At 41.7% G+C, this 72,089-nt stretch overlaps 1 pseudogene; it reads right to left on the bottom strand.

The window, feature by feature from the left end:
- Nucleotides 1-26,982: 26,982 nt before the first annotated feature.
- On the bottom strand, nt 26,983-34,368 carry LOC119901375 (annotated as a pseudogene).
- Between the last annotated feature and the right edge of the window lie 37,721 nt (nt 34,369-72,089).

Raw genomic sequence — 72,089 nt, 5'->3', positions numbered from 1 at the left:
ACCTGGCTGGGTGATGGAGAATATGTTAGCCTAAATGAATCCACCCCTCCCAGTCATATTAATACTCACATTCCTCGAGGCACAGGCCGAGGAGGTGGAGTATCTTCGACTCTAGCCTACTAATCAGCTCTAAACCTAAACTAAATTATAACTCATTTGAAAGTCTTGTTCTTAGTCTTTCACACCCAAGTTGGAAATCACTGCAACCAATTCTTTTTGTTATAGTGTACCGAGCACCTGGCCCGTACTCTGAATTCTTATCTGAATTTGCAGAGTTTTTGTCAACTTTAGTCCTTAAAACGGACAAAGTTATTATTGTAGGGGATTTTAATATTCATTTGGATGTTGAGAATGACAGCTTTAGTACTGCGTTTATCTCTCTGTTAGATTCCATTGGCTTCTCTCAGAGTGTTAATGACCCGACTCACTGTTTTAACCACACCCTCGACCTTGTTTTGGTATACGGTATTGAAATTGAACATTTAATAGTGTTCCCACAGAATCCCTCTTTATCTGACCACTGCTTGATAACTTTTGAGTTTGTATTGCTGAACTACAAGCCATTGGGCAAAAATTTCTATACAAGATGTCTGTCTGATAGTGCTGTAGCTAAATTTAAGGATGCGATTCTATCAGCTCTAAATTCATTATCAAGTCACAAAGTAACGGAGGACTCCTATGCTAATTTCAGTCCCTCCGAAATCGATCATCTTGTTGATAGTGCTGCAGGCTCGCTGCGAATAACACTCGACTCTGTAGCCCCTCTAAAAAAGAAAATAATAAAACAAAGACGGTTAGCTCCATGGTATAATACTGAAACTCACAAATTAAAGCAAATATCGCGGAAACTTGAGAGGAATTGGCATTCCACCAAACTGATTCTTCCGTTCGGCCTAGCACTCTCTCCTCGCACGTTCACCAAATGCATGGATGCAGCTCTGGCCCCGCTGAGGCTCCAGGGCATCCGCATATTAAACTACATCGACGACTGGCTCATCTTGGCTCAGTCTCGGCATCAAGATGTCGTCCTCGCCCACCTTCAGCGTTTGGGGCTGCGGCTCAACGCGAAGAAGAGCGTGCTGACGCCCGCCCAACGGACTACGTTCCTAGGGGTGGTGTGGGACTCGACGACGATGGTGACCAGAGTGAAGCTAGGCCGCACCATCACTGTGAAACACTTTCAGAGGGTGTTGGGTCTCAGGGCGGCAGCGTCCAGTGTAATCCCGTCTGGCCTGCTGCACATGAGAGCCCTGCAGTGGTGGTTAAAATCCAAGGATTTCTCCCCGAGGGGAAATCCGTTACGTCTGATACAGGTTACGAGCAGGTGCCTTCGTTCCCTGTCAGTATGGAGGAAGCCTTGGTTCCTGTCCCAGGGTCCCGAGTTGGGAGCGTCATGTCGCCAGACTATTATTTCGACAGACGCCTCACTCGCGGGGTGGGGCACGGTCATGGAGGCCGCTTTTTGAGAGGCTCCTGGCAGGAGCATCATTTCTCTTGGCACATAAATTGCCTGGAAATGTTGGTGGTTTTCAGAGCTCTGAGGAGTTTTCTGCCCGCTCTCCCTCGGTCGCCACGTCCTTGTCAGGACCGACAACACGGAAGTGGTGGCCTATTTGAATCACCAGGGGGGTCTGTGCTTGCGCCCATTATGCAAACTGGCACATCAGATCCTCCTGTGGTCCCAGCAGAGACTGCTGTCCCTCAGAGCGACATACGTCCCTGGGACCCAGAATCAGGGAGCAGACCTGCTGTTGAGACAGGGGCTGAGGCCCGGGGAATGGAGACTCCACCCCCAGGTGGTGGAGTTATTATGTGAAAGGTTCGGCCCCATAGACATGGACTTGTTTGCGTCTCGAGAGACTACGCACTGTCCCCTGTGGTTCTCCCTCTCGCCCCCAGCCCCGCTAGGGCTGGATGCCATGGTGCAGACGTGGCTGAGGCTGCGCCTGTATGCCTTTCCCCCAGTCGCTCTGCTCCCGGGGGTTTTGGAGCGGGTCCGTCAGGACGGTGTCAGTCTACTGCTGTGTGGTTCTCAGACATAATATCGCTCCTCGAGGGCCCGCCATAGCAGGTCCCCCTGAGGAGGGGCCAGTTCCTGGAGGCGGGTCTGACGGCGGGGACAGTCGAGACGCTGCTCTGCTCCAGAGCCTCGTCCACGAGAAGGATGTACGGCCTGAAGTGGAATGTGTTGCCACCTGGTGTAGAGAACGGGCGGTGGACCCAGTTACCTGCCCGGTGACTATGGTACTGGAGTTCCTCCAGGACCGTTTCTCTGCTGGCCTTTCCCCATCCACACTCAAGGTGTATGTGGCTGCCATGGCAGTGTTCCACGCCCCTCTGAGGGATGGGCCTCTGGGGAGGCTTCCACTGGTCGTGCGCTTCCTCCGTGGAGCCCGGAGGATGAGACCTGTGACTCGTTCCAGGGTTCCCACTTGGGACCTGGCGGTGGTTCTCGAAGCGCTAGCTGAGGCCCCCTTCGAACCCCTGGAGTCGGCTGAGGCCAAGCACCTGACCCTTAGGATGGCCTTTCTCCTCGCTCTCACCTCTCTGAGGAGGGTGGGGGATCTCCAGGCACTTTCGGTTTCTCCTCAATGCCTGGAGTTTGCCCCGGGGAGGTTCAGAGCCATCCTGCACTCCTGTCCGGTCTATGTGCTCTGCCCGGTCAGAGCACTGAGTATTTACACTCTGAGGTCCTCCCGGTGGAGGAAAGCAGACCAGTTGCTGGTGTGTTTCGGGTCCCCCAAGGCTGGGCTTCCCGCTTCTAAACACACGATCAGCAACTGGATTGTTCAGACTAATTCCTCAGGTGCGCGGGTTACCTTCACCTATGGTCGTAAGGGCGCACTCTACTCGAGGCATGGCGGCCTCTAGGGCCCTCCTCGTAGGGGCTTCGCTCCAGGATTTGTGTGAGGCAGCTGGCTGGGCCACTCCTCACACTTTCATCCGGTTTTACAGTCTGGACCTTCCTTCTGCACCCGGCACCCGTGCGCTCTCCTCCTTGTCATGCCGTCAGGCTTTGCACGCTGGGGGCAGGCGGCCTAAGTGGGTATCTCGTTCCCATAGTGTCGTCACCAACGCAGTTCGAGTTTCCTCGAAGGGGAACGAGACACTGCGTCGGACCGCCACACCTCACCCCGCCAGGAGTGCCTTGCTTCATAGCAAAACGGCTAATGTGTCTGGTGTGCCGGCGTGCTTATATACGCCTCCAGTTACGCCGTCACACGCTACCGTTCTAGCAACACCAATAGGATTGGAGTAGTTTCATTCATGTTTCAGCCCTGCCACACCCAAAGGCGTTCCCCTTAGTGTCGTCACCGACGCCGACGCAGTGTCTCGTTCCCCTTCTCGGGGAACAAGGGTTGCATACGTAACCCGAGACGTTTTCAAACTTATAGGAAGGTCCTCCGTAATGCCAGAGCAGCGTACTACTCGTCATTAATAGAGGAAAATAGGAACAACCCCAGGTTTCTTTTCAGCACTGTAGCCAGGCTGACAGAGTCACAGCGCTATTGAGCCAAGTATTCCCATAGCTCTCAGTAGTTACGACTTCATGAGCTTCTTTAATGATAAAATTCGAACTATTAGAAACTAGGGATGTAACGATATTGACGATTGCGGTGGTAAACGTGTCTCGATATCGTCGTGGTTGGGTTACAATAATAAAAGGACAGGTGTCCGTCAAAAAGCAAGAGAAATAAACACAGTCCCGCGGAACAAATCATTGTTAACTACATAGACCATGATCCTTTGCGCTGTGTCGTCACAACAACCGTTGTTAAGCCAATAGGATTGCACGCTGCACGCTGTCCACACAAGCTCACAGCAAGCCAGCATGGCCGACAGCGATACTTGTAAGGATGAAAACAACAACACCCAAGTTGAGATTGTGCCAGCCCCTGCAGCTTTTAAATCAGATGTCTGGAAACATTTTGGTTTTGCCGTGTCAAAAAACGCAAAAGGAGAGAAGGTGGTGGACAGACAATGAACTATGTGCAAGCACTGCCACAGTAAACTGCGATACAACACGGGAAACACAAGCAACATGCGAAGTCATCTGACGACCCATCATCCGGAAAAGTTTGCAGATTCTCTCACAAAGAATGTCCTGTCCGGTCAAAAAACCCTGAAGGAGGCATTTTCAACAACTATGCCACACAACAGCGCAAGGGCTCAAGAGATCATGAGGTACATCGCGGAATACATAGCGTGTGATTTACGTCACTTTTCTGCAGTAGATGGCAAAGGATTTAAAAGGTTAGTGGCCAAGCTTGAGCCGAAGTATCAAATGCCGTACTTTAGTCAAACTGTGTTCCCTGCTCTTTACCGTCAGACAAAAGAACGTGTCATGTTGAACCTTAAACAGTCTGAGTGCATTGCTATTACCACTGATGGGTGGACTTCCAGAGCGACTCACAGTTACATCACTATTACGGCACATGTTTTGACGAGTAAATGGGAAATGCAGAGTTATGTTTTACAAACTAGACAGCTTAGCGAATTACACACTGGCGTAAACATAGCCGAAGTCCCTAAATCTGCAGTCAAAGAGTGGGGGCTGGACAAGATTGGAAGAAGGATTGCTGTTGTCACTGACAACGCAAGCAACATGCGAGTAGCAGTAAAGGAAGCCGAACTGTCCCCTCACATATGGTGCTTTGCGCACACACTAAACCTGGCCTCCCAAGCAGGTTTAAAGGTGAGCCGCCTCCTCGGTAGAGTCAGACGTGTAGCAAGTTTTTTTCACCACAGTTCTACAGCCACAGCCATGCTGACCACCAAACAAAAACTACTCAATCTCCCTGTACATAAACTCATTATTGATGTAGTGACAAGATGGAATAGCTCTCTGGACATGGTGGAGCGATACCTTGAACAACAACAAGCTGTTGCTGCAGCCCTACTGAGTGATGAACTGAGACACAAGTCACGTGAAATTGACACTTTGGACACATCTGACATTGCAAATGCAGAGGATCTTGTGAAGATTCTTTTACCAATAAAAAAGGCCACAACTGTTCTCTGTGATGAGTCGCAACCAACAATATCTCTCATTTCACCACTAAAACAAATGATTCAAGACAGCATGGCCACAGATAATCACGACTCAAATGCCATTGCTCAGATGAAGGCAGCCATTCTGAAGGATCTTACTGACAGATACCAAGGAGAGGATGAAAAGTCCATGCAGGAGAGCAGTGCTTTGGATCCACGCTTTCGAACCTTGCAACATCTAGGCAGTGGAGAGAGAGAGGACGTCTTTGAAAGATTAAAGTTCAAAGCATCACAGATGCAACAACAGGTAAAAAAATGTTAATGCTGTGCCATAGAGAAAATTGAGAGAAATACAATAAAATGTAACAAAATGCTAATATAATGTCTTTTTATCATTTATGAACCAGGACCAAGATGTGCTGCCCAGGAGCCCACATCCAGCAGATCTGGACAACAGCAGCGCGAGCTATGTGCCTCCTTAAGAAGCATGCCCTTGAGGACCTCCTTGGCTCTTCTTTTAGCAGTAATCAAGTCACAGGTGGAATTCAGGCAGAAATTGACTCTTACTGCAAAGAAGCATTAGTTTCTCTGTCTGCTTGCCCTCTTAAGTGGTGGAGAGACAATGCAGGGCGGTATCCTATTCTGTCTTCATTAGCAAAGACCTACCTGTGTATACCCGCTACCTCGGTGCCCAGTGAAAGGGTATTTTCAACAGCACGGGATATTGTAAATGCCCAGAGGTCTCTTCTTCTCCCTTGCAATGTAGATATTTTGATCTTTCTGATGAAAAACTTGAACATAAGCTAAATGATAGGTCAGTGTTTTTTTAAAAGGCTTTTTGACTGACTATTTTATTTAAGTTTAAGTTATGTTCCTAAATACCAGTTTTAAAAGGCTGCTTTTATTTGCCTAGCACATTTAAACCTGACTTAACTTGATATTTGTTTGCACTTAAAGGGAATTCCCTATTGTTTACAATTGTTCTAGTTGCTTCTTAACTTGAACATTGCACAGAAGAATCAGTAATGCAACCAAATATTATTATACAGAATATTGATGTTCCTGACTACAACTTCCACTTTAAAAGCACTATGCGATCAGTGTTGTCATGATCCATAAATACAACAATAAATTGCCTGTTGACTGGCTAAAGCAGAATAAATGTCTGTATTTTTTCGCTATTCTCATCACAAACACGGTGGCTGTGGCTCAGGAGGTAGAGCGAGTTGGCCGTTAATCGGAAGGTCGGCGGTTCAATCCCTGGCTCCCCCTGGTTGCATGTCGAAGTGTCCTTGGGCAAGATACTGAATGACCCCGAATTGCCCCTGGCGGCTATTCCGCCAGTGTATGAGTGAGTGTGAATGTTAGTTTCCGTTTGAGCACTTAGGCTCAGTGTATGTGTGACTGGTGAATGCAGATGTAGTGTAAAAGCGCTTTGAGTGGTCGAAAAGCCTAGAAAGGCGCTATACAAGTACAGAGCATTTACATTCCAAACACTATCGTGAGCTATTTAACAATACCGTGAGTTTTTCCACAATATCGCATAAACATCCCTATTAGAAACAAAATTCACAAAGACCTGCCCTTAACTGGCACCGACTTATCTCTAAACTCAGGAACCTTAGAAACAGCTGTAGAACCAAATATATGTTTGGACTGTTTTGCTTCCCTCAACCTTTACCAACTAACTTCAATAATTTCTTCATCTAAACCATCAACCTGCCTCTTAGACCCCATCCTGACTAGGTTGCTTAAAGATGTTTTACCCTTAGTCAGCACTTCTATACTAGATGTGATCAATCTATCTCTATCAACAGGCTATGTACCACAGTACTTTAAAGTAGCTGTAAATAAACCTCTTCTGAAAAAGCCCAAACTTGATCCAGATGTTTTAGCCAACTATAGACCTATATCTAACCTTCCATTTCTCTCTAAGGTTCTGGAGAAAGCAGTTGCTAAACAGCTGTGTGACTTTCTACAGAGCAATAGTTTATTTGAGGATTTTCAGTCAGGATTTAGAGCTCATCATAGCACAGAGACAGCACTGGTGAAAATTACTAACAACCTCCTTATTGCATCAGACAAAGGACTTGTCTCTGTACTGGTTTTATTAGATCTTAGTGCTGCATTTGATACCATTGACCATCAGATCCTATTGCAGAGACTGGAACATTTCATTGGCATTAAAGGAACCGCTCTAAGCTGGTTTAAGTCCTATTTATCAGATCGATTTCAGTTTGTACATGTTAACGATGAGTCCTCAATGCACGCCAAAGTTAGTCATGGAGTTCCACAAGGATCTGTCCTCGGACCAATCCTCTTCACTTTATATATGCTTCCCTTAGGCAATATTATCAGGAAACATTCCATAAGCTTTCATTGTTATGCAGATGATACTCAGTTATATCTATCGATCAAGCCAGATGAAACTCATCAATTAGCTAAACTTCAAATGTGCCTTGAGGATGTTAAAACCTGGATGACCTGTAATTTTCTAATGTTAAACTTAGATAAAACTGAAGTTATTGTTCTGGGGCCTAAGCACCTCCGTGACGCATTATGTAAAAATATAGTTTCCCTTGATGGCATCGCCCTGGCCTCCAGCACCACTGTGAGGAATCTTGGAGTTATCTTTGATCAGGACATGTCGTTTAAGTCTCACATTAAGCAAATTTCAAGGACCACCTTTTTCCACCTACGTAATATTGCGAAAATCAGGAACATCCTGTCTAAAAATGATGCAGAAAAACTAGTCCATGCATTTGTTACTTCTAGGCTGGATTACTGCAATTCTTTATTATCAGGCTGCATCTCTTCAGCTGATCCAGAATGCTGCAGCACGTGTTCTGACAGCTTCTCTGCATTGGCTTCCAGTAAAATCCAGAATAGAATTTAAAATCATTCTTCTTACCTACAAAGCTCTTAATGGTCAGGCACTATCTTATCTTAAAGAGCTCATAGTACCTTACTACCCCACCAGAGCACTGCGCTCCCAGAATGCAGGGTTACTTGTGGTTCCTAGAGTCTCCAAAAGTAGACTAGGAGCCAGAGGCTTCAGCTATCAAGCTCCTCTCCTGTGGAACCAGGTTCCAGTTTGGGTTCAGGAGGCAGACACCTTCTCCACATTTAAGAGTAGGCTTAAGACTTTCCTCTTGAATAAAGCTTATAGTTAGGTCTGGTTCAGGTGAGTCCTGAACCATCCCTTAGTTATGCTGCTATAGGCCTAGACTGCCGGGGGATTTCCTATGATGCACTGAGCTCCTCTCTCCTCTACTTTCTCTCCCTCTGTATGCAACCTCATCCCATTATTGCATGTTACTAACACAACTTCTCCCCTTTCTGGTAGTCTTGTGCTTTCTCGTCCCTCTCCTTTCTCCTTCTATCACTTCCTGCAGGTGTTTCTGGCTCTGGAGCTGTGGAGTCTGGATCTGTGGCTGCGGGTCACCTGCTGCCTCCGTGTTCCTGCTCGATACCCTCTGCTACAACTATTGTTACTAGTCCTGTTGTTATTATAATCAATAACATTACGATTATTATCATTAAGACTACTATAAATATCTGTACCATTTTTCATTTAGTCTATAGCAACATCACCTTTAATGTCTGTACCTCTGTGTGTGTATATTGTGTAGGCTGCCTCCCCCCCTTCTATCCCTGTATTTTTCTCTCTGTTCCTCTCTTGCCGTCTCTCTCTCTCTCTCTCTCGCTCTCTCTCCTTTACCCCCAACCGGTCGAGGCAGATGGCTGCCCACCCTGAGCCATGGTTCTGCTCGAGGTTTCTGCCTCTTAAAAGGAAGTTTTTCCTTGCCTCTGTCGCCTAGTGCCTGCTCTTGGTGGGAATGTTGGGCTTCTGTAAATAGCATCATAGAGTAAAGTCTAGACCTGCTGAGATAACTGTTGTTGTGATTTGGCGCTATATAAATAAAATTGAATCGAAGTGAATTGAACACTATAGCTTCCGCTCCACATACAAAGACTAGTATTACTTGATGCCCATTTTTTAAGTATAAAAACCATGTGCCATTTTTTTTTTTTTAGGTACAGCGGGTGAAATAAGTATTGAACACGTCACCATTTTTCTCAGTAAATATATTTCAAAAATGAGCTATTGACGTGAAATTTTCACCAGATGTTGGTAACAACCCAAGTAATCCATACATACAAAGAAATCAAAACAAAGAAGTTCAGAAATAAAGTTATGTGTAATATGCACATAGCCAAGGTGTCACACAAGACACATCTAAAGACCTTCGCAACCTAATTGTTGCAAAACACAATGATGGCATTGGTTATAGGCGCATTTCTAAGCTTCTGAATGTTTCAGTGAGCACTGAAGTGGAAAGACAATCATTTCACCATAAATTTGTTTTGACCAGGTGCTCCTCGCAAGATTTCTGACAGAGGAGTGAAAAGAATAATCAGAAGAGTTGTCCAAGAGCCAAGGACCACTTGTGGAGAGCTTCAAAAAGACCTGCAATTAGCAGGTACTGTTGTCTCAAAGAAAACAGTAAGTAATGCACTCGACCGCCATGGCCTGTATGCACGCTCACCACGCAAGACTCCATTGCTGAAGAAAAAGCATGTCGAAGCTCGTTTAAAGTTTGCTGCACAACATTGAAATACTGGGAGAATATAGTGTGGTCAGATGAGAACAAAATTGAACAGTTTGGATGCCATAATTCACACCATGTTTGGAGGAGAAATGGCACTCCACATCACCCTAAAAACACCATACCAACAGTTTGGAGGTGGGAACATCATGGTGTGGGGCTGCTTTTCAGCAAATGGTACTGGCAAACTTCACATAATTGAAGGAAGGATGAATGGGCAAATTTACAGAGACATTCTTGACAGAAATCTGCTGCCATCTACCAGGATGATGAAGATGAAACGAGGGTGGACATTTCAGCAAGACAATGATCCCAAACACACAGCCAAGGAAACTCTCAACTGGTTTCAAAGAAAGAAAATAAAGCTGCTAGAATGGCCCAGCCAATCATCTGACTGAAATCCCATTGAAAATCTATGGAAAGAACTGAAGATCAAGATTCATAGAAGAGGCCCACGGAACCTTCAAGATTTGAAGACTGTTTGTGTGGAAGAATGGGCCAAAATCACACCAGAGCAATGTCCAGAGTGAACTTTCCACAGTCAGTGATGATTTGGTTGGTTTGCAAGTGCTAATGTGATGCCTCCCTGCGCTTTTTAGATTGTGCAGTGCAGTGTGCAGTGCAGTGCCTGTTCAAAATGTACATCACATTAGTTTCACCTGCAGCTTTAATAACACTGAAACAACACAACAATAGTGGAGATACTGCTAAATACTAAGCACTTCCTTAGAACTTCATTAAGCTTGCGCTGTAGCCTACTGTAGTTCTGTACGCGTCCAAATTGCACCAAATGCAACCCTGCACTCCCTTGGATCTCTAGCAACACACCAGCCATGTGTGAGGTCTATTAGATGAACAGTTTGACATAATCGAAATACAAACAGGCACACAGAGATTCCTCCCGCTATTAGAGAGATGCATATGCATACTGGAGAGCAGAGGCGCAGCTTCCCAAACAACTGAGAGTGTAATATTTCTGATGCTCTATTGATAGAAATGCAATATAAGATCCATAACTATGTTTTCAGTGGTGTATAAAGACCTTACATAATGAACTATTGTGTTTGTATTACCTCAGAATGAGATATTTATATCTACATAACCGCAGGCACCCCCTGCTGTGGAGGTCGTCATGTTTCTACCGTAGCCGTCAACAAACAAACAGCGCTACAGTGCGAGTTTCGTCATTACGGCATTCTTCTTCTGCTTGTGTAATTCCGGTAGTGTGACGCCCGTCACTACATTGAATATGTACAAAGAAGAAGAAGAGGGAATAATAATATTAATAGTAATATACAGTCTCTGAGTATTCTTCTGGTTTATTAGAAGTAAGAAGAGAAGTGACATTTGGACAAATGAAGGAGCACACGTGTTATTTAGCACGAGAGCCGACAGCCAGACGGAGTCGGGGATTTTCCCAGATGGAAGGCTATAACGTTAATGTGGGACAGATGTTTTCAAAGCGATGCTGAAGTTGTCTGTTTTCTACTGGACAGGTAACTTTGTTTGTCAGACTTTAGCGATGCAAATGAAAACTGTTGTTTGATAGCTTTAGCTATTAGCTGGCCATAATCACAGAGAGCTATGACGTGTTTCCCCTGTCAGTGGTATGAAATATGGATTCATTTGATCAGTAACGTTAATTGGCAATAAAACCGTAACGTTAGCTTAGAGCATGGAAGCATCAGCCAGCTAAACTTTTACTGCACTTTATTCTCCAGCACTGTGCTTTGGCTTGTTGTGTTGTGTTATGTTAGTTGGATTAATTTCATGTAGTTACTCTCTCTCTCTCTCTCTCCAGCACTCTGTTTTGGCTTTGTCTGTTACATTCTTGAGAATCAGCTGATCGCTAATTGGAAATAAAAAGCAGCTTCCAGCATCAAAGCTCAGATCAGCCAGCTTTTACTGCGCTGGTAGAAAAAACATGTAGTTGGATTGTTACTTCATGTAGTTAGCGCTCTGTTATGGCTTTGTTATGTGGACAGAAATGTGTCCTTACCTTCCTGAGACAAACAGCTGATGAATATTATTGGTAATGAAACGTTAACAGCAGGGAAGCTCAGATCAGCAGCTAAACTTCACATTTTACTGCCCTGGTGGAAAACATGTATTTCTTTTTACTGCTAATGGTGATATATAACAAGACCATGTGCCTATCAAGTGACCAATAATGAATACTTTCTGAATTTGCATTAAAAAAAACTTTATTGGATATTGCTTCCCACTGTGCACACAAATATGTAATTTTTACTTTCACATGCGACATTACCATTAAAACGTTGCACCGTTTTACCACAAACTGAAATTATGGCTGTCAGTATTTCTTTGTGTTTCTGTTGTATTTCAAAAAATTCAAAAGACATTTTGGTAATATTTGCAGATTGCTTATCTAATTAAGCAAAGCGAGAGGAGCCTTGATCCTCACCTGACAATGCCTTTGTAAACCTCATGTATTATGTGGTTTATAATGGACTGTGGTGCAGAAACAGTGAGCTTACATTATCCTGGTATCTGTCAGTGGTCATACATGATGCACTAGATGTGATAGTTTTTGAGAATTTCTTCATTTTCATTTTCTTCTATGTTATTCCAGATGAGGCAAGATGTAAAATAATGTATTACAGGAGTATGAGACATCATGTAGCACATTTCTTCATATGGCTGTTGTTAATGAAAAAGTAACAATAATATTTTAAAAAAACATATGGTTTTACATCATTTATATAATTTCGTAATATATCTAAAAGAAACCTGATTTCTTGACTGGCAATCTCCTTTATCTCATAGATGACATCTTTGTCCTGTCTCAGGCACCGTAGCTATACTGCTCGCTTGGGTAGGAGAGGGCGGGTGCAATTTGCAACCCTCACCACTAGATGTCACTAGAACTTACACACTGAACCTTTAAGTTAGTAAAATAAAATGACCTTGCCTACCTCAACAAAAGTGAAGCTGCATTAATCAAAGGCTTGAAGTGGAACAATATTACTCAGGATCAGGAGATGAGCCAGTTAAGCTGCAAAGCAAGGGAGCAGAGGCAGATATAACATAAATGACACATCCTATGAAAATACAAGAAAAGTGTAAGAATGCTTACCCTACAATAGCAAAAGTGTTAAAAAAAAAAAAGCTAAGTAATATACTGTAAGTGGGGTGGAAATGAACTTTTTGGCTCACCTGCCAAGGTGGCTGGTAGATGAAACAATCAAGCGTATTTTTTACTGGCAAAAATAATAAATTGCCTTTTTTTGTTACATATACATTTGTTTCTGTACTTTTAATCGAGATAACAAGGTATTATGTTGAATACTAACTTAAAGAAGAGCCCAGAGTGAAATTATATTATTACTATTAAATGTACTTAAGACATAAAAGTAAATTATTTTCTAAACTTACAAGATTCTTAATCTTTTTCAACTTAAATCTCACCACTGCTCACTCTTAATCATCAGTCATCAAACCTCATCGTCAGTCACAATCACCCTCTTCTGGCCTCCTGGTTCTGACAGAGTCCTGGTCCACCACCTCACAGCTTTTGTGGGATCAACATACAGCTGGACCATTAGAAGATTGGACACAACACTGGACCACCAACCTTTTTATTTTTTGTTCTGCTTCAGCCTCCTCTTCCTCTGCTTCGTTTTTCCGTTTTGTTGGTTTGGTGGTAACGTTAAATGTCGCAACATTACGCGGGTGGCTAGCCAGCTAAAATCTAAGAACACTCAAAGTACAACTTTCACAATGAGCTCCTAACACTAGCAGCACTGTCTTATTTCACGGTGGTATTGAGCCAATCTGCCGGCATGCTGCACTGTATGAAAGGTATGGAGCAGGAAAGGGGGGTCCGATTTTCTCCGCCTCTGAGCCGGGAAAGTTGGTGACAGAGACGAGACAGAGAGATGGAACGATCTGTTTGTAAAAAGCCACACCGACATGTCGGTGTTGTGTTACACGTAATGCAGACCAAACGCGAATTTAATCCACGCAACGCTCTCCTCGCAGGGGTTTTATCGCTGGACAAGTGAGTGTTTACACACAACGCGATAACACAAATAAACACAACTTTCCATTACTACAGTTGTATGAACCCAACGTAAACATTTTGCTGTGATTAAATAGCAATAAAAGGGTCAAACTGATGCCGAAATAACTACAATATAATGTAGATTTGTTAACATATGAATTCATGCTTTGTCAGGTCTGTCAGCAAGACAGCAGGACAACAACTTCTAAAATGTTTGTTTTCTGAATGGAGTTTGGATTGATTAGGGCCATGCTATGCTAACTTGGTCACAGTAAAGTACAACGTACTTACAAAGTAAAGTTCTTTTCTCCCAGCAATGTCCAGTTTTGTCCATTTTTTATATAAATATGAAGTAGTGCCAAACGACGCTAACAACACTGGAACCGGATGTGCACGGAAGCTAGCTGCTGAGAAGCTCGAGTGAAGATAAATCAACATTGTAATCCCAAAAACTGAAGTAAAAAGCTAATTTAATAAAAGCAGTTTACTCCGAGCTCCGTGTAAACGGCGTAGTTGTCAGAGCAGAATCCAGTCCGACTACAGGTGTTTTTGCCCAAAAGCTGGAGTACTGCTCCCTGCTCCTCTCTCCCAAGTTTAGCAGCTCTTCGCCAGCCAGCAGATTTTTAATCGCTCGCTCTGCCTGGCCTTCTCCACACAACGCTCTGAGGCTGTCGGTGACGTACGGACAATCTCAACGTTGATAGGCTATCGCAACTCAGCGTCATGCGACTTTGTTTTTTCCTTCGCGTTGCCTTCACTTTACCTTTGCGTCGCCGGCACTGCCCCCTTCTTGTCGCTTTGCGGCGCCTGACAGGAAATCGCGGCTCTGCGCGTTTTTGCATGGGCTTTGTATATAAATTCAACACCCTGGAACCCCCGTTTTGCTTTTGTTCTGAAAGCACCATAATAGTCTTTTTACATGCCGCTGGTTCCGATAACGCCGGACCGCTATGTGAAATCAAACATGGATAAAGCACCAAACTTTCCGTGTTTATCTCCGTATGAAAGCGGCTACACTCTCACTCCCCCCTCTTTCTCTCCCGACTCCTGTCCCCTCAACGCCCACCACCTTACAAATCTACACCAATCAAACACAAGTAATGTGAAATGAACATAAACAACAACCAATGAACTCTCCTAATCCGTGTGTTACACAATTTTAGATCCCTTGGTACGGCTGTGGCTCAGGAGATAGAGAGGTTGGCTGTTAATCGGAAGGTCGGCGGTTCAATCCCTGGCTCCCCCTGGTTGCGTGACGAAGCTATTCCGCCAGTGTATGAATGTGTGTGACTGTGAATGCAGATGTAGTGTAAAAGTGCTTTGAGTGGTCAAAAAGACTAGAAAGGCGCTATACAAGTACGGAGCATTTACATCAGGGACCAATTTAAGTGCAAAACAAACAAGAACGCTGGTCTGCTGCTAATTACAGTACGTCAAATAGGTATTATATGGAGATATCATACCAAATACATTTACTCGCCAATGTGAATGGCCTTAAACATTTAGTCACCAAATGAAAAATCCAATCCATCCATACATAGACTGGTTTCAGAGTGGTTTAACTTTAAGTTTTAACTGAGCTCTGTCTCTACATCACAGTAACAACTTCATGTCATTTGACTGCCTGGAGGGTAGCTAGTGTTTGGAAAGGAGAGGAGAGGTGTGTGCTGCAGCTCACTGTTTTTCCACCGGTGTTTTCTGCCTGACTAGCTGCAAGGCGAGCATAATGAAGTGTTTTCTTGTGAGGTCAGGACTTCGGGCTGGACTTAGGGCTTTTTCACTTGCAAACCTATTACATGCACAAAAAAGGTAAAAGCATCTAAATGGGGTGGGGCTGGTTTTAAAAACAACTTTAATTAAATGATTAATAGTATAATAACCTAAAAGGGAGTGTGATATTAATTAAACGCATCAGCCTGTAACTGATTAACAGCACAAATAAATTAGCTCAGAGGAGTCACATCTTCCCTGGCATTTTACATAGACAGAGTAAACATAGGAATGTGACTTTATTGGACTGGAAATTTACAAGTCAAACATCTGGGTAATAAAATTAGAGAATATTTTATTATTAAAGCAATATCACTCCAAATTAACATGTAATCCTCCCTTTGCCTTTTATGTTAGTCTGACAGCCAAACAATTAGCAATTTAGCCATTGTGGCTTAGAGGCTGACATTCATTCGGGCATCCTGTGGTTCACAGTACAAAGCCAAGCACAGACCGGGACAGGCGAAGCAGAGGAGGGAGGGCAGCCAGGGTTCAAGGAAGAAGAGGCAGGACAGGAAGGATGAGGTGCAAGCTACATACAGATATTTTAATATTAGTCTGTTGTCTCCCAGTGTACTTGTCTCAAAGTTTCTCTGGTGTTTCCCCCTAAGCCCTGTTGTTGTGTCAAAAATAAAGTGCAATATAAATGTAATCCATCACTATTGTTATTACTTTTTTATTGTTTACTGATTAAAACAACTAACTACAGTTCTGCTACAGCCATCGGCTCATGTATGTCATGTACATTGACCTGGTGTGTAATGTGGACTCGGAAGTCCTGTTGGAGAACAACAAACCCCTGTTCAATAAAAATATCTGATCATGTTGATGAATGTTCTTTCCAATTACACCAGTCTTTCCAATTTGGGGTTCTAACATTTACATTTATTCATTTAGCTGACGCTTTTATCTAAAGCGACTTACAATTGCTGTTTATGTCAGAGGTCGCACGCCTCTGGAGCAACTAGGGATTAAGTGTCTTGCTCAACTATATATTCCTTTACAGACCAGAATCTGAGCACTGTGGACAACATCCAGACTACTGGGTTTCCATGCACCACACATGGCTGATCTTCCAGACCCAGGACAGAGTAACGGACAGTTCGGTCAGGCAGCATACAGACAGTTTGTAGTGTGGCAGTGTGGAGCACTTAGACTCAGAGTCGTGATACTGAGTTGCAGTTTCTGGAAGATATGCAACTATTCTCCTGATCCACCAGGACAATACAGACGGTTTAATCCTAGCAGGGTGTAAGATGTAATGGCACTAACTGACACAGTGCTACACAAATAATTCCATCCACTGTGTGGATAAATGTCCATTGTTTTTGTTTTATTCCCAGGAGGGTAGAGAAAATACAAAGTATATTTTTCCCTGTTCTGGAAAATATTATCTTTCTTTACACCTGCAGCATAAACAATCAAGCAACTATATTTATGTCTTATGTCTCCAATAATGACATCCAAATGTGATATAACACTTGTTTATTGTTATTAAATACTACAACCTATATCACAAAAATAATTTTTAAACATCATTAAAAAGAAGTACAGGAAGAAAGACAAGGTGTGTCCAGAGGTAGAGTTTTGCTGTATCTAGCAACACAGTTGTGGCAGGGACACCTGACTGAACCCCATGTTGACGGGGATCATCAGGTCTCCTGGTTCTGCTTCTAGGCATCTCCTCAGTAGTAGACAACTGTCGGAGGAGGAGGAGGATGGCACTCTGGAGGTCTGCGATGTAACTGTAGTCCTCCACCTTCAATGAGTACAATCTCCACTTCCTGGACTTTTTGTTGTTCACCTTGCTGTACCTGATAATACAGAAAGGAGGATCAGCTTAGTGAAAAGTTTGTAATACCTGACATAATTCTCTTATAGAGCACTTAGCATTTCCACATAAAATGCAATCAAAACCGTAAATCAGCACCATCTATCTGTATTCCTCATGCTGTTTAATATTTTTTGACTCATCATTTATAAATGTATTGAGTAAAATGCATAGGAGTACTCGTAATGCAACATACTGAACTGTGTCATCAGCTTTTGTCCTGGCTGGACTGTGGACACAGTGGTTGTAATCCAGGCCAGCCAGTGTGGTCCGATCAGCGTATACTGGTGAGAAGTACAGGGCTATGAAAGACTCCAAATCTGCAGTTAGGGTACAGTAGTGTGGTGTATAACATATGTGCATTTGACCATTACAGTTTAAAATAACACTCTAGCAGCTGGATAGAGGATTAGTGACCTTTAAGGGGAGAGTAGAGGTCAGTGGTTACATGGAGGCTCAGACCCTTATCTGGTGTCCAACAAGATGTCTACACTTATCCTATAGAACTTTGCTCTTACATGGATTGGAGCTTTAGATTACAGACTCTGACCCTTATATGGTATTTAGCAGATACCTAAACATGCCCTATATAAGCTATGTTTGATGTACAGAGAGACAGAGTGGCCATCGGGCTGGGTCACTCTCCAAGCTGCTGCAGAGCTTGTAATTGATGCTGAATTCCTTGATGTAATAAACTTTTATGATCAAGAACAGTGTCAAGCGGATTTCTTCTCAACACATCATCGCAGCATTATTGTTCGGACACCACAGTAGAAATAAAATATACAGTAATTTTTGTCTTCTGGTAAAATAGTGGCTGTGTTTACTGCAGCCATGAAAGGACTACAGACACAGGCACCTAACTTTTTAATATGTTTTGGTGTATATAGACAGTTTCAACAAATATGACAAAAAACAACTTGCCTACCCTGCCTTTAACTGTTCCTTATCCTGTGATTTTTTGTATTAGTATTATATAGTTATTGTATTATTTTGTATATCTATATTTATGTTCATGAGTACTGTAAAGCACCAATACAAACCAAGGCAAATTCCTTGTATGTCAAAATATTACTTAGGAAAACATAGATGTCACTAATAATAATGGTTATTGTTAAAATGTGCCAGTGCCAAGCATGTGGATTCTTTGATTTTTCTTCTAACTAAAGAACTTAAAACGGTCAATCTTCCAGTTTACACCAATACGACTAGACGAGACGGTGTACCGTCTACATAGCCGCAACTCTCTGTACTTCCCTTCTAACTGTTGTTTTTTTAGGCTTTTTTGTAGCTGAGTATATTTAGTATTGTCTTAAAATATGAATGAAGATATATTTACATTAAGGGCATTTAACTGATGCTTTTGTCCAAAGCAACTTACAATAAGTACATTTGTCAGAAGAAAGTCAAAAAAAACAATAGATCGCTGTCGGCAGAGTAAAGATGGCGATAGAACTTGTTTCAAGCAGACATAATTACTAGGTTAGCCATTACTGGTAGACAGCAAAGATAGCTATGCTAAGATGCTACATAGTACTATTTTTAAGATCCAGTATGTACAAACAAGTGTGTAAGATTAAGATGTTTTTTGGTAGGTGGGGGCAAAAGAAAGTGATAATTGCTTGCTACAGTTGGGCGGCTGTGGTTCAGGAGGTAGAGCACGTTAATCGGAAGGTTGGCGGTTCAATCCCCGGCTCCTCCAGGCTGCATGTCAAAGTGTCCTTGGGCAAGATACTGAACCCTGAATTGCCCCTGGTGGCTGTTCCGCCAGTGTATGAAAGTGTGTGAATGTTAGTTTCTGTTTGAGCACTTAGGCTCAGTGTATAAGTGTGTGTGAATGGTGAATGCAGATGTAGTGTAAAGGCGCTTTGAGTGGTCGAAAAGACTAGAAAGGCGCTATACAAATACGGAGCATTTACATATCTAGTATTGATGAAATGGTGAGGTCATAAAAAACAAGAGAATCATACATTGCCGTTGTGCAGTGTGACAAAGGCCAGGTTGATTCCAGCTGGGACAGGCCAGTTTACACTGCAGCAACTTTTCCTGCAATGTTCTAAAATGGTTTTGTCGTAAACCTTTAATCTAAACTGGCCTTTACTAGCATACTTAAATGGAATAGAAATATTGTAACTGTTCTGAATTACACCTGTGCTTAAGCAAGCTTTAAGTCAGCGGCCACTGATTGTCACCAGTAGATTTTATCAGCTGTAGCTACTTTGCAGTAAGTTGACTACAGTACACATGGATACTCTTGACTTTTGTCTGAACTATTTGTGCCAAAAACTGTTTTCTTTAGAGAGTAACTTAACACCCTCTGAAAATCTTTTTATTGCTGACCTGAAACTGCTTTTCAGGCTGGTGTTAAGTTGCTCTTTGGTTTTCAGGGCTTCCGGCCAACTTTATCATTTCACCGCTGGCTATGGAGGATAGGGGCTTGGTAGATAATTGGGAGACTTTCTGAGGAAGACCTGGGGCCTCATGTATAAAAGACTGCACAGCTTTCATACTGAAAGATGGCATACTAACAGAACAGAAATATCCAAGTGAATAAAACCAGGCATACGCCAGGACCTTTCCTCTGTACATCTCAATCAACATAAAATTGAGAGCACACATGATCCACATACCCCGCCTTGGCTCCACCCATAAATTACTATACAAATTACCAGAAATACTCTGAATGACTTTCTGCTGTATCCTGTGCACACCACGCTGCTTCCACTAGTGTTGCGTTGTTCAAAGAACGTTTTGTTCATTTGACCAAATCTTGTATATGACTTCGTTCATTTTCATACATGCGTGAATAGTCTTGGACTCTTAACTTCACTTGTCACACGGCAGCTGCATGGGTTCCGTCAGCACAAGAAACAGAATTGATTAGTTCACGACTCTCAACTGTGGGTCTCTGGGTTTGAGTCATTCATTTGTCACGTGACAGCTCAGCTACTGTGGAGCAGGAATGTTGTTCATCAGGGGACTGTACCATGAAAGAGATACTTTCTCCATTAAAAGAACTTGTTAAAAAAATACATTCCACGTCTCAGCTTACCACTTTGTTTCACATCGTGTGTATCACATCCAAACAGCGCTGTGCAGCTGCTGCATTTGGCTCAATGTTTGGTGGTCTTGATTCAGGTTCGTCATTCCACAGCTCCTGTGCACTTTCTACATATTCAGAATGTCTTCCACATATCTATGTGAAACGATTTCCAGAAAAATGTCAGAATATTATGAATATGACATCATCATTTAATGAGAATTCTGCCTGCCCTCTCTATTTGCTCCGCTGGTAATACTGTATCCCCGTCAGACCGTCTCATAGACACAGAACCGGATGAGACAAAGTGGAAATACAAACTAGTTGAACAGCAAGACACTGATCAGGCAGAAATCTCACCACAAATCCACACACACGTTAACTTCAGCACCTCTGATAAAGTGCAGCTTACAGTCTCAAACAGGGCAAGGCTGTGCCTCAGTTTTTAAATGTTTATATTGCAAAACTCTACCAATTACAATTCCGTGACTCGCAGTGCGAGGTAGGTGCACTTGATTACTATCATGGCATATGCTGGTATCACATCAGCTGAGCGGAGTTGATTCATGCAGTTGAAAACTCTCTCTTGCACCCCTGACATTTTGCGCCCTAGGCAACCGCCTATGTCACCTATGCCACGGGTCGGTCCTGCTAGACCTGTTCTTAATGAAAAGGCCCAAGAGATATGACTTGGCACAACATACTAGTATTCTTTTATTTAGAATACTACAGCTAAAACAATACTTCACCTGGACAACTGCTGACACAGATGCCACAGTAGTTACTAAGGACTGATTTGTACCCACTCATATTAATAAGGGAAATTAGCCCTTTTCACCAGATTCAACAACCTGACTCAACAGGGTCGCAGTCATCTCTGTGGTGCTGCATTTGAGCGATTCATTTTTAATTCAGTCTTGACCATAAGCTTTCCTTGGCCGTACAGATTTTGTATGTGTACTTGCTTTAGTGTTAAAGTTGTTCAACATATCCCAGTTTTGATTTTGGTTAATGGAATTCTCAATTCATCTCAATCTTCAATCTTATTTTTTGTTCCTAATTGTATGTTCATATTTTTTTTAAATTGCATTGTACCACATATACAGAAGGATGGGATGTATATCATTTGTTATTTTTCTCCGGTCTTTTCTGATGACCAAGCATTCTTGATCAACTTTAATATCTTCCTTATGAAATATCATATTGATATAATCAATAGCCTTGTTTACACCATCTCTGATAGGGACATATTGACATTCCTCAAATCAGGTGAACTCAAGGCCATGAAGAATTTGTCTTCACTGTCTGGGGCTGTTTTGATGTATTTGGTGTTTGTTAAATGTATCCTACTAATAAGTGTGTGTGTGTGTGTGTGTGTGTGTGTGTGTGTGTCCAAAGCCTGACATATCTTTATCTGTGCCATAGAGCTCCACTGATATCCATTTTTTTTACAAGTTGCCTTGTTTTTTATACAGTCACAAGAAAAAGTATAAGAAGTCTTTGGAATTAACCCATCGCTAAGCCTCGCCCTCCTTAGTTACTGTTGCTAAGTCCGACAAACTGTTGGTGCTGCCACTGTCTATTACTGCAATATTGTCAAATTTGTTGGAAAAAGCAGTCTCAGAAAGAAGCAAACAGTTTTGCAGTTGCATTATACAGTTGAAGGTTGTCTTTAGGCTGACTCAAACGGATGTGAAAAAAATGGAAGTTAGCTAGCGTTAGCTAACATTAACATTAGGAACAATCCACAGACATTTTTCTGGATTTATTTTGGTTTTGGAAAGAGTAAATAAATAAATTGTAATTCTCCTTTCAACCTCTCTGGGTAGCTGCTGTAACTATTACAAGTGCCCCAGGAAGCAGCATTTGACCAGATCTACAAGAAATACAACCAAAAAAAGCTAGAAAACTTTTTGCATTAGAGTCAATGGAGCGCAGCCATGAAAGTGTTGGACCTCATTAGAGCGAGTCCTATACTGCGCTGTGAGTGGCCAGCTGTGTATTCAGGGCGTGACTTAGCGAAGGGTCAGTTGCCTGGATTTCTGCATAAATGTCATAAAATATGATGTGATCTTCACAAGTCACAGCAAAAGACAAACGACGTCTGCTTAAACTAATACAACACAAACAATTATGTTTTTAGGAATTATGGACTTGAATGAAGCTGGAAATTGTTACTAAAATATCCTTATAAGCCTTGATGTTCTTCAGTCAACGATAAGACAAATATTCTGTAAATAGAGAAAGTTCAGCACAGTTGCTACTCTCCTTAGGAGTGGCCATCCTGCAAAGATGACTGCACGTGCACAGTGCAGAACGCTCACTGAGGTTGATTCTTCTTAACCTAGAGTGTCAGTTGAAGACTTACAGAACATGCTAATATCTCTGTTAACAATCTACGATACTCTACTTTGTGTGGTATCAGTTTAAGCAGGATGTGTTTTTTTCCTACTATGTCAGCCTGAATTTAGGAATGTAGGAGAAACACTACTTTAATAAACAATTGTTTAGGCACCATCCTATTTAGTAAAAGGGACATTATCGAATTAATTAAAACCTGATGTTATTGGCAACAGTGAAGTGAAGTATGTGATCTGATGGTGAAAACACAACGGTAAGATGCTAAAGTAACACTATGGCACTGAACTTCTTTAAATGGGTATTAATATATTTTATTTTACATGAACTAATTTTCACAGCAATTGCCTTGGTTCAGCCTGTTTTAAAGTGCTGGCAGAGAGGATATGCTCCAGCTGGTTTCCAGCGTGGTGTGCAGGGTTGAGGCGGTCGTGCAGAGGGAGGTGCAGTTAAGCTTCCAGGTGGCTCCTGGAGAGCAGGTTCGACAGTCTTGTTACAGGGCCGAGACATTCTCAGGATGATGCAGGTTTCAAAGTTTCTTCTGTTCTAATCCTTTTCACGTTACAACACAGAGCAGGCTTATTCCAGAAAGTTAAAAAATCAAAAAATCAAAATCATGTGGTGTGGGACCAACATGGTCTTCTCCAGTTTTCTGACTACTGATTTTAAGTTATACGGACAAAATTCACATACTCTCAAACATCACTATGGTCAATCAATCCTGATCAAAAACATAAAATTGGCATAGTGATTATAAGAAACATTTAGGGAAACAGCTATTTCAGCAGATCATTTCAACGCCAACACTTACCTGAGACTCTAACTAATTTAACTGTCAAATGTACATTTTAGCATTTCTAATTGGTGTAAAAAAAACACAGCTTTGCTCAATATTCTACAGTTTAACAGCTACAATATTAGACAGATTCATAACGACGATGGTTAAAGAGATTTCTGTCTATTGGTCAGTACATGGCTAACAAGAGGTTAATTCTGTGAATAAATAACTCGCTAATTTCATGTGTTGGTAAGATAGCTGATTAACATTAATGCAGACCTGGCTCCAAAGGAAAAATTTTCCAGTTATTTCCTAAGGAATGTCTCTTTATTAGTTAATTCGTTAGTTTGTGAATGTGGGGATGTTTCATGTTATCACTAGAGTTATATAAATGAAATACTTTACATTAACCCCCCCCCAACATTAAATACAAAGTATAATGTTAGTATAATATTAATATATTTACAGGTCACATGATAGAGTATTTGTAACATTTCCAGTTGGACAAAACAGCCGTTTCTTTTTGGTTGTTTTAGTCATTGAATTATTGTGCAAGAAAAATGCTCTACAAGTTGGTCAGTTTATGATTTGTTAATGCTAAGTGCTAACTTGTCATAATCATGACCATTGATGCAGAACAATGAGTTCAGAAATCAGTAGCTTGTTTTTTTTTTTTAGCTCAAGTAAATGTTAAATTTTTTTGGACAATGCACATTTGTTTCTTATTCAAATTGCATTGCGTGTTTTCTAACTGTGCAAATAAACCTTTCTCCAGCAGTTTCATATATTTCCCATTTCTCATTGCAAGCAGTTGACATTGATGAGCTACTTTCTGCACACGGCTGCATGAAAGGCACCCAAGCTTCTCCCTGTTCTTTCTCCGCAGACAGAGATTAGCAGACAGGCGAGCATCACATAGTTCTCAGAGAACCTGATATGGAGAGGGCAGAGAAGAGTACAGGCAGCTTGTGAGAAGTACACAAGAAAAAGTCCCAGTAAGCCAAGGAGTAAAATGTCAAGGTGCTGGTATACCAGCGCGTAGCGGTGCGTACCGGTTCGCTTCAAGCACTGCACACAGTGCACAAATGTTTACAATGACTTGATAATTTACTCTAAATTAACCAATGAAGTCCCAGACTCCACAAGAATGTATTTTTGTGTCTTGCTAGATGTTGAAATCCAGGTCACATTTTCATTGTGTATGAAAATCAGTCCTGCTAAATCCGAGCCTGTGATTATCATTTACAGGCCTATTGCACTGAGGACTAAATTGATTGCCTGTAATCTTACTCCTGATATAATCTCCTGTACTGAGAAAGAGAATGACAGACAGAGTGAGAGAGAGAGAGTTAGAGTGATAATCCACCAAACCCTCGGCTTCCATCATAAACCAGCACTATAAACTTAACTGTATGCCAATGCTTAATCCAATCCATATGGCGTCAGATTTATCTGCAGGTAAATCAGTGCCTGGGATAAGTATCTGCTGGCAAGATTAATAGAGTGCAGAGGAAAGTAAAAAAAAAAAAAAAAGGATGAGGAAATGTTTTAGGGCCACACTCCAGAGACCCAGAGCAGTGATCTGTGTGTAAATGTGCGTGTGAGGATGAGAGAGATGCTCTGGAAATGTTTCAAAGGATAGTGGGCAGCCTGGGAGTGTGTGTGTGTTAGAAAGAGAATGAAAACTGAGACACTTTGGTCTCAGAGGGCCACTGCGGCAATGTCAGGGTTATGGATAGCCAGACCCAGAACCTTTCTTTGTGTGTGTGTGTGTGTGTGTGTGTGTGTGTGTGTGTGTGTGTGTGTGTGTGTGTGTGTGTGTGTGTGTGTACTCCCCAGAGAAACTGTAATTACCAGGATGGTAAATCACGTTATATCCAGGACACACAAACAGATTTGGACCAGTGCTCAGCCCTGCGTGGTTTGTGTTTAGAGACCCATCTTACAGTCATTCAAGCACATTAAAATCAACGTAAATGTTGTTTGTTTAAATTTGATTTATTCTTTTTCTTTCTTCCACCCCTATTGGCTACTGGGGTTCTTGCCTGCCTGTTACAGTCGTGGCGTCCCACTCTCTCTAACAACTACATTCTTTAACAGGCTTATGCGCACACACATGTACACACACACACACACACACACACACACACACAGACACAAACAAATTTAGGTTGTCCCTGGTAGAATTATTCCTGATGCTTTTCTTTCAGTTACTTATTTAAATTAATTGTTATTATTCCAGCTCTCGTGGCTGTGTTGTGTTGCTTATTTAGTGTGTGTGACTGTTTCTTGTTTTCATTTTTCTCTTAGTTGTCTTAATATGTCAGCTGTTTATTGCTGCTATTCGGCTGGTTGTCTTTTACTATTATTATTATTTTTATTGTTTGTTTTTGTTTGTGTTTGTTTGTTGTGTTTTTCTCCTCCTCCCCCCTCTCTGTTCTATTGCAGGTTTCGTTGCTTTCTGCAATTGGTGTTTCCCTCTGCTTTTCCCTGTTGTCCCCACCCTCCATCCCCCTTCTCTTACAGGTCTTGTCCTTTCTCTGTGCTGTCTGTTTGTGCCCCCCCATCCCCGTGTCTGCCCCCGTGTCCAGCCCGGTGACAAATCAATACATAATTAAATAAATAATAAAACAGACAAAGGAGTATATTAATACTCTCTTGTTAAAGTAAAATCTGTCTGGCACAATATGGTATCCAGGTCATCACACTCTATACCAGGCTGCTGGGCAGGACAGGTTTAAAAAAAAAAAGTCACAAACCCTTTATCATGCCATTAGAAACATATGTCATTGGTTTGCAAAACTACATTTGACAGGGGGAAAAGGTGTCTTATGTAATTTGTAATAGTTTTGCTGACAAGACAAGAGACCAGCTTTCATGCTAATAGTGAGAAGAAAAAAAACGAGGGACTGAGATTCATTTTCTAGTTACTGCATGTTTTGGAGAAACAGTGGTACTTTAATCATGCTGTACGTTGTTTTGATTAAGGGTCAGTTCATCAAAAGTAAATACACTCAATGGAATTTGGAATGAAATTACATCTGTAATTATGTACATCTTGTTAGAGATGTACATAATCAAAAGTTATGTGGAAATTGGGCCAAGAACAAGTCAGATTTTTCAAATAGATCCTGAATCCTCAGTGCCTCAACAGGGATAAATGGGAAACTAAGCCTTTAAAATTGATATAAAGATAAAATAAAAAAAGTTTAGTTTTTGGAAAGACTGAAAATTACTTTTATTAAAAGTATTAACTATTAAATAAATTTTATTCTGTAATTCCTCAGATTTTAGCTGCTGCTGCTTGGCAGGAGCTATTATTCATTAATAATTTGTAGGTCAAATATTACAGGAGTAGATAGAGGACAACGAGTTGCTACCCACCACTGGTAGGCACACAATATCAGTTAAACCTGATAAAATTATTTACATTATTAAACAGTGGGATATAAATTATTAGGGTTGGGTGGTGGTTGAGCTCCGGTGCAAACACAGACCCGGTGAAGGTATGGAAAAAAGTTTTATTCTTGAGAACAAAAACAATAACTAGGCAAGGGTTGGGAAGGCCAGGCTGGGAAGCTAGAGAGCTTGTGGATCCAGGAGTGTGGCTGGCAAGGCGAGGGGGCACAAGGCAGCGGAGGTCTGGAAACAAAGTGAAGAGACAAAAAAAACTGTTAGGAACAAACTTTAGGGCAAAGGCTCAAGTAGAACGAGAATCATCTGAGTAGGCCGACTGTTACTGCGGATTGCGAATAACAATCTGGCACCAGCCCTCCAGGAGGTTGGAGCTTAAGAATAGAGCGGTGATGAGTTGATCTGGTGTGGAGGAGAGCCAGGTGCTGAGCCAGCTACCACACCCCCTGCACAGAGAGAACACACATCCCAAGCAGCCATACAGCCCAACTCGTAACATAAGTAGTGGTGATGTTAACATGGAGAATTATTCAGATTTATCTTTTATTTATTTAATTTACAGTTTATCTTCATTGCTGTTCAGTTCAAATTGGTAAAGGCAACTTTACAGAAGAGCAAGTATTTGATTTAAAAGCTATTATTTCTATCTCTAGATACCTGCTGAACACTCTGCATCAGTAGGTACATTATTACCTCAGTCCACAAGGCTTTTATTCTAATTGTACAGAAAATCGGACAACTCAACACAGTAACACTCCATTTACAGTGAGCATTAAAATGGGATTTCACTCTGTGATTGGATGAATGATATTCCTTTTTAACAGTAACTCAGCTGAACGGTTGAGTACAACGCACATTTGTGGACACACTGTTAATTCTTATTGTATTTCATTACACCGTTTCCCATATAGTTTTAACTTAAACTAGATTATAAAGAAATCCAGTTGTGCACAGAAGCCGTTTCCATGCTGACCACACATAGAGGGCCTGGTGTTTACTCGTGGAGTGCTTGTCTGCCTGTCTATTTACACGCGGAGAGCAATGAGAACTTGTGGACCCAAGCAGGTACACAGGTGTAGTGTCACTTACAGTGTGAAAAGATACTAATCATGTAGACCTTGTATGCTTGATCCGCAATCTCGTTGCCGTGGTATTGGATTATGTTGAACTATACAAACGCCCACATTCTCTGTTGGAGAATCACCTGTGTGAAAGTTTAAAGTTGTGACCAATTAACACTCTTACCCAAGATGGGGATTGAACTCACAACCTCTGGCATCCTGAAAGGGAGGCTGTGGCTCAGGAGATAGAGCAGGTTGCCTGTAAATCTGAAGATCAGCAGTTCAATCCTCCAGGAAGCATTTTGTAGTGTCCTAGTGAATGTTAGTTTTTGTTCAAGCACTTAGGCTCAGTGTGTGAATGTGTAAGTGTGATGTAGAATAAAAGGGCTTTGAGTGGTCAAAGACGAGAAAGGAGCTATAGAAATACAGAGCATTAGAGCATGTTACAGTTTGAGTGGCTGGGCATTAGAATATATAGTGTTAGATCCCGAGTTACCCCTGTTCAGGAGGTACTAGACCAGCTCTCTGTCGTAAAGGGTCTGATCCTCTAGGCCTATGGGTATTGCCCTTTTAAGTATAACTGAGGACTGTTTAAGCTGGTGTTGAAGAGCTTCTAACTGTGATCTTCCGAACGCCTACCCTGCTTACTCTGAAATGGCACCTGACTGAATAGCCCTAGAGCCAGATACCACCCCAGCCACGCCCATTAACGACAGTTCTCTTCTCATTGATCAGTGCACTTGGTGCAGTTGCTAGGATTGTGTTTAGTGGTAAGGAAAATAGGCCCCAAGGATAAGTTAATTTTGCTGGCTAGAGCAACCTATAAGAACCTTAAAGATGTTAAACACACTTTACCTAATGAATTACTACCTTAGTGTAGAAAAAAAATTCAATGTCTACTACTGGTACTTTAAATGCAGTGATTATATATTTTATTGCAAAATTGAGCAAGGGCAAGCATACTCAAACTCAAACTTCAATCAAAACCTGATTATGATAGCTGAGCTTGAGTATTTTGATGTCTTCTTTTAAGACAGAAAGGGAGGGGAAGGAGTCGTCCTGCAGTGAAATCCTTCCTCCGCTGCGGAGCTGTTGACTCTGGTGGAAACTTGAGGCTTTGTCCAAAGCCCTCAAATTGTCTCTGAAAGTCTTCAGTCTTTGTTGCAGTTGAGAGAGAGAAAAACTTCAGAGTCCAATGATTCTTCAGTTGGTTTAGTCATTGCGATTACTCTCTGTGGCTCGATCTCTTGAAGTCCACTGAAGAAAACTCTTTAGTATTCTCTAGTTGTTTGCTGTTCAATTCCAAAACTCTTGTCTTAGGCTATTGGTCTGGCGCAGTGATGGTCCTGCTCCCAGTCCGATGCCTCTGAGATCTGCCGAGGAATAACCTCGATCTCTTTCTGACTCTTCTTTATATATCCTCTCTTCAAGTTGTCTTTGGGTGTAATTGTGTTTGTGTCAGGGTCAGCATATGTCCATGTTTGGTCCTTCCACTTCTAGTTTTCCGTCCTTGTCTCTGCTGGTGACTCATTGTCATGATGTCTTAACCAAACTTAGAGACCTTTTCCACAGTTATTTAACCTTTATACTAATTCTCCTTACTTTGACCATATTATTTATTTTACAATCACAAGATCAATACAATTTGTTCATCTTCAATATCAATAAGATATCCTGATTTTCAATCATCATCATATCATGTTTATACCAAATTTTTCTCTTTTAATCATTATTCAATATATTGCTTATGGCATTGTTAAGCTCTGTGTTTTGCAGATGGAAGTACGTTGCATTTCCCTTTTCTCACTCACTGTTGTTACTAAAGGGAGAAAGGCTCCAGTTTTCTTCTTTGCGACCTAATAGCAAGAGAGTTTTGATCTCAAGTGATTTGACAATAGCATGTTTCTACAATCCACACATGAAGGAAAATTTAGCAAGTTTAAGAACTAGGGAGCTTGTAGCTCTCATACTAATAAATATAATGGGAAATTATAGATTTTTAACATGATTACTCCATTGCTTAATTGTCTTGAATGTTTTATTCGGTTCAATTCTATTTAAAAACACAAAAGTATACATTATATTGCTGAATGTAAAATGAAAGGTTTTTTTTTACAGTTAAAACGAAATAGCCATAATAAACTGTAGAAAATCTGGCAGCAAAAGTTGCCGAACACGTCATATTCTACTGAGATTTTTTTTAGCAATGTTTTTAATCCATTAGATGGGTGAGAAAATAATAAATAATATTTGAACTATGAGTTATGGTGTTTGGTTTGCTCACTTGGTGAAGCGCAAGACTCTTAATGTCATTCAGAATTTTTCAAAGTAAAAGGTCTCAGTTCAAGATTATATCCAAGTTTATTTGGAAAAAGAAAAGGGCTAGAATTAAATATGGCACTTCTTTGTCCAAAAGAGAAGAGAGGATTGAATCTACCCAATTAAAAAAATTACTACTGGGCTGCTCAACTCAGGGCTATAATTATGTGGATTACTAAAGATGCAGATACATTGTGGGTGGGAATGGAACAAAACTCTATAAATGTACCTATAGAGTCTCCTCCATTTTTGAGTGAGGTAACACTAAAGAGGCTGAAGGTGGGCAATGTCTGGATCAGGGGGACAATGAGAATATGGTCAGTGGTACGTAAGAAATTGAAACTGTCAAACTCCATTTGTAGAGCCACTCGAATCTCGACAAACCCTGATTTTTTTGCCATCTATGATGGATGCAGGATATAATAGATGGACACACCAGGGGTTAAAATATATTGCACAAGTGTTTAGGGGACAAACCTTGAAGTCATTTCAACAGTTAATACAAGAATTTAATTTACCAGCCTACAATTAAGACATTACCTTAGGAGAAAGGAGAAAAAAAATAAATAAATAAAACACACTGACAAATGACAATAGCAGTTATGAACGTAATATCAACAGTAAAACAAAATTTGCAAACTTATTTACATTGATCACTTACTAAAATAGAAACATATCATCCATCTTCTCCATCATCCCCTACCCCTACCCCTATAAGGAGTGGCAGAATTTCTCTAAAACCCCATCGAAACTAGAAGAATTATTAATGGTGTATACAGAGGGAGAGAAAGAAAAGGATTATATCAAAATTGTATAAGGTACTACAACAGGAATCTAACAATAACTTGGATGGACTAATTTGGATGTCAATGAAAAATGGGAATTGGAAGCAAATATTACAATAACAGATGAACACTGGGAAGAAACATTCAAAGCATGACATAAGGTAACTAGAAAATTAGGTATTTTAACACTCCATCTATTACAAGTACAATAATACTTCGGAGAGATGTTGGAGGGGTTGCGTATTGGTTGGGGACTTTACACATATATTTTGGGATTGCCCTAAGATTTTAGATTATTGGAAGAATATTAAAAAGGAAATAAAACATGTTTTGGGTATTGACTTTAATTTAGATCCAGCATTGTACATATTGGGTATAGTCCCAGATAATGTTATAGACAAGAACTTGACTTCCTTACTGAGATTCTGCTTTTAATAGCAAAGAAAAAAATTACAGCCTCTTGGTTGAAGCCACAGCCTCCCAGTATAACGGAATTGTTACGACCCCCTGTTGTCTAGGGGTGTGGGGGCCATAAACATATAGGCATTAACTGGAGTTGTTCTTAAAGGTAACTTTTATTGATAACCAGAGGTGCAGGCAGGTAACAAACAAACAGAGGGTGGATGAGGGTCCTGTGAAAACAACGAACCAAGTTTCACTAGCAAGGACCACACTGTCAACAGATACGTTTGAATGATTTTATTCATGGACAAGACAGAAGTGCTGGCTTGTGCCTGCTAGAGGCTGTATCCGAAGCGTTGTGGGGAAGCTACGATAGGGGAAGATCCGCCGTAGCACCCGGGCACGACGGACCCCCTCATGACCCTTTGGAGAGGAGGAAGAAGGTAAAAGATGAGATAGAGGAGGGGTGGGGGGGAAGGGATGCAGAATGACAGAGCGAAGAAGAGGAGGTGGGTTAGTGGGGTATTTATGAAGGTGTCAAGAGTGACGTGATTGACGTGAGGTCCTGCTCCTGAAACTCAGCTAATTAGCTCCACTTCACTAGCAAGGACCACACTGTCAACAGTACGTTTGAATGATTTTATTCGTGGACAAGACAGAGGTGCTGGCTTGTGCCTGCTAGAGGCTGTATCTGAAGCGTTATGGGGCCGTAGCACCCGGGCACGATGGACCCCCCAAAAGCTTCAGGTTAATTGAGAGAAGCATCTGAGGAATCCGAAGAAAGCAAGTGTGAACATGGCTTCTAAGGTTCTAGACACGTGAGGGATGCTATATCTGGCGCAGATGGTGTGGATGCACGTGGACAGCAAGTCTGCTGTGAGGGGAAGTCGGCGGGGGTCTTGAGCTGGCTCTTGCCGCTGGAGACCTCTGAGAAGTAATGTAATCTGAGGATGGTAAGAGGCTGGACAGAAAGAAACTGATGCTGCTAAGATAGACCTTGATGGTGTGTGTTTTGATGGCCATTATGGAATGGGCGTAGCTGATAAAACAGGATGTGGTGACTAGATCAAACGACAGGAAGTTAATGTTGTTATTCTGCCCTCAATATGATGTAGACACAGTGGCTAGCTTGGCAGATAGCTAACAGGTTCTTTAATGAATAAACATCCAGGAGACAGCAGGTAGTTAGAAACACTGTAAAACTGAAATGTAGAAATAAAAAATAAAGGTCACAATTTCTTCGGCATTTGAAGCTTGCCATCACAATAACTATGATTAGCATGATGCTAACTTAACATGGAAAATGCCATTAATGGGCTAACGCGATTAACATTGCGATCGTTTTTTAATGTTTTTCACACAATTAAAATGCTGTTTCCAATAACCATTATAAGTGAGTCTCATAAAACATAAGCAGTACTTACAGACATGTGTTGTTATGGATTAAGACGAGACAAAGTGAACAAAAGGGGGAAAACAGCTTTGCTTCCAGACTTTTCCAGGACCGAGAAAACTACAGCAAGCTTACTAGGACAAACAGTCAAACAGAACAAAACAGTCCATACGCAAGCCACTCTCTCTCGTGAAAATGGCAGAAGCTCCTCCAAGCTGACCAATAGGATGAGAGGGTCGAGGGTGCTATGCTGTTGATTATGGAATTCTGTGAGTAGACGATCAGGGATGTTAGGCCAGAATTTACATGTGGAACCGTGGCCGAATATGGTGGAACCTGTGCTGAATGGGTATCTGCATCGGGGGGCCAAGAGCCTGAACTTCTGAAAAGAGAAGCGAGACAGGGAGTCAGCAATGACGTTGGAATGGCCAGGAACATGAGCTGCACGAAGGATGTACTGGTGCATGAATGAGTGCCAGGTTAAGCGTTGTATAAACGGCATGATGGAAAGGGAGTTAGAGCGACCTTTGTTGATTACGTCGACGGCTGCGAGGTTGTCGGAGTATATGAGGATGGTCTTTGTCGACCATTCGTGACCCCACAGAATGGCGGAGGCTACGATGGGGTAGATTTAAAAGAGAGCGGAGGAGGCCTGGCTGACACGAGCAAGCTCTGGGGTCCACTCTGCTGCAAACCACCTTCCATTAAAGAAACCCCCAAAACCGATAGAAGGAGCGGAATCGGTGCATAGGTGGATGTCGTGTGGATGGGTCAGTTGTTCTTCATAGAAGAAGGTGATCCCGTTCCGGAGCTCAGGAGTGATGGTACGGAGGAAGCGATTAACAGAAGGTGGGAGATAAAAGCTCTCCCTTGGGGAATGATGTGAAAAGCAAAGTTGAGGTGGCCAAGGAGGGAGAGGAGTTGCTGTTTGGTGCAGGATCAGAAGGCTGATGCGGCTGAGCTTTTCGATTGGAAGAGACGCCTGGAACAGGTTTGTGTCTAGGGTGATCCCCAGGAACTCGAGGGATATGGAGGGGCCCTCTGTTTTCCCTACTGCTAGTGGGACTCCGAGGTCGGAGAATACGGATGTCAGTGTCAGACCTGAAGCGGGTGGTGATGAGGGAGCAGAAATGATGAGGAAGTCGTCCAAGAAATGGATGAGAAATGGAACCTTGTGGTTATTTAGCAGGATCCAGCAAAAGGCTTCTGACAGGGTGTCAAAGAGTGTGGGGCTGCTTTTACAGCCGAAGGTGAGCCTGACTGCGAAGTAATAAGCCCCTTGCCAGCAGATACCAAAGAAACGCCAGAAATCGGGATGGATGGGGAGGACTTTGAAAGCGCTGGTGATGTCTACTTTCGAGAGCCATGATCCTTTGCCGGCAAGTTTAATTAGGTTGATGGCGTTGTTGATGGCGTAGTGAAGGGAAAAGTCTTCACTCGGGATCAAACTGTTGATGCTTGGAATGGTACTGCCATGGTGTGCTGAAAGATCGAATATGAGACGCTTCTTTCCAGAGTATTTCCTAGTTGCAACGCCGAGGGGGCTGATGCGGAAGTTGGGAAATGGTGGATGAGTGAACGGCCCGATCATGAAGCTGTCTTCGACTTCCTTGGAAATCAGGTGATATACGGACTCTGGCTCGTGGATGGCAGATGAAGATTTTTACATAAGAAAGGGACGGATGGTAGTACGGAAATTCCGGGGTGAAAGCCTTCTGTAAGTCCCTTTAAGAGGAATTGCACGAATGCGGCATCGGGATAGTTTTGGAGAGCTGCGGCTAAGGCTGGGATGTTAATGGGTGTTGCCAAGTACTTACCCAGTTTTTGAGAGGTGGTATGATAGTCTTAAAACTTATAGGAAGGCCCTCCGTAATGCCAGAGCAGCGTACTACTCATCATTAACAGAGGAAAATAGGAACAACCCCAGGTTTCTTTTCAGCACTGTAGCCAGGCTGACAGAGTCACAGCTCTATTGAGCCAAGTATTCCCATAGCTCTCAGTAGTTACGACTTCATGAGCTTCTTTAATGTTAAAATTCTAACTATTAGAAACAAAATTCACAAAGACCTGCCCTTAACTGGCACCAACTTATCTCTAAACTCAGGAACCTTAGAAACCGCTGTAGAACCATATATATGTTTAGACTGTTTTGCTTCCCTCAATCTTTACCAACTAACTTCAATAATTTCTTCATCTAAACCATCAACCTGCCTCTTAGACCCCATCCTGACTAGGTTGCTTAAAGATGTTTTACCCTTAGTCAGCACTTCTAGATATGATCAATCTATATCTATCAACAGGCTATGTACCACAGTACTAGTAAGTAGCTGTAATTAAACCTCTTCTGAAAAAGCCCAAACTTGATCCGGATGTTTTAGCCAACTATAGACCTATATCTAACCTTCCATTTCTCTCTAAGGTCCTGGAGAAAGCAGTTGCTAAACAGCTGTGTGACTTTCTACAGAGCAATAGTTTATTTCAGGATTTTCAGTCAGGATTTAGAGCTCATCATAGCACAGAGACAGCACTGGTGAAAATTACTAACAACCTCCTTATTGCATCAGACAAAGGACTTGTCTCTGTACTGGTTTTATTAGATATTAGCGCTGCATTTGATACTATTGACCATCAGATCCTATTGCAGAGACTGGAACATTTCATTGGCATTAAAGGAACCGCTCTAAGCTGGTTTAAGTCCTATTTATCAGATCGATTTCAGTTTGTATATGTTAACGATGAGTCCTTCATGCACGCCAAAGTTAGTTATGGAGTTCCTCAAGGATCTGTCCTCGGACCAATCCTCTTCACTTTATACACTCACCTAAAGGATTATTAGGAACACCTGTTCAATTTCTCATTAATGCAATTATCTAATCAACCAATCACATGGCAGTTGCTTCAATGCATTTAGGGGTGTGGTCCTGGTCAAGACAATCTCCTGAACTCCAAACTGAATGTCAGAATGGGAAAGAAAGGTGATTTAAGCAATTTTGAGTGTGGCATGGTTTTTGGTGCCAGACTGAGGTCTGAGTATTTCGCAGTCTGCTCAGTTACTGGGATTTTCACACAGCCATTTCTAGGGTTTACAAAGAATGGTGTGAAAAGGGAAAAACATCCAGTATGCGGCAGTCCTGTGGGCGAAAATGCCTTGTTGATGCTAGAGGTCAAAGGAGAATGGGCCGACTGATTCAAGCTGATAGAAGGGCAACTTCGACTGAAATAACCACCACTCGTTACAACCGAGGTATGCAGCAAAGCATTTGTGAAGCCACAACACGCACAACCTTGAGGCGGATGGGCTACAACAGCAGAAGACCCCACCGGGTACCACTCATCTCCACTACAAATAGGAAACAGAGGCTACAATTTGCAAGAGCTCACCAAAATTGGACAGTTGAAGACTGGAAAAATGTTGCCTGGTTTGATGAGTCTCGATTTCTGTTGAGACATTCAGATGGTAGAGTCAGAATTTGGCATAAACAGAATGAGAACATGGATCCATCATGCCTTGTTACCACCATCATGCCTTGTTACCACTGTGCAGGCTGGTGGTGGTGGTGTAATGGTGTGGGGGATGTTTTCTTGGCACACTTTAGGCCCCTTAGTGCCAATTGGGCATCGTTTAAATGCCACGGCCTACCTGAACATTGTTTTTGACCATGTCCATCCCTTTATGGCCACCATGTACCCATCCTCTGATGGCTACTTCCAGCAGGATAATGCACCATGTCACAAAGCTCCAATCATTTCAAATTGGTTTCTTGAACATGACAATGAGTTCACTGTACTAAAATGGCCCCCACAGTCACCAGATCTCAACCAAATAGAGCATCTTTGGGATGTGGTGGAACGGGAGCTTCGTGCCCTGGATGTGCATCCCACAAATCTCCATCAACTGCAAGATGCTGTCCTATCAATATGGGCCAACATTTCTAAAGAATGCTTTCAGCACCTTGTTGAATCAATGCCACGTAGAATTAAGGCAGTTCAGAAGGTGAAAGGGGGTCAAACACAGTATTAGTATGGTGTTCCTAATAATCCTTTAGGTGAGTGTATATGCTTCCTTTAGGCAATATTATCAGGAAATATTCCATAAACTTTCATTGTTATGCAGATGATACTCAGTTATATCTATCGATCAAGCCAGATGAAACTCATCAGTTAGCCAAAACTTCAAATGTGCCTTGAGGCTGTTAAAACCTGGATGACCTGTAATTTCTAATGTTAAACTCAGATAAAACTGAAGTTATTGTTCTGGGGCCTAAGCACCTCCGTGACGCATTATGTAAAAATATAGTTTCCCTTGATGGCATCGCCCTGGCCTCCAGCACCACTGTGAGGAAACTTTGAGTTATCTTTGATCAGGACATGTCGTTTAAGTCTCACATTAGGCAAATTTCAAGGACCGCCTTTTTCACCTACGTAATATTGCGAAAATCAGGAACATCCTGTCTAAAAATGATGCAGAAAAACTAGTCCATGCATTTGTTACTTCTAGGCTGGATTACTGCAATTCCTTATTATCAGGCTGCTCGAAAAAGTCCATTAAGACTCTTCAGCTGACCAGAATGCTGCAGCACGTGTTCTGACAGGAACCAGGAAAAGAGATCATATTTCTCCTGTCTTAGCTTCTCTGCATTGGCTTCCAGTAAAATCCAGAATAGAATTTAAAATCATTCTTCTTACCTACAAAGCTCTTTATGGTCAGGCACCATCTTATCTTAAAGAGCTCATAGTACCTTACTACCCCACCAGAGCACTGCGCTCCCAGAATGCAGGGTTACTTGTGGTTCCTAGAGTCTCCAAAAGTCGACTAGGAGCCAGAGCGTTCAGCTATCAAGCTCCTCTCCTGTGGAACCAGGTTCCAGTTTGGGTTCAGGAGGCAGACACCATCTCCACATTTAAGAGTAGGCTTAAGACTTTCCTCTTTGATAAAGCTTATCGTTAGGGCTGGCTCAGGTGAGTCCTGAACCATCCCTTAGTTAGTAGGGGCGGCTGTGCGGGTTGGCCGTTAATCGCAAGGTCGGCGGTTCAATCCTCGGCTCCCCCTGGTTGCATGTCGAAGTGTCCTTGGGCAAGATAGAAGAAGAAGAAGAACCCCGAATTGCCCCCGGCGGCTGTGACGTGATTGATGTGAGGTCCTGCTCCTGAAACTCAGCTAATGAGCTCCACTAAATAAAAGAGGTCCTCAAAAGGAGCGACAGCCGTGAGAGAATGGAGAGAAAGGGTAAAAAGTGTGTTCATCATGGAGAAAAGCACAGCGAGGTTGCAGCTCAAGTCAGACAGGTTTGATCAAAGATGGTTACCAGTACTACAGACCTCTTTTATTTGTTTATTTAATTTTTTTATTTTTTCCTCAACTTTAATGGTATTTTATACTTACTACAGTACAATTGACAATGAAGGTATGTATTTATTGCTACATGTTGCTCAGGTTGTCTCCTTTGAAGACGGAAGAAGAAATGTTTAGAGATAAGATGTGAGGGCATGATTATGTGTTAGAAGTGAAACTGTCAGAGCATCTCCTAATGTGCGTTTGTAATGTATGTGTTGTATATATGTATGTTTGTCATTTCATGTGAAATTAAAAAAAAAGCTCTCAGTTCAACTCAAAATAAAGCATTGTTGCAAAAAACATTCTCACACTTTTATTTGGCAGGCAAAACAACTAAAGAGGAAGTGATTATGTGAGTCTATTTCAGCACCACTATTTATTTATTTGTATTTTTTGCCTCACAGCAAAAAGTTCCAGGCCTTTCTTTGTGGAGGTCGCATGTTCTCCCCATGTCTGGGGGGTTCTCTCCGGGCACTCTGGCTTCCTCCCACCATACACAGACATACAGGCTAGGTTAATTGGAAACTGTAAATTGTCTTTAGGTGTGAGTGTGACTGGTTGCATGCGTGTATGTGTGTTCCCTGTGTGTGTAACCTTAACCCTAACCGCATGACTTAACTTGAGTTGCAAATTTGAGGACTTATGAATTGCTTGACTAACATTCATAAAATACTTGAATTTGATTTGGTATTCATGATTGGAGGATTTCCCAGATCATTATAGTCTCCTTTACATCTAAAGTCTGAGGAAACAACCTATTCTACATCTAAATGGTAATGTCACATGCTAACATGCTCACAATGTCAACATTAACATTTGCTTATTAGCACTACAAGCTGAGGATGATGGGAATGTTTCTAGTTTTGCACGTATTTGATCATACAATAAAGACTTGGACAAATTAAAATGCTGACGATGGCGCTAAATGAAAATGTAAGGAGTCAGTTGTTGAGATATTTCAGTCAGACAGAAGAATTTTTTTATTTCAGTCAGACAGAAGAATTGTCATCCCACAGTCAGACAGAAGAATTGTCATCCCAACTGCCATACCGCTAGGGTGGCTAAAAATATATCAGATATACAAAGCAGACACTGTGTACTGTTGGAAAATGTAGACAATCTGATGTTTGTCTCCTGATGGCTGTTTTCCTCTGTCATCAACAGGTCAATCAGAGTGTCAGATAATTCTGGTCTTGAAATGCCATAAATCAATTAACGTCTGATCCTATTCCCTGTAATTGTTCCTTGCCTGCTTGAAAGTGTAAATCTCTGGATTTTGAAAAAAACATTCTTCTAAGGTTACCTCCTTCAAGCACAAATGTGATTCCATCACTTTTGACATACTATTGATCAGATTAGTGCAAGTTGCTGAGACGAAAACTATCCTCTCCCATCAATAAGTGGCTTGGGGTAGCTGCAAAGGTGAGAACATCCTTCTTCTCTGAGCTATTGTTTTACACTTCTGTCCTCAGTTTAAGGCTTTTCCCCCATTACCCTCCACTCCATTTCCTGGCACCATTTAGGAACATCAACTCTGCGCTTCTAAAGGTCTGCCTCTATGCTCTAAATGGAGCGATACAGTGTTATCGTTGGAGGTTCTCAAATCTGGGACACCAAAACAATTTATGATCTACGATCAGAATGTAAAACAAAGCATTGGAAAAAAAACAATAACTAGATGGCTTGCTAGCTATGAGTAATTGTAAATCATATGCAGTGTCATGCAGGCTAGTCAGTGACACTGACGGCTAAGGAAACCAACAGGTTAGGGCTCGCAGACACACGACACACCTTCTAAGTAGCCTAATCACACACACACACACACTCACACACACAAACATACACACATGCTCAGCAGTGACACTTCACAATTAAATAGATGGCCTACATTTTCTTGTAAACTGATCTGTTGCAAACAATGTCCTCTGAGAAGTTAAATCCACAACATGAGTTTTGTGCATTACTCGCTGGTGGTCAAAACATTAAATCTATAACATGAGTCATTCTTGAGTACCCTACTCTGGCATTCCTCCAGAGAATGTAGCAGGAAGTCTGCATTTTGCATTTGTTCTTGTCAACTAATTTTGCTTTAAATATACTTTACTTTCTATCTAAGTGAATTTATTTACACAGTGTGGATTTTTATTCACTATAAGAAAACTTAAACACAACATCATCAACAACAACTTTTAGCCCCTGTACAGCGTTTTATCTGAAATCTTATATTTAAACAGGGGTATTGTTTTCTATTTCTGACAATGCAAAACACTGTTTCTCTTCCTATTCCTTAAATCACAAGTTGCAACTTCTAATTTAAAGAATAGGAGGAGAAATAGTGTTGTTTCCAGTGCTTGAAGTGGACCAGAACGCTCTCCTCCGCCCTCTCCATATCTGTCGGCAGAGAAAGACGAGGGAGAAGAGAAGCTTAGGTGTCTTTCAAGCAGCCGTGTGCTGAATGTAGCTCGTCAGTGTGACTTGTCGTGAACTGACCAATCACAGCCTGGATGGGGCGAGACATTTAAAAGTGTTGACAGATAGGTGTCATTTACACTGGGGACACTGGGAACAGGTCAGAATCTGAATGTCTCCATCACTTTTTGAACGCTTTTGTTAAAAATGTTCTGAAACAGCAACAGCAACTAGAAATGTTAAATAACAATTGAAACAATGCACAAAAGGAAAACATGCAATGAAATTGAAATATAGAAGAAACAAATTTGCATTGTCCAAAAGCTGATTACTGAATACCTGTGACCTTAATTTAGTTTCCCTTCATATAAATAAAGACATTTCCTCCATAACTTGGTGCAGAAAAGGTGTTCAGAATGCAAGAAATTAAGTGGTTAATGCGCAAAGTCATTAATGTTATAATATCTACTAGTTTCATCTTGTGGTTGAGGAAAATGCACGGTAAGCATAGTTAAGTTAGGTGAGAGGACTGCATGACTTTTCATCCATGTACAGGTGAAATGCAACAAAGTAATAATATAATTTTGCTTTAAGGACAGATTACTTGTACTTTCCATAAAGCATTGTTGTAAAAAGCTGTCAGTACAACGTTGACAAATTATCACCTCATTAAGTTGTTGTATCAAACGTGTTAGCCAACACACAGAAACTTTAACATTCATTTATCTGACCAACCAGTGAATGTGTAATAATTAGGCCTACTCTCCTTTTAACTGTGGTTCTGTCTCCACCAACTCTTGAGGAACATATCTGATAGCTCTTTTGCAGCTAAATGTTCCATTAGTCCATACATACTAACTTTTCCTGCCTGCTGTTTGGTGCTGGGCATGTAGTGTACAGTATTTGTTTGTCTGTTTTTTTACTGAGAACAGCTGTTTGCCGCAGCACCAAATGAGGTTGATGAAAGCGGTAAGAAATCCACTACTTAAAACGTCATGTGAGTTACACCTCTGCTCCTGACAACAATTACAATTCAAACTGCTAGTTTTAGGCATTTAAAGAAATTGCTAATTTTATGTGAGGACATGAGTGCAATGCAAGGAAATACAGTACAAATATTGAACTAGGGATGACAGAAGTTAATTGGCAGAAAGCAACACATTAACTGCACCAACTTTTCATTTAGATTGGTATTGTCATGTTTACATAATGAAAAATATGCTATAATTACACACTGTAACAATCCTCCATGTCTTGTCTTCTCACTTTGCCATGGCTTTTATCTGCCAGATGACATTACCATCAAAAAATGTATGCGTTTGCATAGCGTTGCTATATGAACCACTTGGCCATGCAACATATTGAAAAGAAGATCCTGTTGAAAGAAACTTGTCTCCAGGGAAATAAGGTAGTGTTGGATTTAATCCAGCCCTATTTCAACACTTTCCCCACCAGAGAATTATTTTTAAATTAAGCCACCGCTAGCATTTTTGACCATATTTGCTAATCTTTCAAGATGCCCTGTCTCTCTCCTGGTTCTGCTCGAGGTTTCTGCCTCTTAGAAGGAAGTTTTTCCTTGCCTCTGTTGCCTAGTGCTGCTCTTGGTGGGAACTGTTGGGTTTCTGTAAATATCATCATAGAGTACGGTCTAGACCTGCTCTTTTATGAAAAGCGCTCTGATACAACCGTTGTTGTGATTTGGCGCTATATTAATAAAATTGAATTGAATATTTTGTTCTATGAATATGAAAACAGTGAATACATCAAAAGAAATAAGATAGCTTCTGTTTTTAATAGTGCTGGGAAATTATTAAAAATTTTATTTGCATTGTTATGCTCAAAATTGAATAATGAATTCTAAAGTAGTGTATTGCGCACTTTTAATTTGAATGTACTGCTATGTACACAAAAGTGCAATAACATGGTTTGCAAACACTTTTTAAAAATTCCCTTTATTATTCTCTTTACACAGTAGCAATAAAATATTTCTTGTAAATCTCAACTTAAACATTAATGTAATCAAATCAAATATTAAACCAAAGCTATTTGCCAGTGCCAGGGCATTACCTTTTATCTAGCTTGTTAAGACAAGTTACCATCAGGGTCCAATTTTCTTGTGTTTTTTTCTGAACAGGTCTCAGCAGAATTTTTTTCTTTTATCAGGGAGCAGCAGAAACAGTCTAGGGACTTTGTTTGGTATGGCGCGTTATGTTAAACTGTCGTGGTTGTGCTCGTCTCACGCACACGATCTGCCGAAGTTGAATTGTCTTGAACTTTTTGTACGTGACGCGCAGCACAAATCATTGGAAGAGAGACTGATCCTTGCTGTCTGTGAGTTTCCAGAATCTATTACTGTTTACTAAATAGTTATCAGGACATCAACAGGAGGGAATTTGCATGGCAGAGCATCCCTGTAAAACTAGATGTAGGCCTACCAGGTAAAGTTATGTATAATTGCACACAGAAGCCGTTGCCATGGTTACACTAGAGTGCCTGCTGTTTACTTGTGGAGCGCTTGTCTCCCTTTCTGTTTACCTGAGAGAACCAGTGGGGCCATGCGACTATGTTGTGATCTTAAGGAGGTTCCTAAGATCAACATCTTCTCCAATACTAACCAGCATGCAGTGTGTGGATATCCACTTCGCTATGGCATTTGATCGCTTGTCTTGCTTTTGTTTATCTGGGCTACTTCTCCCACTTGCTGCAGCTGCCAAAGCCTCCCTCCGCTGCAGAAATTACAGATGCGGTCTGAGTCTGACTTTTTTTTTTGCCACAATCAAGACACACAAACAATCTTTAGTGAGTTTTTAACCAAACAACAAAAAGGCAGGTTCAGTCAGGCAGATTGGGCCCAAGCGAGGCCCCTTTGTATCTGAACAGAACTGTGGGCCCGGGGGGCTGCACCGTCTGTCCCCAACTCCCGCTCTCTCCTCTACAGGGGTCACCACAACCTTTACAGTAGTATGACATCTTCTTTTCATGCACAAACCCTGCATCTTCTGGTTGGCTGCTGCTTTTTGGGAATTGGCAGTGTGTGCAAACAAGTGCAAAATTGTTATCTAGTTTTTTCCTAGCGTCTACCTAAAAAGCTGTTTTTATATTAAATAAGAATAATAATTGTTTCAAGACATACCAGATTTTTTGGCCATTGATTGGCAAATCACCAACGCCCATTGGGTGTGTGGTATAATTAACATAGGGAATTTGGAAACACTACTATTGCAAATTACTCCTTGGACTCAGGATCTGAATGTAATTCCAACAAGCCATCAAGTGGAATGTAGTGTGTGCCAGTGAGTCTGGCAACTGGACTTTGGGACAAGAGATAAAACAAACCATATTAATGTTAATATGAAAGTGCTGAAGTGATCATTGTATGTTAAATTCAGTCATTTTTTATTACTAAATGTCTCATAGATTTCACGGTGGATTGTGAGAATTGTTTGTTTTGTTGGCTGGAGCTCTACTGCAGAGCAGTGTGTAACAACAATACATTGTATTGGTGTGTCTGATCAGGACTACTGCATCAGATGTAGGATACTCTGAATGGTATGTTTTGGCTCATGTATAGTGACATATCGAGACAGATGACTTTATTGAAATTGAGAGGAAAACTGGGAGTGTTGATATATAAATATTAGGAAATTAGATTAAAGCTCTTATGGATGATGAATGCTTGAGAATATATTGAAAGAATTTGTCCAGTTAAACATTTTTGTCCAGCTGTTTGTCAGAAAAATGTTAGGAGAATGGTGGTAAGGCCAAGAATGCATTCCACTGGTGCTCCCTATCCCAAAGTAGTCCGAAAGGAGCAGTCCGGCCTAAAGGACTAAGATTGAGAGACAAAAAAAAAAAGTTTGTTACTCCTGTTGTTTGTGAAACCAGCTATTTTTAATCTTGCCCTAAAGAAAAACTTGCTTGACTTTGTATCACCTTTTTAATCTTTTTGTCTTTTTAAATGTTTGGACCTGTCCAGGGTGTACCCCGCCTTTCGCCCAATGTCAGCTGGGATTGGCTCCAGCCCCCCGTGACCCTGTATGCAGGATAAGTGGTTGACGATGGATGGAATATGTTTGATTTTTTTATCAACCTATTTATCAGTTATTTTTTTGATTTTTAAATCAGTGTAATCAGTTTTTGTTACAAACAATAAAAAGCTATTAATTCAATTGCTTTGTTTTATATGGTTTATAGAACCAATGAAAAGATTTAATGTAGGCTCTGTATAGCCAATGGAATGTATTGCCAATGACACAGATATAAACGTCTTTTTAGACCGATTGAGGTTACTGGGACATGTGAATCATTTTTACTTTATATGAGCATTTGCTTTGTGCTGTGCCACATTTCTTACACACAACTAATAACTACTAGAAACACAAGTGAATTGATAAATGCAGCCATGAATGTTATGGATACAGCAATGAATTGAAACTGAACTGAAAACTTTTTGAGGATCAGTTAAAACAGATAAATGCATAACTTTGGCATTGGTCAATGAAATTGCCTTTTTGTACCGTTCAGCAAATGAGAGGTAAGTTGAGAAGCATAAGTCAAATATTTATGATTCCATATTGTGAAGTACTGAAGGAAGATCGGTCCTGAGCTAAGGCTAAATTATCTTTAGCAATAGCATATAGCATCAATCACTGTTTGGCTGTTATGGCATGTTTGGATGCGCTTGATCCTATCCTTGATGTGCAGTTCTGCCAGCTGGTTCTTCTTGTGGAGTTCCCAAGAGATTGCGCTTCTTCTGCCATTGTTTAATGCCGTATGGTGACTCGGCTTGAATTGGTTGTCTCTGGGGAGATGGTGATGCGATGTCATCAGTGTGAAACTCTACTGCACCCACCCCAGGTCTAGTCTGCCTTTATTACTTTCTTGTTCTAATTTCCTTCTTATAGAATTAATAAAGTTTGAGTGGCTAGGGGTGAGCCACACATCAGCAACATGTGGCGGTAGAACAGGGGGAGAGAGAGAGTTGTAAACAGTGTTACATTTGAACATGCTGTACTTATTACGGGGCACTAAGCACTGTCCGGAAGGACAGAGCTGAGAAACAGCCCAATAGTAAAAGGTTTTAAGAGTCAAATTGTGAATGAAGTTGTATGAGTAAGGTTGGCTTTGTTGTTTCACACAAACAATAGGTTAGTACTGCGTTGTCCATTTGTTGTAATGCTTGTGACGGCTGATCCCAACTGGTAAGCTTTGTTAGCTTTGTCGCAGGGTGCCGCAGTCAGTCTGTAGAGAAGGAAGAGATGGATTAAGTCTGTGTGTGAACGAGTGTGCCAGTGAATGGCAGCAGAGCAGAGCAGAGAGAAACTAAAACTAAAACTTTAGTTAAGCAGTAATGTACAGTATAAGTTACAGTAGCCAGTGGAAGACTGCAGCTTCTCAAGACTAAAGTGGAGCTCAAGTGTGTTGCTTGCCATCTGTTGAAGAAATATCGAAAGGGGTTAGCCCCGAGGTTAGCATTGACTTCGGACCTTCTGTGCTTCCGGACTACTTTCTGGGAGCCGAACAGGAATGGTTATTGTGGGTACATTTGTGAAAGGACCACCAGTTTTGCTAGGACAGTGGGATGTTTTGTGTTGATTCATAATATAAAATGGTATACTAGGTAGCCTAAAATTACCGGTGATATTCCTTTTGTGGATTGAGGCAGCCTCAGTTGCTTTCTCTCTTCATGTAATCCCAGACAGACTAGATGACGTTGAGGTCAGGGCTCTGCTCCCTTTTTCTGCATCCAAATTCCTATGTTTTACATTTATTGCTAGTCCTATTATTATTAGGTGTCATGGCGGCGAAAATTCGCCATGAATTCGCCATGAAACCGGAAGTTGTTATAACTGCAGTGTACATGCTCACATCTGTACCAGATTCCACATGTTTCATAAGGGTCACACCTTGAAGACAGCCTACTAGCAACAGGAGGAAGTAAGCCCTTTGTGAAAAAGATTATTTGATTTACACGGCATTTTCACAGCATGGTGCACACTTCATGTACCGGTATGCAACATATAACGAGCAGGCTTTAATGTGCTTTAATTACTATTAATATTACTTTAATTATCTGTACCATCGTTAATTTTGTGGAACACTAATACTTTCACTGTTTGTATTATCTCTCTCTCTCCCTCACTCCTAACTGGTTGCGGCAGATGACCCACCCTGAGCCATGGTTCTGATCGAGGTTGTCAAGTGCTTCCTCATGGTGAGAATTATGTTTCAACCTGCATAGTGAATTGGTGATCATTAGCACCTGTTTGGTGGAATCGTTTAATCATACACCTGATGATACGCCTATAAAATCCCTGACTTTGTGCAAGTGTACCTCGAAGAATTGTTGCTGAAGGCAAGGGTGGTCACACCAAATGTTGATATGATTTTGATTTTTCCACTGTTCACTCACTTTGGATTTTGTTCATTGATAAATTTATTAACACATCCATATTTGAAAGTGACCACCACATTCTCACTCTCAACTCGTCACATACGGACACTTGCTCAAGACCCGTCTCCGATCAAGTTAGAAATAATAAGTATACAACGTCCGGTGACACTGAAAATAAAAGTACTTGTTAATGTTACGTCAGAAGTTGTGGATGCATTGGCCAGCTCTGAAATGTGTGATATTGGAAGATTAATACACTTATTTAAGAAACAAAAGCAGGAACACAGTGTAATTTTTGGACTGTATTGACCATGAACTGTCATTTCATGTTCACAGCAAAATTCCTGCCGCTCTTGTAATATCAGTTCATATGACCCTTTTGTGATCTGTGGTTGGGTAATGGTACTGCAGAAATACTGCTTGCATTGTTTCCTACACATTTGTAAGTGGATCATCGAAAATATTTGAAAATGTTTTTATCAACATGACATGACTCACCGGGATTAATTTGCTCAATTACAAATTTTAAGTCACGAATTGCTAATGGTGTGTGTGTGGTTTGCATTTGTACAACAATGGTTCTTTCTATGTTTTTTTTTGTGGGAATCAACCTCAATCTCTTGTGAAGTTGGAGAAAGCCAGAGTAGGGGAAGAGTTGAGGAGAGGAATAGGTAGGGGTAGGGTCAGTGGGAGCACAAAAACGAGATGCAGAGCTGTTATGGTCAGAGAAGACATTGAACCGGATGACCAGTAGGCTGCAGGAGCTGCAGGAGAGAAATGCAGGTTTATTTGTCAACATTCCTTCAGAAAAAGTATTACTACATAAAAGTATTTGTTTGTTTTGTTTATGTTGTTTATGAAAAAAATCCTGACAGCACACCCATGCCTTGGTTGCATAGAACGATGTCTTTGCCATTTATGATGACCAAGAGTGGAGCAGCGACAGTACATGCATGCAACATACAGTTTGTACCGTGGCAGCAAGGACGCATAGGCTGTGGCAACAGAATTATTATTCCCAACTGCTGTGTCAGAGATGCATTTCCTGACCCAGTACACTGGCTTCAGGGTGCACTGCCTTATGTGAAATACTTAATCATCATATCCTGCTTTTGTAAACAGTTTTCTATAGTTACATTTCTTATGTATGTGCAATGTCAACAGATGTTGACTTCTTGATTGATGTTATTTTTTCCCTTAGAAACATTTTTCTTTTTACGTCTCTTGAATTATTTACAAACATGTCTGCACAGCTATCAAAGCATGGACAATTAACATTCACTTAGGGGACCACCCTCTCCCTGTAGAACGTGAGTCCTGATGTTGGTGCAAGCAATCCACATGCATCTGGGCTCATCAGGCCTAGAGTCTGTCCCTTCCACTTCCCAGCCTCTTGGCAAGAATGACATTCTGTTCTATCTATTGGGTAGTACACAACTCTTGTACTAAACACCTACAGCATGTGTCCATTATGGTTATGTGCAGGAAGGTGGTGGTTGTGGAAATTGTACTTAATTGCTGCATGCAAAGTCTGTGTTTTATAAAATGGTGGGCCGTCGGAAAACCTCTTTCTTGCATACAAGAACATGGTTTTGAAAATTCTCCAAATCTTAAGTTGTACTGTTTAGGGAAATAAAACAAAAAAGCCTCATCAGTGACGGTGATAATTCTCAGTAAAATATGACACTGCAGGAAAAAGCATCAGATACAGCTTCTTTTCAGGCATTCTGGATTGCAAAGCAAGACACTGAACATGGGAAATCTGCAGGTAAGTACGCAACAGTTGTTTCAGAAATATTTATTTAGTAATAAATAAATTTAGTTGACAAGGACACTGACAATTTATATTATAAATATGAGCAAACACTGATATGTGTGCATATAAAACTACAAAACATACTAGCATTTCCATGACTGTAGAGGTAACCCTGAAGATGGTGAACTTTTTGACATCCCTCAACCAACACTTAAAACAGTAATTCCATGGTGAGCTGCTGTAACAACACATTATGTTATTGTGAGTAAAATAACTGATTTCATTCACAGCAACAACAAAAAGCCCAGGCATAATGGTTTAAATTGTCTTGCTTTATCCACAGCTTAGATTGACTACTGTCCTCCACTGGCTCATGCTCATAGCAACCACATGCCCACATGTGTTAAATGTGGACATAACGTAGGACATCATCCCACATCATCTTCAAAAAGAGAACATTATATACTCAACATACAGAATATACTGTCCTGAGTACAGGACGCAAAATTTTGATTTCAGCATGACAAGCAAAGTAAAATTGATATACAGTTTACATTTTTTCCCTCCCACATACCAAGAACTGCTTGCAGCAGAAGTGGTTCACAATATGCTTGATCCATGCCATGATTGCAGTCTGGTCCCTTACTGTGCTGGCCTGATTGCAAGACACTTTCAATATGCTGCTGTAAAAGGTTGTTGTTTTTGCTATAAGGTGTGTCAACATGTTAACCTCACATATTTTGCAAAAACATTGAGACTAACAGAAACCTTGGTCGAGAGTGTGAAATAAATTTGTAAAAGTGCATACCCGTTGTAGCTTCTTGCCTAGATGTCAAGGGAATGTTGAAGACCCCATGCTTTATACTATTTTCCGCGTTCTGCATCTGTAACAAACAAAAAAGCCTTTACAGTCACACAACTACCAAGACAAAATCAACAATCCTAATGATACATTATTTTACTTACTTACTAAACTATGCTGTTATCTGTACATGGGCATCGGTGTCCTTTATAATTATGGAATTGCTGTTAGTTTACTGCTTGTCAATGGTCATAATATGCACAATGTCTCTAGAGTATTGTTCTATGGTTGTGTATGTGTAACTGTGTACAGTAGTCCTGCGTAAAACGAAGAAATCATCATACCTGGTGAATCTGTTATTCCATCTCCTAATGAATAGAAAATATTGGAATATTACCTTCAAGGTACCATATTAGCAAACCACAGACATGTCGATTTAATGATGGTTGACTACAGTTAAAATACTGTCTAGGACAACAACATGGTCCTTCTGATGCAGAGGGGTTGAAACGTCAGCTCTGCTCCTTTCCCAGAAATGTTCCACTGGTTCAATGTAGTATGTGTCCTGTATCTTGAAGAAAGTTGATTAAGCTACCTTTCTATTTGCATAAATTGAATAAGGAGTGCAATCTCATGTACTTTCAGAAGATATATACATTACAGAAACGTTGTAAGTACATCATCAGTCTTAGTCAGATCAGAATTACTATGATTTATATGATTCATAGATCTTCTGTCTGTAACACTCAAAATCACTGTCAAGCACTGGCATTGTAATGGCCATACTCAGCGTTCCACCGGCAATAGCTGCACTTTGTCTGCGCACATCTTCACACACCTTTACCAGCCATTATTCTCCCCTCCTCCATGGATGTATATAGTGAATAGGAAACTCTTCATTCCCAAATTAAATGATAACAATGTGATCAACACAATTCAGGATGTCCTGAAACACTTGTTTACAAACTCTGTTCAAGGAAAAACATACCTATATGTATGTGCCTAACATACCACAGTCTGACTCTTCCGATAGATAGCGTGAAATTTAGTGTACAACAGCAATGTAAGTCTGGGATCTCTGGTTTCTGTAACAATCTTGGCAGCTATAATTTACGTGCTAACCTTAAACAAAACTCAGCAGAGTTATAACAGTGAAAGTTATGTTCTAAAAGTAAGTCTTGAAGTCAACATGCATGATTAAACATTGCACACAACTCAGCTCTTTTAGCTCACGCCAACAAGTAAAATCCTGTCTGATATTTACTCTTGCTCTGTCTGTCTTTTTCTTTTCCTCACTTCCTCCGTCAATGTCTTTTTCGGTCTCTTCTTAGCCTCTGCCATGATATCCACTCTGAGAATACCGAGCTAGCTTCTTATAGCAAGCTTGCTGTAGAGTCTTTGTTGATGTCTGACATGGTGCCGTAAAGCATTATGCTATTCTTGCTATTTTCCTGCTGACATAGTGCCGTAGAAAGCCCCCCCGGCCCGGAGCTGCAATGATAGAGATGTCATTCAACCTATTACAAGTTAGTCTGCCATCAAAATGATTAGCTGTTGTTTTAAGATAAACCTACTACACAATGTTGCTTTTAGGTGACTGAAGGTCATAGTTCATCCACCTTTTGCTACATCAGTTATGAAGACAAAGCACACTCTCTCTCAGCCACCAGTCAGATTGTCAGTAGGACTGTAAAGAGAGCAAGCAGTCTGAGTCAGGGCTGACACACAGATTGCCTGCTGAGCTGAATCAATTCCATTCGACTGAGTTTGATTTGAAGTCTGTGCACTTTTTCCTTCTTTGTGTCATACAGCTTAGTGAAGGAGCTCTATACGTGTGTGTGTTTGTGTTTGTATGCACACATCTGACTGTGTTCATATGCAGCCAATGTTGATGTGTGTAGACTCTGTGCAATATTGTGCTATCTGATGGGAGTATATCACTATTGTGTAAATCATTTTATTAAAGGAGTAGTTTGGAAAATGCAGTGCAATTGGTCAGGACATGGTCAGCCTAGCTTAGCATAAATATGTCACGGCCCTCCCTGCTGTGAACGCCTGACAAGTGTGTGTGAGAATGTTTTTTGTTTAGGTTGTTCCCTTTGGTGTGGCTGTTGTGTTTTGTTTTGGCTCTTTTTTACTTTCTCCCTCTCTCCCTCATCTCCTGGTCTGCATGGTAGTTGGGGTGTGTGATTGTCGCCTGTGGAGCTGATTGCACACACCTGCATCTAATCCTGTTGACGCACCTGATTCCCGCTCCCTCGGGCTCCAGTTGTATTTAAGTGGCACCCTGACATCCTGTCCTTGCCGGATCATCAGTTGTACTTGTACATCTTGACTACCAGCTCTCTGAACTTGTCTTTAGTACCTGTTTTTCCTGCCCGTTTGTCAACCTGTCGCTGACCTGTTTTTTCTGTGCTCAGGAACTCTGACCGGACCCGTCTGGAACCAATACTCACCCCCATTGGAGGACTTCTGGATTGTACTCCCCTGCCAGTTACCTGTCAGCTCCCCTAGCCTTTTCTCACGCTCACCAGCCAGTCTGCTCACCAGCTCCCCTTGCCAGCTCTGCTCTGCCTGCCCTGGCCCCCATCAGCCACTACCTGCTCTGCCTCTCTATCTGAATAAATTTCTGAAAATCTGTCTGCAGCGGCCATTTTATTTCTGGGTCTTTATCTGAATCATGACAAAAGACTCAAAGCAGGGGAATCGGCTAGCCTGGTTCTGTCCAAAGTTTCAAAACAAGCCTTGTAGGCTTCTGTTTTTATGCCCAGTTGTTACATATTTCATTAAAATGCTACTGTTAAACTAATAATGTAACAATTTGCATAGAAAGTAACAAATTGTTAACTTTTGTGCAAAAGTGTACAATTATTCACACTTTTATTACATCATAGTCATATTACATTACAATTTTTACTGCAGTATGCGCACATTACCTCTAGTTATTACATTAAGAGTTACTACCAACACTTCTAAAGCTGCCATATAGGAATACCCCTGCACTTATATGGTCGAATAAAATACTGACATGGAAATCCTGGGCATACAGATTGCTAAACTGAGCCTACAGCGTTGGGGACTATTTGACGTAAGGCTTCTCAAATATCCATCTGGCCTACCGAATAAAATCAGGGAATTATAAAAAATTAGGTAATGTAATGCAATATTTGATCGTCACATTTCTGCTTGAGGCTAGCGGCTCAAGCATACATTAACCACTACTAGCATAACACCTCACAATGTTGGTGGTCAAGTTGCATTGTGGGTGGGTCTGACACTGATTATTAATCTGTGTTCTCATTCACTGGGTATAAATATCAAAGAGGTTAGGGTTAGAATTACAACGAATGCAAAATAAATGAATGCTTCTCCAAATATTTTAAGATTTTATTTATGTGTGCACACTATTTATTGATCTGTGCGCTCAGTTAATTAATCCATTGCCATATGACCCATCAGACCGTTCTCATCTCAGGGCATGCAATACCAACGCTTTCAGAAAAAGTGACAAAACTTGACACCAAAACTACCCTTCAGTGTCTCATAGAGACGCATCTGGAAGCGTCTCTACAAGACGCCCTGGGGCATATCGTGCAGACCGGAATTACGTGCTAGCTTGCTAGCTAGCTACGTTCGTGTTAAAGGTGTTGACAGCCCCCGAAGCCCCCTATACTTACCACAACCATCAGAAATGTCAGCACCTAAAACTAAGTCACTGACTTTATGCATGTCGACCAGCTAACCCTACAGCTGTGCTAGCAGGTAGGGTTAGCCTCCCCTGTGTTGCTGGGACATAGCAAACGGTGGCGTTTCATACGGACGCTGAAAGGTACCTTTAGTGTAAAATACTTACGCTTTGTCACACTGTCTGAAAGCGCCAGTTATGATGCATTGAGATGAGAATGTGTTGGACCCATCGCAAGGGTTTGCAGTCTTATTCATAGAATATGCTGTACTTGTTTTGAAGACAATTTGTAGATTTAAGGTTAGTTACAGTACATTAGGGTGACCTGACGTCCCCGTTTTCTGGAGACAGTTCCTGGTTTTGGTGGCCTGTCTCCGTCTGGAGTTGTCCCTGGAAATGTCCCCGTTTTTAAATGTGTTAAACATAGACTGTATAAGGCGTTAACAGACCTGAAATCAGATTTTACGTGACAGAAAGACTGGACAGCAGAGCACACAGGTGTCGTGCCAAAAACTGATTGCTGTACGTAGCATGTTAAAGTTAACCCGATCGCCCAATCTATTTGCGACTACAGCTGCATCTGGATCAAAAAGACATAATGTGCAAATAAACATCACCTTATGTCTGTGCTAATAGCAAAGGTATGTATTTGTGAAACTTTACCATTTCTTTTCACGGAATAATCACAATTGTGGCTAAATAAGTGTTTTCAGTGTAACCAGGCCTGACATTTACGTGATTATAGGCAATAATTGAAGCTTGTTGTTGCAGATGGAAAATGTGTTTGGTAGGCCTATGTCTTATATCTTTGTTTATATTTGGAAAACAGACCAGCCTATAATTAACATGACTTACTGCAGAGTTATATATAAAATAAAGACATGATCTCTTTTGCAATTCTCCTTATGACTACATTATTGAACTTGCTGTGTACCAACCAATCAAGTCCTTTTTACCTGTTGAAATTACAACCCATAACATGCAATATTTCAGATCAATATTGCAAGCTTCTTAGTGACTGAAAGGTAGATTCTGCCTCAAAATGACTTGATTTTATTCATGAGGGTTATATCTGACCGATTATAACTCACCTAGAACTTTTTACCTCTTACAATACCTTTTTAAATGGCAAAAACAACACATAAAATGCAGTATTCTACTTGCCAGAAAGTGATTGTAGCCTCTATTGACTGAAAGGTAGTTTCTGCCTTAAAATTACTATATTTGACAGATTATAAAACCAAAATTGTCCCTCTTTTTATTTCATATATAATAGCATTGTATTTTGTAATCACATACTGACCACCAAACCAAAAATGTCCCCGGTTTTCATTTGAGACATCTGGTCACGTTACAGTAGATTTTTAAATGATTTCTTAATAAACAAGAGTTTATCCATACGCCCAGCACTTCTGTGCAGTAATGTACACATTTGCAGAGTGGATTGCCAGATACCGGCTGTTCCCCTCTGCTTACAGTCTTTATGCTACGTACGGCTAATCAGGTCCTGATTCCACCTCCGTTCTGACATTTACTCACTCATAGAAAAAAGGCAAATAATCACATCACCCAAAATGTTGAACTTTAACTTTCAAGCTCATTTGAAATGTCTTTATTCATTGTTGTTTGTTTTAAGGACATTTGAGGGTTTTTTTTGACTCATCGGTGGTGTTATGAAACATTTCAGTTAATTATGGTGCCTGTTGTCTGCACTCAAACAGAGGGGGCTTGATTACTGGAGAGGCACACTCACATACACACACACACACGAGTCAACATGCCACTATTATCCATTTTGGTAAACACTTGAAAAACAGGTGATCACACAATCTGCCACTGGTATTGTACAAATCTACTTAACTTAAATGTCGGGCTCTTGCTAAATATGTCACAGCATGAACTGAACTGCACTTCTCCTTGAACACCGACTTTTAAATTTTTTGGGAAGTTTTAACCTCCCAACTGGAATTTCCCAATGATTTCCATGACCACAAAATTACTTAAAATGACTTGTAAAATAGTTCTTGGTTCTTCTTGGTTTGGACATTTTGGAAATTTTGCCTTTGAAGTCCACATGTACCTATTTTATTTGTAATTTTGAAAATACATGATCACCACTTGCTCTGCTGTAGATTTATGTGCATAAAGTGTACCACCAATTTGCACAGCACATTTTAATCAATTTGCACTCACAATATGTGTGTGTAATTAGCATCTGATTTACTAAGGCAGCACCTCATTATGCAATCAGTGACTGGCTGTCTAGATGCATTCTGAGTGCAAAGGAGAGCTCCGAGTGCAGATCAGAAAGCTCAGACAAGAAATCTAAATATATTAAGTCTATATAAGTCTGAGAAGATGATCTATTACTGATGAAATGCTATAGCAGTAGGAGTCATTTAACAAAGTTTTCTCATGTAAATGTGTTGTGATAAAAAGAGTGCAGTAACTGAACAGCAGCTCAATGAACATCAAGTTCAACTTAATTGACAAACATGTCTCCTAATAATGCACCATGGGCTGGCATTATACGCCAATGCTTTTTTGTTTAGCATTCACTGAGATTTCTTTAAAATTCTTGCACAAATGTCTTTTTCAAGGCAGAGAATTTTCCACACAAAATTATTTCATAAATATGGCTAAATGCACAATCAACAACATCCTGCCATAGATGCATATGTATTAAGGCTCCAGGTAAGCGTACCTGTGCTGAATGTGTCTGAAATAAAGTGCAAAGAGCTCTTTTTCTTTCATATGTCAAGTCAAGTCAATGTTATACATTTTGAATATGTTTTCTCTCTTCCTCTTCATTTTAGTAAGTCTCATACCATATCTGCAGTACATCTTCATGCAGTTTTCAGTTTTCTGCTTAATAATTCTGGAGTGCAATGTGGAAGACTATTATTTACAACACATAGCACAACAATCCTCCCTCTATCACAATATATAGAACATGCACTTTTCAGTTATTTGTTTTAAATAGAAAAAGAAAGTGGAAAGCAGAGAAAGTGGACCTCTTTTAAAGCATCTGTAGATACAGTTTTATGGAATCAGTTAGCAGTAGTAAGCCATTTTATTGAAAAATGTGAATATCAGACCTCAGTTTATTATCATAATCATTTCAGAAAGAGACATACAGAATAACATGCACTATGATGAATTTGCTATGAAATTATTCATGTTTAGGTGTTGGCAAGATAATTTATTTGAGACATTATAAAGTAGATTTATTGTATGCACATTTATTACCATGTTTTTCACTTTTGTGATGTGTGCATTTATCTTATGGATTGATGAGTATTTGCATCAGTCATATTATATCCAGGTAAGACACACTATCTGTGCCACTGTCCAGATCCTATAGACCAATACCATGATGAAGAAACCCTTTTTCTGACATGGTATGAGCAGAAGTGAAATAGTGGTCAGTGACTCCCACCCTACACAAGGCTACATCAACCGCAATTTTAAAAATGTCATTGTCTAAGTTATTTATCTTTCTCTGATTCCAGCTTGCAGTATATGCTTCTTTTGATACATTCTGCCACGCCTCATAGGTTATGTTGTTGTTTTATTCACTCATGTTTAGTGTGTCCTGTTTTCTTTTGTTACTCATCAGACCACTTTACTTCCTGCCTTCCCATTCTTTTGCTTGAGGAGCAACTTATCGCAGTCTGCAATAGTGTATTACAGCTGACTGCTCCGGCTACTTACCTCTTCAGACCGGATCGGTTTTCAGCAGACTCTGGGAGGATCAGTTGGCTCCTTTAGAGCTCCTTTCAGACCTGGACTCTTCAATCACCGATGTCATTAACGTTGACACCTCCCTTCTCCCTCACCTGCTGGAGAGGATTCTGGAGTTTATGGATTGACCGTTAATTGGTTTGGACCCGATTCCCTTGCCCAAGCCTCTGGAGGCCATTGCTTTGGATGAATGTTTGTTGTCTAAGGTAACTCACCAAACTCAGCTCACATTCAGCTTATCGCTACCCAAAGACACTCCTGAGTTTCCATCTTTTAACTTGCCATTACAATCCTCTTTCTGGGTCTCCCTTGGCTATCCAAGCATAACACTCACAGAGTTGTCTGGAACAGTAATGGGTTAAGGTGAGGTACTGTATGTTCTCTCACCTGCATTCTGCCAGATGCTGCCCTGAACCCTCCTTGTCTCTCTGCTCCTGTGCCACCTGTGGTTTCTGAGCCCTCAGAGTTCCTCAACCTTTCTTTCTACGCGCTTCTCCAGATTCTGATTTCCCTGACCTTTCTGGTGTTCCATCCTATTATCTCAACCTCAAGGAGTTTTCAGCAAGGCCACCTAAATGCCACCTCATCGACAATTCAACTGCTCCATTGTCTTGCTCCCAGGCACTTATGCCACCAGAGGACACCTGTATTTGTTGGTTTGAGGGTCTGAGGAGTGGCAATGTGAGAGGGGTCACTCATAGTTTTGAACCTACAGACAGGCTTTACGTAGCTGTATATAGAAGTCTGGTAGGACAGGTTTGGTTATTAGGAAATTTTAAACTTATGTATTATTATATAGAAAATTAAATTAATATACATATTCCAATAACCAAACAGGGAATACAATTTAAAAAAGAAGTTGTCCACTTAGAAATGCTAATATTTAATGACTATTTTATATAAATAAGGTAGACAGTGAAGGATAAATCCCCAGAAAACACCGTTATCTGCTGGCCTTGACCCTGAACTACAGTGTCTCCCTATCAGCCCAGCTGTCATCACCTTGACAGGGAGAGAGACAGAGGCAAAGAACTATGTCTGAGGCATCAAGGATCAGTCTACTTTTGGAGCCTGCTAGTATATAAAACTCTGTCTTAAATACCAAGGTCCACATCCAACAGATGGTCAAATAAGCGACCAAACAGTGAGCTTAGTATGAAAGTGGCTTGTCCCCCTCATGCTCTGGATGCCGCTGGTGGGCGTGGTACTCCTGCTGACCGGGGCTCATTACACCTGTTCCACATCCTGGAATCAAAGCCAGGCCAACCTTCCAGTCCCCGCTGGATCGTTGAATCATCCAGTATGAGTACACGCCAGCCAACTAGAACTTGCACTCTGAATGTTGTTCGTCTTACTGAGATATCTGTTGCTAACTCGCTTTTTCCCTGTCCCGAACGCAGACTATGAGCCCAGAGCCCGGACACAGTTCTGCTTACCAGCACCATGGGACCCAGAGCACAGGAACCCAGAACCCACCCAACTTTTTGACTGTTGAGTGTACCATCCGTGTATTGATAGTGCCCTGCATTTTGCCATGCTTGACAGTGTGAATGTGCTTCCATTCATCCATCCATTATCTTCCGCTTATCCAGGGTTGGGTCACGGTCGCAGCAGACTAAGCATTGTATTTGTATACCTTACTCACCACGGCTGCACCTTGTAATTCTGTCCATGAATATCACAAACAGGATCAGAGTCAAGTGGCAATCTTGGCCGGTTCCAACACCCACTGAAAACGTTTGACTTTGTGCCATGTCAGGGACCAAGCAGTAAAGGCAGAGACACAAGGTCACGGTTTTGTAAAGTTTAAACCATATTACACAAAAAAAGGTATCAACAGAATTACTCAAAGTGGGTCTTAACTAAAATGAGGTCAACGTAACAAAACTACAACATAAGTCTGAACATAACAAACCTGACCTCCTGAATGACACAAAAGGAGGGGAATATATACACACAGGCTAGCCTACACCCAACACTAAGAGGAGAAAACTTAACTTACTACAATTAGTAGTTACAAGATGAGACGGTGAGGAGATGACACGGTGAGCATTTGTGTAATCTCGTGAGACTTGGTGCAATTCAAACATGGCAGCACGCAGCTAAACAAACTTTTCATTAAACAAACAATCCGCCAATTTTAAGCGAATTAACAAATAAGAGCAGTCAAATCACACTGGAGGACCTCGAGGACGAGTGTTTGGAGGACCTTGAAGTTTACATTGACCAGTGTTTTCATCGAGTGGTCATGGGGAAATCAAAGATAAACCGCACTGAAGACTCACCTGGAGCATCACCTGGAGCAGTCTCCTCACAAGGTGCAGATTTCACAGAGATCCTGGATTCAATAGACAAGAAATTGTCTAGCTTTGATGCCTGATTATCTCTGGTGGAAGTACTTCACAAAGCGTTTCAGGCTCTGTGGGAATCCCTGGAGTTCAGCCAGAAACAGGTGGTTGAGCTCGCGGCGGAAAACAAGGTCCTCAAAGGTTGGGTTAAATCCCTCACGGAGGGAATGACGCGGCTCTCGGCAGACAATAAAAACATTAGAGAAGCGATCATCGATCTCCAGGCTCGTAGTATGCGGGATAATCTGGTCATTTCGGGTATCCCGGAGCAGGCGGATGAAGCCCCAGAGGAGACCGTTAAAAGCTTCATTCAAAATCAACTGAAGCTCCCGGGCGAGACCGTGAAGAACATCAGCTTCCACCGGGTGCACCGCTTGGGAGGACGGCGACAGGAGAACCAGAGGCCCAGGCCCATCATCGCGAAGTTTGAACACTTCAAGCACAAGGAACTGGTTAAAGGCCGCGGCAGGGAGCTGAGAGGGACCAACTTCAGCGTTAATGACCTGTGTCCCCGGGAGATCCTGGACCGACGCTGAGTCCTGTTCCCGATAAGAAAGAAGCTTATTGGAGAAGGATCACGGGCTGTCATCGCAGTGGATAAACTTTACGTTGATGGCCAGCTGTACCGTGACCGAGACACCACTCCTTGGCTCTACTAAGAACCAAATCCAGCAACAGGTGAACTGTATCACTATGCGATCATTTTTTCCCAGTTAATTACTCTGTGACATATGACAGGTTAATAGTTAAATACAGTGCACGTCTCAACAGCCTATACTGTGGTTATGTGACTAGACTGTCCGATAATGTTTTGTGTATTTTCCTCTGTTTTTGTTTCACTGTTTCTTTCTTTTGTTAATGTTGCTCTTCCTCCGCCGTTTACACGTCGATCAGCTGCGCAATTTTCATACTGTTTAATTCACAAACAGTCGGGCACACCGCTAGCACACACATGCAGGCGCATACAACATGAACACATAGACACACACATACAGGCGCATACAACACACACAATGATACAACACGCACACTGCACACACTAGCCTTCACCCCATCCCTTAGTTGAATGATGACCACACTTAAAATCACCTCTTGGAATGTACGCGGAGTTGGTTCAAGGGAAAAGAGATTAAAAATTTTTAACCATCTAAATAATCTGCAAGCAGACATTGTCCTACTACAGGAGACTCATTTACCCAAGACAGCAGATAAACTAACCTCACCACAGTTCTCAGCCTGTTATAACTCAAAACAAAGGGGTGTCACCATTATGATAAATAGAAAAACACACTTCAATCATAATACCACTACTATTGATCCAGAGGGTCGATTCATTATTGTTAACATTTCAATTCAAAATACTCCTTTATGCATTGCTAACATCTATGGCCCAAATGTTGACGACCCCTCCTTTTTTCATGCTTTCTTCAACTCACTCTCTGCTCACTCAGACACAGCTCTTATATTAGGAGGGGACTTCAACATGGTATGTAATCCAGCAGTTGACAGGCTCAGTACGGCGGGTGGTCACCGTATTTGGAAATCAATAGACATCCTTAAACAATACATGAGCAATTTTGGTCTTTGCGATGTTTGGCGTTCTCACCACCCCACTCTTAGAGAATATACCTTCTTTTCACCAGTCCACCACTCATATTCTCGCCTTGACTATTTTTTGGTTAGCAGCTCAATTATGACAGACATTTCCAACACTCAGATTCACCCTATCACTATCAGTGATCATGCACCGGTTTCTATCACTCTTACTAAAAAAAGGGTCACACGGCCAACTAGAAGTTGGAGATTTAATGCATCATTGCTTAAAGACCTAGATTTTATAAGTTACTTCAAAAAGGAGTGGGCAATATATATGGAAACTAATGACCTGCCAGGAACCTCGCCATGTCTTCTTTGGGAGGCAGCAAAAGCAGTCATGAGAGGTAAAATAATCTCCTATTCATCATACAAAAAAAAGAAAGAGAGATCTTGTGAATTAGAGCTAGACAAAAAATAAAAACATTAGAAACTACCCTTGCTACCTCCCCACAGGAACACATGATCTGAGAAAATCAAAACTTGAATTAAATGAAATTATTAATAAAAAGACCCAATTTCAGTTGCAAAGACTACGCTTGGAGAACTTTGAACATGGCAATAAATCCGTCAGATTCTTAGCCAGCCAATTGAATAAAGAAAAAATAACTATTTCTTCCTTAAAGGACTCAGCTGGGAATCTGACTTATAACCCAGAAGAAATCAACAATGCATTCAGAGATTATTATAAAAACTTATATACATCACAAATTGATCCATCTAGCTCTAACATCGATGCATTTCTGAACAATATAGATTTGCCAAGGTTAGATGATGAACAGATCAGGGCTCTGGATTCACCTGTTTCAATGGCTGAACTCCAGGAAGCTCTCTTACATATGCCGAATAATAAAGCCCCTTGGCCAGATGATTTTCCCGCCGAACTCTATAAGGAATTCACACTCTATAAGGAAATACTTGCGCCCACATTCTATAGGATGGTTATGCAAATTAGGGTTACTTGCATGTTGCCTCCAACAATGAACTCTGCTAATATCAGCCTGCTCCTTAAACCAGACAAAGACCCCACGCTCCTGTCCAGTTATCACCCAATATCACTTATTAACGCAGATCTTAAAATCATCTGCAAAACCCTAGCAAGAAGGCTAGAGAAGGTCACTCCTGGTATAATACACTCTGACCAAACAGGATTTACTAAGGGCAGGCACTCCACCAACAATACACGCAGGTTACTTAATGTAATAGACCATGCCACTATTCATAACCTGGAAACTACAGTTGTTTCTTTAGATGCAGAGAAAGCATTTGACAGAGTAAATTGGAAATTTCTAAATATATAAATATAAACCTCCAGAGGGGTACCAGGTAGGGTTGCCCACTCTCTCCCTCGCTATTTGCTATTTTTATAGAACCGCTAGCAGCTGCTATCAGACAAAATAATAATATTAAAGGAATTCAAACAGAAAATATACACCACAAGATAAGCCTTTATGCAGATGATGTATTACTTTTCCTCCTAAACTCACAAACTTCTCTTTCTTAGACAGTCACACTTATAGATAAATTCTCATCCATCTCAGACTACTCCATTAATTGGAGTAAATCCATAGTTTTACCTGTAAAGTGTGATTTCCAGAGTATATCTACCACACCGCTAAAGTTTGGGAATATTAAATATCATCTGGGTGTCAATATTTCCTCCGTGCTGTCAGAACTGACATGGCTAAACTACACGCCTTTACTTAAATCAATGGAGGATGACCTTGTACGGTGGACATCATTACCTATATCACTCATGGGAAGAGTCTCCACCATAAAAATGATGGTCCTACCTAAAATCAATTACCTGTTTTCAATGTTACCCACCAAACCCTCTGCTGTCTGGTTTAAATCACTGGACTCAAACATCTCAAAATTTTTGTGGAAAAATAAACCCCCACAAATCAGTTTAAAAACTATGCAAAAAGCAAAAGACTGTGGTGGTTTAGAACTGCCAAATGTTTATCATTACTTCCTATCCAATAGACAATATATCTCAAAATGGATCAATCAGAGCCCCCTGGACCACTCATGGATGGACATAGAACAAACATTCTGTAAGGAAATTTAAATTTCCGATATGCCATTCATCAGTTCCAGCATCAAACGTCATACCTGCTTTAAAAGCATTAACATAAGCACTTCCTTGGCAGCTTGGTGGGAACTTCTCAAAATATCTGGGTCTTCACCTATACCATGCAGATTTACCCCAATCTGGAATAATCCTGACATCCTGCAAAATAAGAAAACACTAAATTCCCCACTGTGGTATGACAAAGGGATAAGACATCTAGAGCATGTAATGCAAGGCAGTAACTTTATTCCATTCCAGGATCTAGTGGCACAATGTGGAATTAGCCATAATAGATTTCTGGAATTTCAACAGTTTAAATCCATTATTCAGGCTAGATTTAAGGATAAAATAATGGACTTACATTTACCTCCAATGATAACAGACTTTCTTAAACTCTCGCTTCCAAAACTGTTATCAAAAGTATACATGTTACTGTTAAAAACAGATCCCATTCTTAAAGTGGGAGACAGATCTATCCATTAGTCCAGACCAAAACTTTTGGATGTAGATATGTTTAAATACCTTTAGAATGACTACAAATCCCAATCTACAACTTATACAGTATAAAACTCTCCATAGAACACACTATACTGGACAAAGGATGTTCACAATGGGTCTTATGCAGTCAAACATCTGCCGGAACTGCTCAGGTAACATATCTGATAGTTACATGCATGCTATGTGGCAATGTACACCTGTTCAAAAGTTCTGGCAGAAGATAGGTCTTCACATAACGATATGGCTAAGTTAGCCCGTCCCAGTTTCCCTATCACTCTGCGTGCTGGGGGACCTAAGTGACATTAGTATAGAGGTTGACACATCATACATGCTTCTCACTGCCTTATGAATCGCCAAGAAAACTATCCTCATTAACTGGAAGGCCAAAAAGAATATAAGTAAGTCTCTCTGGTTCCCCTTGATCAACTTTATCACTTAATGGGGGTGGGTGTGTACTGCCTTGCTGGTCAGGGTCCCGTACGGCCGGTAGGTGTGTCTGGGGGTGGGTTGATTCTTAGATGCATTGCAGTGCGGGCGTGGGGGACGTTTTCAATTTTTTTTAAAATGTTGGTTGATGACGTGGTGTTGGCGGGGGGGGGGGGGTGTGCTTGTGGTGGGTTTCGGTCCGGTGGTGAACGTGCAGTGTGGGTCACGGTGTAGTCGTGGGTGGGGTCTGTGGTCTCTCTGGCTGCGGGGGGGATGGGGGCGGTTTGCGCCGGCTGGCATCTCTCCTGTGCAGCGCATTACTTGGCTGTTGTGTGCCGCTAGTTAGATTGGTAGCGGGGTAGTGTTGGTTGGCTCACCTGTAGGTCGTTATTGGCTTGCATGCTTGTCCGGGGGTTGGGGGCATCAGGTGTGGGCCTGGACTGGGCTGGTGTGCGGCTCTGTCCTGTGTGCATGCTGTGCATCCTGATAATTGCATTTTGGTTCTCTGAGGGGTCTGGCGACTGGTTGTTGTAGGGGTGGGGGACCGGGAAGAAGGGGTTGACGGGGTGGGTTGGGGGTGCAGGCTGGTCCTTTTTGAGCTGGTTGGGGGGTGTCTCCTCTGGATTTTGGTGCCCGGACTGGATGCTTGGTGGTTGTGCGGGGATCCTGTGTGTGGAGGGATTGTGCTTTGCGGTGTGTCGATGGTTGCTTCGCAGTCGCGTCGCGGCCCTCTGGATTGTGGTCGTGTTGAGTCCTAGGGTGCATCTGCTGACTCCCTAGGGCTGAGGGGCTGTTGCTGCTGTCGCGGGGTGATTGCTGTCTCTTTTCTTTGGGGACGGTGGGAGTTTTTGTGTGGGATGCTTCGCTGCTAGGGAGGGAAGGGCGTGGGGGTGGGGGTCTTCTGGCCTGACCTGGCCTGAGTGGCATTGCCTCCTGGGTGTGGGCCGACCTTCGGGTCTGGGCTGTTGGGCCGTTCTCGCCTTGGACGGAGTCCTTGCTCCTCCGGACCTGCTCCCTTGTGTCCTTGTGGGGGGGGGTTGTGCCAGATCCGTGCTCGGAGTTCTCCTGATTGTGGGGGAGCGGTGAGGTGGGGGGATTGTTGGACTTTGGGTTGGGAAAAAACTTAGGCTGCCGGCGCCAGCCGACATCCCCCATGCCAAACCAGCAACGAGGCAAAATCAACTAGCTCAGCTGCATGCCACCAACAACCCACCCACCCGTCAAGGCCCGAGAACTCCAGGCACAAACCCAGAACAAACCGGAGCACAGCCCTGCCCCGCACCCACACTGCACATCCCGAAAACTAACTATATACGAAGCAAAACAGGGACGCAAACAGGTCTCTCCAAGCCAACGAGGAAATGCCTCCCCCGGACTCCAATGCACAAACTAAATGCCCAGCAGCCATTCAGAGACCCTGCCCAAGGAAAAAGCATAATGCATCAAGATGCATCGACAATCGCCCCACAATCCCACCGCAGCCCACCAAACCGCAATCAGATCAACCCGCACAGAGACCCCCACCCATAGAAGCCAGGGCACCCTGCAACCCCCCAAAGCACAAAGGACCCCAGACCGCATGTCCGCCCCGCCCCAAGGAAGAACAGCAGAAAGCCGTGCCAGGAAGCTCCCTGCCGCCAGGGAGCGATAACGCGGGAGAACCAGGCCAACGGTCCCACAGCCCAGCCAGAGGCATCCCTCCCTATAGTGCAGGCAGTGACAGCAGCCCCCGAGGCCGATCTCATCCCCGGACAGGGGCCCAGCCCCCCCAGTCAAGCACCCCCAAGGAGGAGCACCAAAACCTACCCCGACAACACCGGCCATGCGTCCCAGAGACTCCCGAATGCCCCCACTGTGAGAGAGCTGGCAGGGGGAAGCAGCGGGAGCCTCACCTCTGCCGAAGAGGGCACAGGCGAGGAGAGGAGACAACGGGCCCCCTCTGTGTCTAAGGTGTAATTAAAATTGAGGGGCGGGCAGTGGGGGAGGAAGAAGTGTGAGGCCACAATAAAGCAGCCCCACCCCCCAAACGCCCTGCAGGCTGCCTGCCCCCCAGGGTCCTAAGGGTGTATGTTGTGAGACATGACCAAAGGGGGAAAGGTGAAGGAGGTCATAGGGAGGCTAGAAGACCAGATTCCTGACTGGCCCCATCATTCATTCAGTCCCGTCCCCCACCCCCCCTAAGCAGGAGGACGCCAGGTCCCTCCAGCCCAGGGCTTATAGCAAGAGCCCCTTTAGCACCGGCAGCACCCCAGAGTCAGCGACAACCCCGCCCATCCCCAGGCTGCTGGGCATTGGGTGTCGCCGTGCTCGCGCAGTGTGCGCGTTGGGCTCGTCACTTGTGCATTGGTGTTGATGATTACGTGGCATTTGGGCATTTTGGTTGTTCGCTGCGCAGCGGTGGGGTGCTGGGTGGGGGGGGAGCACTGGTCTATGTTGTGTGCGCGCCGCGGTCGGTCCGGGCGCTGCTCTTCCGCGGGTTACGCTTTTTGCGTTCCGTCGGCATTACATTGTCAATTGGCATTTGGGTCTGGGTCTTCTGCGTTTGCATCGCGGTACATCTGGGAGTCTTTGTTTTTTTGATTGATTGATTTATTCTTTTTCTTTCTCCCACCCCTATTGGCTACTGGGGTTATTGCCTGCCTGTTGCTGGGGTAAGTGTGGCACAGTCGTGGCATCCGACTCTCACTAACAACTACATTCTTTAACAGGCTTATGCGCACACACATGTACACACACACATACAGACACATTCACCCACACGCACACAGACACAATCAGTCTCACACATAGACACAAACAAATTTAGGTTGTCCCTGGTAGAATTATTCCTGATGCTTTTCTTTCAGTTACTTATTTAAATTAATTATTATTCCAGCTCTCGTGGCTGTGCTGTGTTGCTTATTTAGTGTGTGCGACTGTTTCTTGTTTTGATTTTTCTCTTATTGTCTTACTATGTCAGCTGTTCATTGCTGCTGTCCGGCTGGTTGTCTTTTACTATTATTATTATTTTTATTGTTTGTTTTTGTTTGTGTTTGTTTGTTGTGTTTTTCTCCTCCTCCCCCCTCTGTTCTATTGCAGGTTTCGTTGCTTTCTGCAATTGGTGTTTCCCACAGCTTTTCCCTGTTGTCCCCACCTTCCATCCCCCTTTCCCCCTTCTCTTACAGGTGTTGTCCTTTCTCAGTGCTGTCTGTTTGTGCCCCCCATCCCCGTGTCTGCCCCCCTGTCCGGCCCGGTGATAAATCAATACATAATTAAATAAATAATAAAACAGACAAAGGAGTATTTTAATACTCTCTTGTTAAAGTAAAATCTGTCTGGCACAATATGGTATCCAGGCCATCATACTCTATACCAGGCTGCTGGGCAGGACAGGTTTAAAAAAAAAAAACTTACTACAATTAACCTGTTGAAAACATCCACCGTTTTCCAGGAAAAACGCCTAAAATAACATATCCAAAATAAATCAGCAATATCTCCTCAACCATTTGGCCTAGATGCATAATTCTCCTTTGAAAGGTCAGAAGCTAAGGAATATGAATCCATTGTACATTAACATATTTATTTTACCATTACAGACTACATGGAGATGCAATACAGAGAAAGTAGGATATTTTCATCCTCGCCTGGTAAAAAAAGCTATATTTTAATGCAATAAACCATCAAAACCATCATAAGGAAGCTTGTAATGCAACTGAATATCATTTAATACACCTAGAATGCAATTCTAACTGTAAATTTCATGAAAATAAACTAAAACAGTTATCATACAGTATTTTCAAAATATACCAGCGGAGGCGTCTGTTTTCAACAGACCCAAAATAAACAACCAACCATAAGAAAATACTAAACAAACACTACTGAAACCCAATATTAGTCTAACAAACAAAAGTCCCTCTGCACACTGCCAGGAGTTGGTTCCTTCCACTTCCCGTGGTGGAGTATAAAAGGCAGTGGAGAAACAAAGAACAGGTATAAACACTTTTTCTCAAATGAATACTATTATTAACCAAAATGTGTGCACTCAGACTGGAAATTAGCATAATTTGTGAAAAGAATAAATATGTCTAAAGAAAATGTGTTTGTGGTTTACTTAGAAAAATGAAACAAAACAAAACCCTTACCGCCACTTGTGTTTTCACTTGTGACACAGCTCTCACTCTGGTTATACAAGGACTGGCTCGTAGCAATGGCCTTGACACGATCATAGGCCTTCTCCAAGTTCACAAAGCACATGTTGACTTGATGGTCAAACTCCCATGTCACCACCAGTCCTAAAGAGCTGGTCCACTGTTTCACGGCCAGGATAGGTATGCCACTTCGTATAGCCACTTGCATCTTTAATGTTCGACAATATCCCCATTCTGGGTCAGCAGCTCTTGCCATCTGTCTCTACAATGGAGGACTTGAACATGGCCCTCTCTGATTCCATGTCCCCAATCTCTCCACAAGTGGGAGTTATAATAATAATAATAATAATAATAATAATAATAATGCATTACATTTATATAGTGCTTTATCATGGAAACTCAAAGCGCTTCACAGTGTTGAACTTGTAGCCACAAAAACGCTATTAGTATTTAAATGAAAATTGTGATTGTATGGGAAAGTGTGGGAAATAAAGATGTTTAGCTAAATAAGTTTGTGTATTATTGATGCACTCATCTACCAAAATCTATTTGAATTCCAATATTTTAAATGCTTTTCCCGGCAAATATCGATATATATTTATTTGGATTAATTTGATTACAAAACTACAAACAAGTTATGAAACTTGTAATTAATTAGATAATTTTTTAAATCACTTAACAGCCCAATTTATAATAAGTCTATTATTATTAATATTATTAACAAATGTCAATTAAAATCTGACTAACTATCAGTGCATAAATTAAAAATAAATGAAATGTGCATTAACAAACTCTGCTGGCACACTGGATGTCTTCATCTTCATCACAGAAAAGGTTGCCGACCATACACAAGAGACCGGAGGCCCCCAATGAGTGAGATTAGTTACATGGCAGTGACCATGTGTGTGACCAGATCGGGATGAAGGCACCACTTGTGTACATCGACATGATGTTCAGTACACCAGGGATGTACTCCGCTCTGATGGAGAGCAGATGTGTGTCCACAAGAGCAGCTGCCTTCTGGACCACCTTCCTCACCGTGAGGAGCTCCAGCACATTTATGTAAAGAGTCCGCCACAGGCCCCCCACCCAACGGGTGAGGCATATTCCGACCCAACCCAGTAGGGAGGCGTCTGTGAAGACTGAGATGTGGGATGTGACTCTGGCTTGCGGGACCCTGACCGACAGAAAGAAGTGGTCCCGCCCGTCAGGGTGCAAATTATACAATGACAACCGGGGGGGTCAACTTTTTTCCAGGTCATAAAGGAAACCCTGTATAGTGCAGGTACGTGCAACAGTGAACTAAAATCTTACAATGCTTACAATATCCTCGCTAATGTCATCAGTTTGTAGATGATAAATCAAATTCATTCCACCTTTTGTAGTCAGAGGTCACCAAGTATTCTAGAACAAAACTGGAGAAAGTCAGACCCACACTAAGCTGAACCAGGACCAAAGACACATCACATCATAAAATACAGTCTGCATTATCATCTCTAATTCCTAATTCTTATCATTTCAAGTTGTAAGTTTCAACTTTTTAAGCAAATATCTCCTTTCCTCTTGCTCATGTTGAATGTGAATGCAATGTAATCTGGGTTCAATAAAGCAGTAGTCAGACATTGTTGGGGAATTGGGAATTGTTGGATCTCTTCCCTGCTCTATATAAAAAGGGGAATGAGATGACTTTTTTCATGAATTGGCGCAACATAAATAAAACTTAAACTGAATATTTGAAATCTGGATTTTAACACTTATCCGGGAAAGTAAAACTCCTGAATTCCAAAGTGAAAACAAATGGCTGCTTATTGTAAAAAGACTCACAAAAGACTTCAAATTAAATAATGTCAAATGTATTACTACAATAACAAATCCTCTATTTTACTGCTCATGCCTAAGCACCAGTGTTAGCTGAAAATCCGATAAAATATATAGTAGTGAAGAAATGATATGATGATCATGGCTTGTGCAGACTACAAGACTTTCAGCGTCGGCCGATCGCCGTACTGTTCACACTACACAACTTGCCGTCTTGTCACGGGAGTCTTGAAGTCATTTTGGTGTAGCATGTCTAAAACTTATGATGCTATGAATTTTAATTAATTTATGAGAATTAATACCCAATTATGAATTTTAATATTCAAAAATACATTAATCCATAAAAGCTCTCGTTTAAAAAGGGCACCACCGGAGTTGTTATAATCCTAGAGTCTCCGGACCTCTAGGTAGCTTGAATAATTATACAATTATTACTAGTGATCAGTTAATTAATAATCGCTCAATTATCTTAAATCAATCAGTCAGTCTCATATCTAAAGCATCAATTCTATTGGCAGGGACGTGGAAATAGGCACCACACACACTTCCTTGATTACAGTGAATTTATTAACTAACTAAAGTGAGATAAAAGGGTGGTTAAATACATCAGGGCAATAAACAATGGCCTGTTGCACGGGTCCCACGCTAGCTGCCTGATCCTGGCTTTTTGCGAGGGATTCTCCAGGGTTCTCCGTGTCTGAAGAAAAACCTCAAGGGTTGGCCGTCCTCCGTCTGGCAATTCGGCTGTTTTCAGGTTTCCTTCTTTGCCGCTGGTGAGACCACGTGGCTTGGTCTGACCTCGGTGAAGTTGGCTCGACGAAAAAGCTTAAAAAGGGAACTTGGTCGTTCCTGAATTAGACCAGTGTAACGTAACGGACAGATAACGTTAACAAAACAAAAGAAAGAAAGAAAATAAAACAAGTAAAGTTGCTGGAACTGAGGGACAAATCAATGCGACACTTTGCGTGTGTAGCTTCAAGCGAACAAAGGCTTTGTTGCGCTGGTCGAATTCTTAGTGCGTGGCCGGGAGAGGCACGCCGGACACGTGCCAGAGCGTCCAGAGAGCAGAGCGGAAGAGAAGAGAGGAGTCAGCGAAGAAGTCACGTGTTGCTCTTTTTGTTGTCTGGGGCGTGGTTCCCCAGAGGGCAGTCCTTTGTTCCCGAGGGGACTGTCTTTCTAAACTATGTCTATAAAAGAAAAGAAAATCTATTTGCGCGTATTATAATCAAATATTTTCCACAATCAACAGGAAACAATTGTCAAATTATTGGTCATGATAAATGAGTGACATTTATACATTAACGGCATTTCCGATGATGGTATGTAATACTTATTTCGTCCACTTGGGGGAGCTCAGGTAACACGAGGAAAGCTTAGATTAATCCAAACAATCTTTCCTTAGGAACTGGGGAATTTAGTTATTTAGCCTTAAATTCAAGCCGGCAATTAATAGAGTATAGTATGACATTTCTTTATCATCGTTTCTAAAGGAATTGTGTGAGAAAGTATTGTGAACAAGCATTAGGTTACACATAAGATGAAGGAGTGTCCTTAATCTTGCTGAAAATAAAAACACTGTAAAAGTATATTTACAATGTGGGTCTCTGGCTCTGGGGTGGACAATCAACGTGTTCCACAAAATACTGGTTTTCTTGCAATTCTGTGAAAACATTTGATGGATTTTACAGTAGTTACATATCCTTGTCATTACAGTGCATATTACCGAACCAGTTCCAGGGCTGTACAGCACTTACAGTTACTTACGGCTTATCATTTCAAAATATACAGATGATACCTGCAACAGTATAGCGGCTCAGATTTGGTGGAATCTGTTTCCCAGGCTCCCTCAAGCTCATCCCATGGTTGGCAACATGGTTAACAACAGTTGTTCTGATTCCATCAGTTATGTTCTGGACTCCCCTCCCTCTTCCTCTTCATAGTCCTCTCTTTCTCCCCTATCCTACTTGATCCTACCCTCTTCTCCTCTTACTTCTTCACTTCCTCATCCTCTTCCTCATCCTCCTCTTCTTTCTTCACCTCCTCGTCCACGTCTTCCTCTTCTTCCTCTAATTCTCACCCCTCTAAAGCCTCCATTGTAAGCCAAACCAAACGTTTGCCTTTGGTGTTTTGCCAAATAAATATTTTGGTTTTTACAGTGTACTTTTCAACCCCTACTTTCACTCTAGAAAAATGTATGGAAATGTACATGAGCCTGTGCCTATGTAAAAAGCTTATGCCATTTGATGCAAACGCTTCAATTTGAGATGTGTTTATGGTATTTTGAATACAGTGTTTCATTTTGA

Source organism: Micropterus salmoides, unplaced genomic scaffold (genome assembly GCF_014851395.1).
Source record: "Micropterus salmoides isolate LMB-PRFRI ecotype aquatic unplaced genomic scaffold, ASM1485139v1 Ms_hic_scaffold_13, whole genome shotgun sequence".
Taxonomy (NCBI): domain Eukaryota; kingdom Metazoa; phylum Chordata; class Actinopteri; order Centrarchiformes; family Centrarchidae; genus Micropterus; species Micropterus salmoides.
Note: the sequence above shows the minus strand (reverse complement) of the source record. Positions and strands in the feature narration are given on the sequence as shown.